This window comes from Strix uralensis, chromosome 7, assembly GCF_047716275.1.
Source record: "Strix uralensis isolate ZFMK-TIS-50842 chromosome 7, bStrUra1, whole genome shotgun sequence".
In the NCBI taxonomy this organism is placed as follows: Eukaryota; Metazoa; Chordata; class Aves; order Strigiformes; family Strigidae; genus Strix; species Strix uralensis.
This window is the reverse complement of record NC_133978.1, coordinates 21,208,707-21,279,148: the sequence shown is the minus strand read 5'-3', so window position 1 is coordinate 21,279,148 and position 70,442 is coordinate 21,208,707. Positions and strand designations below refer to the sequence as shown.

General features: G+C 49.4%; 1 protein-coding gene across 1 annotated transcript; it reads right to left on the bottom strand.

The window, feature by feature from the left end:
* Positions 1–45,935: 45,935 nt before the first annotated feature.
* On the bottom strand, positions 45,936–62,217 carry PKD2L1 (polycystin 2 like 1, transient receptor potential cation channel). The gene is made up of 15 exons (XM_074873998.1): positions 61,923–62,217; positions 57,940–58,053; positions 56,491–56,618; positions 55,105–55,361; positions 54,455–54,679; positions 53,887–54,115; positions 53,350–53,520; positions 52,449–52,630; positions 50,614–50,734; positions 49,820–49,918; positions 48,929–49,050; positions 48,473–48,590; positions 48,120–48,241; positions 47,174–47,321; positions 45,936–46,148 (listed from the first exon to the last, which is right to left on the bottom strand). Exons 1-15 carry the CDS (start codon positions 62,215–62,217, stop codon positions 45,936–45,938), a joined length of 2,544 nt encoding a protein of 847 aa, XP_074730099.1.
* Between the last annotated feature and the right edge of the window lie 8,225 nt (positions 62,218–70,442).

The following is a 70,442-nucleotide window of genomic DNA, read 5'->3' as shown; positions in this document are numbered from 1 at the left end:
TTCTTCCTGGCTCTTGACTCGCAGATCCGCCGCCGTCCTCTTCTTTCTTCCTGGCTCTTGACTCGCAGATCCGCCGCCGTCCTCTTCTTTCTTCCTGGCTCTTGACTCGCAGATCCGCCGCCGTCCTCTTCTTTCTTCCTGGCTCTTGACTCGCAGATCCGCCGCCGTCCTCTTCTTTCTTCCTGGCTCTTGACTCGCAGATCCGCCGCCGTCCTCTTCTTTCTTCCTGGCTCTTGACTCGCAGATCCGTCGCAGTCCTCTTCTTTCTTCCTGGCTCTTGACTCGCAGATACGTTGCCGTCCTCTTCTTTCTTCCTGGCTCTTGACTCGCAGATACGTTGCCGTCCTCTTCTTTCTTCCTGGCTCTTGACTCGCAGATCCGCCGCCGTCCTCTTCTTTCTTCCTGTCTCTTGACTCGCAGATCCGCCGCCATCCTCTTCTTTCTTCATTCTTCTTTCTTCCTGGCTCTTGACTCGCAGATCCGCTGCCGTCCTCTTCTTTCTTCCTGGCTCTTGACTCGCAGCTCTGTCGCCGTCCTCTTCTTTCTTCATTGTTCTTTCTTCCTGGCTCTTCACTCGCAGATGCGCCGCCATCCTCTTCTTTCTTCCTGGCTCTTGACTCGCAGATCCGCCGCCGTCCTCTTCTTTCTTCCTGGCTCTTGACTCGCAGATCCGCCGCCGTCGTCTTTTTTCTTCATTCTTCCTGGCTCTTGACTTGCAGCTCAGTCGTCGTCCTCTTCTTTCTCCTGGATCTTGACTCGCAGATCCGCCGCCGTCCTCTTCTTGCTTTCTGTCTCTTGACTCGCAGGTCCGTCGCCGTCCTCTTCGTTCTTCCTGGCTCTTGACTCGCAGATCCGTCGCTGTCCTCTTCTTTCTTCTTTCTCCCTGGCTCTTGACTCGCAGATCCGTCGCTGTCCTCTTCTTTCTTCTTTCTCCCTGGCTCTTGACTCGCAGATCCGTCGCCATCCTCTTCTTTCTTCTTTCTCCCTGGCTCTTGACTCGCAGATCCGCCGCCGTCCTCTTCTTTCTTCTTTCTCCCTGGCTCTTGACTCGCAGATCCGCCGCCGTCCTCTTCTTGCTTTCTGTCTCTTGACTCGCAGGTCCGTCGCCGTCCTCTTCGTTCTTCCTGGCTCTTGACTCGCAGATCCGTCGCCGTCCTCTTCTTTCTTCTTTCTGCCTGGCTCTTGACTCGCAGATCCGCCGCCGTCCTCTTCTTTCTTCATTCTTCTTTCTTCCTGGCTCTTGACTCGCAGATCCGCCGCCGTCCTCTTCTTTCTTCATTCTTCTTTCTTCCTGGCTCTTGACTCGCAGATCCGCTGCCGTCCTCTTCTTTCTTCATTCTTCTTTCTTCCTGGCTCTTGACTCGCAGATCCGCTGCCGTCCTCTTCTTTCTTCATTCTTCTTTCTTCCTGACTCTTGACTCGCAGATCCGCCGCCATCCTCTTCTTTCTTCATTCTTCATTCTTCCTGGCTCTTGACTCGCATCTCAGTCGCTGTCCTCTTCTTTCTTCCTGGCTCTTGACTCGCAGCTCTGCCGCCGTTCTTTTCCTTCTTGTTTTCTCCTTTCTGAGCTGCTCCACCCCAAGAGAGACAGAGGGCTGAGCGACACCAACCCCAGGCCCCTACAGTCACTCGGGGGCTGCGTCCGGGGGCTGACACCTCCCCACACCCCACAGCAAGGAAGGCTACCTTGCAGTTTAGGCCCCTGGTCCCCATAGAGGCCTTCACCCCAGCTCTGCCCATCTGCTGCAGAAGAGCTTCCCAGCACACCCCTCACAAAGCAGTTCTCAGGCTGAAGCCCAAGTTCAGGTGTGAGACATCTCATAGCTCAGAACAGATTTCCATAGTCCTTACCCGTTGTTTGGCATTTGCAGAGGTTCAGGCTCGCCGGGCGTCACTCCACTGGCCACGCACAGCCCTCTTCAGCCCATCCCGGCAGCGGGACAACGTCTATAGCTGCCAGCTGGATCTTGAGTTTTAGGGTCACTTGCAAAAGCCCACTTCTCATTAGCTGTCCACACCATCCCAATTGCACCACCCAGGCAGTCGACTTCGCCCTCTACGCTAAACCTAACTTGGACCTGTCCAGCTCTTCCACTGACAACTCTCCAAAACCTACCGACAAAAACTCCAAATCTCATCCTTTCACCCTAAGCTGCTCTCTCCACTGCATCTCATAGACAAGCCCTCACAGAGCCACTTGTCCTGCAATAATACTCCAACATCAAACACCTGCGTGAAAACTGCCACAGCACCACTCCAACAGCAAACAGCTCCTGCATGGAAAACGTCCCTTTCTCCTCAGAACTCCACCCTACACTAACTCCTGACAAACACACACTGTCCTCACCAAAGCCAAACACTACAACAATTAGGGCCAAGTCCAAATCGCGTGTGCAGTGCAATCTTTTAGGTGTGAGCTAATGCAGAGGTGGGCTTGGAAGTTGCAGAGTGTACACCCTGCGGTTCAATAGGGCATTTTACTGGGGAATCTGTGCTCTTCCCGGGAGACGTGTATGAGCAGAGGCTGTTGAAAGGCGAGAGGGGGATGGTTCTCCGGGCCTCTGAAGCTGACAGTAGTAAATTTGATCTGTGATGTGGCGCGGGATCTTCTTGTCCACTTGCTTCTCTATCCAGTCAGGTGCTGCAGAAGATGGAGAGAGAGAGAGAGAGACAAATATTTAGGACAGGATTAACAACCTCAACACCCCTGTCCCCAAGCCTGCAGACATCCGAGGCAGCCTGCTCAGAGTTTTGCTATTCTCCCCCACTTTACCGGGATGCATTACTGCAGCAGTTTCTGTCCTAAAGACACTCCTGACCCATTTGATGTACTTCAAGGTTCCTGCCCCTGCATCCCTTCCTCGAGATACCTCAGCATTTCCCTTTGAAACCACACCTCGGAGCCACCCCTCCCTGAGGTAGCTCAGCATTTCCCACCAAAGCTCCTTCCAATGGCCGTTCCCTCCCTGAACTACCTCGGGGTTTCCCGCTGAAGCCTCCCTGCTGACATCCCCTCCCAAAGTTACCTCAGCGTTTCTGGGTGAAGAGTTGCTCTGGACACGCAAGTCTGCAACGGGCCAATTCTTCCTTCCCGGCGCTTGACTCACAGCTCCGTCGCCGTCCTCTTCTTTCTTCCCTCTTCTTTCTTCCTGACTCTTGACTCGCAGATCCGCCGCCGTCCTCTTCTTTCTTCATTCTTCTTTCTTCCTGGCTCTTGACTCGCAGCTCCGTCGCCGTCCTCTTCTTTCTTCATTCTTCTTGCTTCCTGGCTCTTGACTCGCAGCTCCGCCGCCGTCCTCTTCTTTCTTCATTCTTCTTTCTTCCTGGCTCTTGACTCGCAGCTCCGCCGCCGTCCTCTTCTTTCTTCATTCTTCTTTCTTCCTGGCTCTTGACTCGCAGATCCATCGCCGTCCTCTTCTTTCTTCATTCTTCTTTCTTCCTGGCTCTTGACTCGCAGACCCAGCGCCGTCCTCTTCTTTCTTCATTCTTCTTTCTTCCTGGCTCTTGACTCGCAGCTCCGTTGCCGTCCTCTTCTTTCTTCATTCTTCTTACTTCCTGGCTCTTGACTCGCAGCTCTGTCGCCGTCCTCTTCTTTCTTCATTCTTCTTTCTTCCTGGCTCTTGACTCGCAGATCCGCCGCCGTCCTCATCTTTCTTCATTCTTCTTTCTTCCTGGCTCTTGACTCGCAGACCCAGCGCCGTCCTCTTCTTTCTTCATTCTTCTTTCTTCCTGGCTCTTGACTCGCAGCTCTGTCGCCGTCCTCTTCTTTCTTCATTCTTCTTTCTTCCTGGCTCTTGACTTGCAGCTCCGTCGCCGTCCTCTTCTTTCTTCATTGTTCTTGCTTCCTGGCTCTTGACTCGCAGCTCCGTCGCCGTCCTCTTCTTTCTTCATTGTTCTTGCTTCCTGGCTCTTGACTCGCAGCTCCGTCGCCGTCCTCTTCTTTCTTCATTCTTCTTTCTTCCTGGCTCTTGACTCGCAGACCCAGCGCCGTCCTCTTCTTTCTTCCTGGCTCTTGACTCGCAGCTCTGTCGCCGTCCTCTTCTTTCTTCATTCTTCTTTCTTCCTGGCTCTTGACTCGCAGATCCGCCGCCGTCCTCTTCTTTCTTCATTCTTCTTGCTTCCTGGCTCTTGACTCGCAGCTCTGTCGCCGTCCTCTTCTTTCTTCATTCTTCTTTCTTCCTGGCTCTTGACTCGCAGACCCAGCGCCGTCCTCTTCTTTCTTCCTGGCTCTTGACTCGCAGCTCCACCACCATCCTCTTCTTTCTTCCTGGCTCTTGACTCGCAGCTCCGTCGCCGTCCTCTTCTTTCTTCATTCTTCTTGCTTCCTGGCTCTTGACTCGCAGTTCCGCTGCTGTCCTCTTCTTTCTTCATTGTTCTTTCTTCCTGGCTCTTCACTCGCAGATCTGCCGCCGTCCTCTTCTTTCTTCATGGCTCTTGACTCGCAGCTCTGCCGTCCTCTTCTTTCTTCCTGGGTCTTGACTCGCAGATCCGCCGCCGTCCTCTTCTTTCTTCATTCTTCTTTCTTCATGGTTCTTGACTTGCAGATCCACTGCCTTCCTCTTTTTACTTCCTGGCTCTTGACTCGCAGGTCTTTCGCCGTCCTCTTCTTTCTTCATTCTTCTTTCTTCCTGGCTCTTGACTCGCAGACCCAGCGCCGTCCTCTTCTTTCTTCCTGGCTCTTGACTCGCAGACCCAGCGCCGTCCTCTTCTTTCTTCCTGGCTCTTGACTCGCAGCTCTGTCGCCGTCCTCTTCTTTCTTCATTCTTCTTTCTTCCTGGCTCTTGACTCGCAGATCCGCCGCCGTCCTCATCTTTCTTCATTCTTCTTTCTTCCTGGCTCTTGACTCGCAGATCCGCCGCCGTCCTCATCTTTCTTCATTCTTCTTTCTTCTTGGCTCTTGACTCGCAGATCCGCCGCCGTCCTCTTCTTGCTTTCTGTCTCTTGACTCGCAGCTCCATTGCCGTCCTCTTGTTTCTTCCTGGCTCTTGACTCGCAGACCCAGCAACGTCCTCTTCTTACTCCCTGGCTCTTGACTCGCAGCTCTGTCGCCGTCCTCTTCTTTCTTCATTCTTCTTTCTTCCTGGCTCTTGACTCGCAGATCCGCCGCCGTCCTCTTCTTTCTTCCTGGCTCTTGACTCGCAGATCCGCCGCCGTCCTCTTCTTTCTTCCTGGCTCTTGACTCGCAGATCCGCCGCCGTCCTCTTCTTTCTTCCTGGCTCTTGACTCGCAGATCCGCCGCCGTCCTCTTCTTTCTTCCTGGCTCTTGACTCGCAGATCCGCCGCCGTCCTCTTCTTTCTTCCTGGCTCTTGACTCGCAGATCCGCCGCCGTCCTCTTCTTTCTTCCTGGCTCTTGACTCGCAGATCCGCCGCCGTCCTCTTCTTTCTTCCTGGCTCTTGACTCGCAGATCCGTCGCAGTCCTCTTCTTTCTTCCTGGCTCTTGACTCGCAGATACGTTGCCGTCCTCTTCTTTCTTCCTGGCTCTTGACTCGCAGATACGTTGCCGTCCTCTTCTTTCTTCCTGGCTCTTGACTCGCAGATCCGCCGCCGTCCTCTTCTTTCTTCCTGTCTCTTGACTCGCAGATCCGCCGCCATCCTCTTCTTTCTTCATTCTTCTTTCTTCCTGGCTCTTGACTCGCAGATCCGCTGCCGTCCTCTTCTTTCTTCCTGGCTCTTGACTCGCAGCTCTGTCGCCGTCCTCTTCTTTCTTCATTGTTCTTTCTTCCTGGCTCTTCACTCGCAGATGCGCCGCCATCCTCTTCTTTCTTCCTGGCTCTTGACTCGCAGATCCGCCGCCGTCCTCTTCTTTCTTCCTGGCTCTTGACTCGCAGATCCGCCGCCGTCGTCTTTTTTCTTCATTCTTCCTGGCTCTTGACTTGCAGCTCAGTCGTCGTCCTCTTCTTTCTCCTGGATCTTGACTCGCAGATCCGCCGCCGTCCTCTTCTTGCTTTCTGTCTCTTGACTCGCAGGTCCGTCGCCGTCCTCTTCGTTCTTCCTGGCTCTTGACTCGCAGATCCGTCGCTGTCCTCTTCTTTCTTCTTTCTCCCTGGCTCTTGACTCGCAGATCCGTCGCCATCCTCTTCTTTCTTCTTTCTCCCTGGCTCTTGACTCGCAGATCCGCCGCCGTCCTCTTCTTTCTTCTTTCTCCCTGGCTCTTGACTCGCAGATCCGCCGCCGTCCTCTTCTTGCTTTCTGTCTCTTGACTCGCAGGTCCGTCGCCGTCCTCTTCGTTCTTCCTGGCTCTTGACTCGCAGATCCGTCGCCGTCCTCTTCTTTCTTCTTTCTGCCTGGCTCTTGACTCGCAGATCCGCCGCCGTCCTCTTCTTTCTTCATTCTTCTTTCTTCCTGGCTCTTGACTCGCAGATCCGCCGCCGTCCTCTTCTTTCTTCATTCTTCTTTCTTCCTGGCTCTTGACTCGCAGATCCGCTGCCGTCCTCTTCTTTCTTCATTCTTCTTTCTTCCTGGCTCTTGACTCGCAGATCCGCTGCCGTCCTCTTCTTTCTTCATTCTTCTTTCTTCCTGACTCTTGACTCGCAGATCCGCCGCCATCCTCTTCTTTCTTCATTCTTCATTCTTCCTGGCTCTTGACTCGCATCTCAGTCGCTGTCCTCTTCTTTCTTCCTGGCTCTTGACTCGCAGCTCTGCCGCCGTTCTTTTCCTTCTTGTTTTCTCCTTTCTGAGCTGCTCCACCCCAAGAGAGACAGAGGGCTGAGCGACACCAACCCCAGGCCCCGACAGTCACTCGGGGGCTGCGTCCGGGGGCTGACACCTCCCCACACCCCACAGCAAGGAAGGCTACCTTGCAGTTTAGGCCCCTGGTCCCCATAGAGGCCTTCACCCCAGCTCTGCCCATCTGCTGCAGAAGAGCTTCCCAGCACACCCCTCACAAAGCAGTTCTCAGGCTGAAGCCCAAGTTCAGGTGTGAGACATCTCATAGCTCAGAACAGATTTCCATAGTCCTTACCCGTTGTTTGGCATTTGCAGAGGTTCAGGCTCGCCGGGCGTCACTCCACTGGCCACGCACAGCCCTCTTCAGCCCATCCCGGCAGCGGGACAACGTCTATAGCTGCCAGCTGGATCTTGAGTTTTAGGGTCACTTGCAAAAGCCCACTTCTCATTAGCTGTCCACACCATCCCAATTGCACCACCCAGGCAGTCGACTTCGCCCTCTACGCTAAACCTAACTTGGACCTGTCCAGCTCTTCCACTGACAACTCTCCAAAACCTACCGACAAAAACTCCAAATCTCATCCTTTCACCCTAAGCTGCTCTCTCCACTGCATCTCATAGACAAGCCCTCACAGAGCCACTTGTCCTGCAATAATACTCCAACATCAAACACCTGCGTGAAAACTGCCACAGCACCACTCCAACAGCAAACAGCTCCTGCATGGAAAACGTCCCTTTCTCCTCAGAACTCCACCCTACACTAACTCCTGACAAACACACACTGTCCTCACCAAAGCCAAACACTACAACAATTAGGGCCAAGTCCAAATCGCGTGTGCAGTGCAATCTTTTAGGTGTGAGCTAATGCAGAGGTGGGCTTGGAAGTTGCAGAGTGTACACCCTGCGGTTCAATAGGGCATTTTACTGGGGAATCTGTGCTCTTCCCGGGAGACGTGTATGAGCAGAGGTTGTTGAAAGGCGAGAGGGGGATGGTTCTCCGGGCCTCTGAAGCTGACAGTAGTAAATTTGATCTGTGATGTGGCGCAGGATCTTCTTGTCCACTTGCTTCTCTATCCAGTCAGGTGCTGCAGAAGATGGAGAGAGAGAGAGAGAGACAAATATTTAGGACAGGATTAACAACCTCAACACCCCTGTCCCCAAGCCTGCAGACATCCGAGGCAGCCTGCTCAGAGTTTTGCTATTCTCCCCCACTTTACCGGGATGCATTACTGCAGCAGTTTCTGTCCTAAAGACACTCCTGACCCATTTGATGTACTTCAAGGTTCCTGCCCCTGCATCCCTTCCTCGAGGTACCTCAGCATTTCCCTTTGAAACCACACCTCGGAGCCACCCCTCCCTGAGGTAGCTCAGCATTTCCCACCAAAGCTCCTTCCAACGGCCGTTCCCTCCCTGAACTACCTCGGGGTTTCCCGCTGAAGCCTCCCTGCTGACATCCCCTCCCAAAGTTACCTCAGCGTTTCTGGGTGAAGAGTTGCTCTGGACACGCAAGTCTGCAACGGGCCAATTCTTCCTTCCCGGCGCTTGACTCACAGCTCCGTCGCCGTCCTCTTCTTTCTTCCCTCTTCTTTCTTCCTGACTCTTGACTCGCAGATCCGCCGCCGTCCTCTTCTTTCTTCATTCCTCTATCTTCCTGGCTCTTGACTCGCAGCTCTGTCGCCGTCCTCTTCTTTCTTCATTCTTCTTTCTTCATGGTTCTTGACTCGCAGCTCCACCGCCGTCCACTTCTTTCTTCATTCTTCTTTCTTCCTGGCTCTTGACTCGCAGCTCCGTCGCCGTCCTCTTCTTTCTTCATTCTTCTTGCTTCCTGGCTCTTGACTCGCAGCTCCGTCGCCGTCCTCTTCTTTCTTCATTGTTCTTGCTTCCTGGCTCTTGACTCGCAGCTCCGTCGCCGTCCTCTTCTTTCTTCATTGTTCTTTCTTCCTGGCTCTTGACTCGCAGCTCCGTCGCCGTCCTCTTCTTTCTTCATTCTTCTTTCTTCCTGGCTCCTGACTCGCAGCTCCGCCGCCGTCCTCTTCTTTCTTCATTCTTCTTTCTTCCTGGCTCTTGACTCGCAGCTCCGCCGCCGTCCTCATCTTTCTTCATTCTTCTTTCTTCCTGGCTCTTGACTCGCAGACCCAGCGCCGTCCTCTTCTTTCTTCATTCTTCTTTCTTCCTGGCTCTTGACTCGCAGACCCAGCGCCGTCCTCTTCTTTCTTCATTCTTCTTTCTTCCTGGCTCTTGACTCGCAGCTCTGTCGCCGTCCTCTTCTTTCTTCATTCTTCTTTCTTCATGGTTCTTGACTCGCAGCTCCACCACCGTCCTCTTCTTTCTTCATTCTTCTTGCTTCCTGGCTCTTGACTCGCAGCTCCGTTGCCGTCCTCTTCTTTCTTCATTCTTCTTGCTTCCTGGCTCTTGACTCGCAGCTCCGTCGCCGTCCTCTTCTTTCTTCATTGTTCTTGCTTCCTGGCTCTTGACTCGCAGCTCCGTCGCCGTCCTCTTCTTTCTTCATTCTTCTTTCTTCCTGGCTCTTGACTCGCAGACCCAGCGCCGTCCTCTTCTTTCTTCCTGGCTCTTGACTCGCAGCTCTGTCGCCATCCTCTTCTTTCTTCATTCTTCTTTCTTCCTGGCTCTTGACTCGCAGATCCGCCGCCGTCCTCTTCTTTCTTCATTCTTCTTGCTTCCTGGCTCTTGACTCGCAGACCCACCGCCGTCCTCTTCTTTCTTCCTGGCTCTTGACTCGCAGCTCCACCGCCGTCCTCTTCTTTCTTCCTGGCTCTTGACTCGCAGCTCCACCGCCGTCCTCTTCTTTCTTCCTGGCTCTTGACTCGCAGCTCCACCGCCGTCCTCTTCTTTCTTCCTGGCTCTTGACTCGCAGCTCCACCGCCGTCCTCTTCTTTCTTCCTGGCTCTTGACTTGCAGCTCCACCGCCGTCCTCTTCTTTCTTCATTCTTCTTTCTTCCTGGCTCTTGACTCGCAGCTCCACCGCCGTCCTCTTCTTTCTTCATTCTTCTTTCTTCCTGGCTCTTGACTCGCAGTTCCGCTGCTGTCCTCTTCTTTCTTCATTGTTCTTTCTTCCTGGCTCTTCACTCGCAGATCTGCCGCCGTCCTCTTCTTTCTTCATGGCTCTTGACTCGCAGCTCTGCCGTCCTCTTCTTTCTTCCTGGGTCTTGACTCGCAGATCCGCCGCCGTCCTCTTCTTTCTTCATTCTTCTTCTTGGCTCTTGACTTGCAGATCCACTGCCGTCCTCTTTTTACTTCCTGGCTCTTGACTCGCAGCTCTTTCGCCGTCCTCTTCTTTCTTCATTCTTCTTTCTTCCTGGCTCTTGACTCGCAGACCCAGCGACGTCCTCTTCTTACTTCCTGGCTCTTGACTCGCAGATCCGCCGCCGTCCTCTTCTTTCTTCTTTCTTCCTGGCTCTTGACTCGCAGATCCGCTGCCGTCCTCTTCTTTCTTCTTTCTTCCTGGCTCTTGACTCGCAGATCCGCTGCCGTCCTCTTCTTGCTTTCTGGCTCTTGACTCGCAGCTCCATTGCCGTCCTCTTGTTTCTTCCTGGTTCTTGACTCGCAGCTCTGTCGCCGTCCTCTTCTTTCTTCATTCTTCTTTCTTCCTGGCTCTTGACTCGTAGATCTGTCGCAGTCCTCTTCTTTCTTCCTGGCTCTTGACTCGCAGATCCGCCGCCGTCCTCTTCTTTCTTCATTCTTCTATCTTCCTGGCTCTTGACTCGCAGATCCGCCGCCGTCCTCTTCTTTCTTCCTGGCTCTTGACTCGCAGATCCGCCGCCGTCCTCTTCTTTCTTCCTGGCTCTTGACTCGCAGATCCGCCGCCGTCCTCTTCTTTCTTCCTGGCTCTTGACTCGCAGATCCGCCGCCGTCCTCTTCTTTCTTCCTGGCTCTTGACTCGCAGATCCGCCGCCGTCCTCTTCTTTCTTCCTGGCTCTTGACTCGCAGATCCGCCGCCGTCCTCTTCTTTCTTCCTGGCTCTTGACTCGCAGATCCGTCGCCGTCCTCTTCTTTCTTCCTGGCTCTTGACTCGCAGATCCGTCGCCGTCCTCTTCTTTCTTCCTGGCTCTTGACTCGCAGATCCGTCGCAGTCCTCTTCTTTCTTCCTGGCTCTTGACTCGCAGATCCGCCGCCGTCCCCTTCTTTCTTCATTCTTCTTTCTTCCTGGCTCTTGACTTGCAGATCCGCCGCCGTCCTCTTTTTACTTCCTGGCTCTTGACTCGAAGCTCTGTCGCCGTCCTCTTCTTTCTTCATTCTTCTTTCTTCCTGGCTCTTGACTCGCAGATCCGCCGCCGTCCTCTTTTTACTTCCTGGCTCTTGACTCGAAGCTCTGTCGCTGTCCTCTTCTTTCTTGATTCTTCTTTCTTCCTGGCTATTGACTCACAGATGCGCCGCTGTCCTCTTCTTTCTTCCTGGCTCTTGACTCGCAGCTCTGTCGCCGTCCTCATCTTTCTTCATTCTTCTTTCTTCCTGGCTCTTGACTCGCAGACCCAGCGACGTCCTCTTCTTTCTTCCTGGCTCTTGACTCGCAGCTCCGTCGCCGTCCTCTTCTTTCTTCCTGGCTCTTGACTCGCAGATCCGCCGCCGTCGTCTTCTTTCTTCTTTCTTCCTGGCTCTTGACTTGCAGATCCGTCGTAGTCCTCTTCTTTCTTCTTTCTTCCTGGCTCTTGACTCGCAGATCCGTCGTAGTCCTCTTCTTTCTTCTTTCTTCCTGGCTCTTGACTCGCAGATCCGTCGTAGTCCTCTTCTTTCTTCTTTCTTCCTGGCTCTTGACTCGCAGATCCGTCGTAGTCCTCTTCTTTCTTCTTTCTTCCTGGCTCTTGACTCGTAGATCTGTCGCAGTCCTCTTCTTTCTTCCTGGCTCTTGACTCGCAGATCCGCCGCCGTCCTCTTCTTTCTTCATTCTTCTTTCTTCCTGGCTCTTGACTCGTAGATCTGTCGCAGTCCTCTTCTTTCTTCCTGGCTCTTGACTCGCAGATCCGCCGCCGTCCTCTTCTTTCTTCCTGGCTCTTGACTCGCAGATCCGCCGCCGTCCTCTTCTTTCTTCATTCTTCTTTCTTCCTGGCTCTTGACTCGCAGATCCGCCGCCGTCCTCTTCTTTCTTCATTCTTCTTTCTTCCTGGCTCTTGACTCGTAGATCTGTCGCAGTCCTCTTCTTTCTTCCTGGCTCTTGACTCGCAGATCCGCCGCCGTCCTCTTCTTTCTTCCTGGCTCTTGACTCGCAGATCCGCCGCCGTCCTCTTCTTTCTTCATTCTTCTTTCTTCCTGGCTCTTGACTCGCAGATCCGCCGCCGTCCTCTTCTTTCTTCATTCTTCTTTCTTCCTGGCTCTTGACTCGCAGATCCGCCGCCGTCCTCTTCTTTCTTCATTCTTCTTTCTTCCTGGCTCTTGACTCGCAGATCCGCCGCCGTCCTCTTCTTTCTTCATTCTTCTTTCTTCCTGGCTCTTGACTCGCAGATCCGCCGCCGTCCTCTTCTTTCTTCATTCTTCTTTCTTCCTGGCTCTTGACTCGCAGATCCGCCGCCGTCCTCTTCTTTCTTCCTGGCTCTTGACTTGCAGATCCCCCGCCGTCCTCTTCTTTCTTCCTGGCTCTTGACTCGCAGATCCGCCGCCGTCCTCTTCTTTCTTCCTGGCTCTTGACTCGCAGATCCCCCGCCGTCCTCTTCTTTCTTCCTGGCTCTTGACTCGCAGATCCGACGCCGTCCTCTTCTTTCTTCCTGGCTCTTGACTCGCAGATCCGCCGCCGTCCTCTTCTTTCTTCCTGGCTCTTGACTCGCAGATACGTTGCCGTCCTCTTCTTTCTTCCTGGCTCTTGACTCGCAGATCCGCCGCCGTCCTCTTCTTTCTTCCTGGCTCTTGACTCGCAGATACGTTGCCGTCCTCTTGTTTCTTCCTGGCTCTTGACTCGCAGATCCGCCGCCGTCCTCTTCTTTCTTCATTCTTCTTTCTTCCTGGCTCTTGACTCGCAGATCCGACGCCGTCCTCTTCTTTCTTCCTGGCTCTTGACTCGCAGATCCGCCGCCGTCGTCTTCTTTCTTCATTCTTCCTGGCTCTTGACTTGCAGCTCAGTCGTCGTCCTCTTCTTTCTCCTGGATCTTGACTCGCAGATCCGCCGCCGTCCTCTTCTTTCTTCTTTCTCCCTGGCTCTTGACTCGCAGATCCGCCGCCGTCCTCTTCTTTCTTCTTTCTCCCTGGCTCTTGACTCGCAGATCCGCCGCCGTCCTCTTCTTGCTTTCTGTCTCTTGACTCGCAGGTCCGTCGCCGTCCTCTTCGTTCTTCCTGGCTCTTGACTCGCAGATCCGTCGCCGTCCTCTTCTTTCTTCTTTCTGCCTGGCTCTTGACTCGCAGATCCGCCGCCGTCCTCTTCTTTCTTCATTCTTCTTTCTTCCTGGCTCTTGACTCGCAGATCCGCCGCCGTCCTCTTCTTTCTTCATTCTTCTTTCTTCCTGGCTCTTGACTCGCAGATCCGCTGCCGTCCTCTTCTTTCTTCATTCTTCTTTCTTCCTGGCTCTTGACTCGCAGATCCGCTGCCGTCCTCTTCTTTCTTCATTCTTCTTTCTTCCTGACTCTTGACTCGCAGATCCGCTGCCGTCCTCTTCTTTCTTCATTCTTCTTTCTTCCTGACTCTTGACTCGCAGATCCGCCGCCATCCTCTTCTTTCTTCATTCTTCATTCTTCCTGGCTCTTGACTCGCATCTCAGTCGCTGTCCTCTTCTTTCTTCCTGGCTCTTGACTCGCAGCTCTGCCGCCGTTCTTTTCCTTCTTGTTTTCTCCTTTCTGAGCTGCTCCACCCCAAGAGAGACAGAGGGCTGAGCGACACCAACCCCAGGCCCCTACAGTCACTCGGGGGCTGCGTCCGGGGGCTGACACCTCCCCACACCCCACAGCAAGGAAGGCTACCTTGCAGTTTAGGCCCCTGGTCCCCATAGAGGCCTTCACCCCAGCTCTGCCCATCTGCTGCAGAAGAGCTTCCCAGCACACCCCTCACAAAGCAGTTCTCAGGCTGAAGCCCAAGTTCAGGTGTGAGACATCTCATAGCTCAGAACAGATTTCCATAGTCCTTACCCGTTGTTTGGCATTTGCAGAGGTTCAGGCTCGCCGGGCGTCACTCCACTGGCCACGCACAGCCCTCTTCAGCCCATCCCGGCAGCGGGACAACGTCTATAGCTGCCAGCTGGATCTTGAGTTTTAGGGTCACTTGCAAAAGCCCACTTCTCATTAGCTGTCCACACCATCCCAATTGCACCACCCAGGCAGTCGACTTCGCCCTCTACGCTAAACCTAACTTGGACCTGTCCAGCTCTTCCACTGACAACTCTCCAAAACCTACCGACAAAAACTCCAAATCTCATCCTTTCACCCTAAGCTGCTCTCTCCACTGCATCTCATAGACAAGCCCTCACAGAGCCACTTGTCCTGCAATAATACTCCAACATCAAACACCTGCGTGAAAACTGCCACAGCACCACTCCAACAGCAAACAGCTCCTGCATGGAAAACGTCCCTTTCTCCTCAGAACTCCACCCTACACTAACTCCTGACAAACACACACTGTCCTCACCAAAGCCAAACACTACAACAATTAGGGCCAAGTCCAAATCGCGTGTGCAGTGCAATCTTTTAGGTGTGAGCTAATGCAGAGGTGGGCTTGGAAGTTGCAGAGTGTACACCCTGCGGTTCAATAGGGCATTTTACTGGGGAATCTGTGCTCTTCCCGGGAGACGTGTATGAGCAGAGGTTGTTGAAAGGCGAGAGGGGGATGGTTCTCCGGGCCTCTGAAGCTGACAGTAGTAAATTTGATCTGTGATGTGGCGCAGGATCTTCTTGTCCACTTGCTTCTCTATCCAGTCAGGTGCTGCAGAAGATGGAGAGAGAGAGAGAGAGACAAATATTTAGGACAGGATTAACAACCTCAACACCCCTGTCCCCAAGCCTGCAGACATCCGAGGCAGCCTGCTCAGAGTTTTGCTATTCTCCCCCACTTTACCGGGATGCATTACTGCAGCAGTTTCTGTCCTAAAGACACTCCTGACCCATTTGATGTACTTCAAGGTTCCTGCCCCTGCATCCCTTCCTCGAGGTACCTCAGCATTTCCCTTTGAAACCACACCTCGGAGCCACCCCTCCCTGAGGTAGCTCAGCATTTCCCACCAAAGCTCCTTCCAACGGCCGTTCCCTCCCTGAACTACCTCGGGGTTTCCCGCTGAAGCCTCCCTGCTGACATCCCCTCCCAAAGTTACCTCAGCGTTTCTGGGTGAAGAGTTGCTCTGGACACGCAAGTCTGCAACGGGCCAATTCTTCCTTCCCGGCGCTTGACTCACAGCTCCGTCGCCGTCCTCTTCTTTCTTCCCTCTTCTTTCTTCCTGACTCTTGACTCGCAGATCCGCCGCCGTCCTCTTCTTTCTTCATTCTTCTTTCTTCCTGGCTCTTGACTCGCACCTCCGTCGCCGTCCTCTTCTTTCTTCATTCTTCTTTCTTCCTGGCTCTTGACTCGCAGCTCCGTCGCCGTCCACTTCTTTCTTCATTCTTCTTGCTTCCTGGCTCTTGACTCGCAGCTCCGCCGCCGTCATCTTCTTTCTTCATTCTTCTTTCTTCCTGGCTCTTGACTCGCAGATCCGTCGCCGTCCTCTTCTTTCTTCATTCTTCTTTCTTCCTGGCTCTTGACTCGCAGACCCAGCGCCGTCCTCTTCTTTCTTCATCCTTCTTTCTTCCTGGCTCTTGACTCGCAGACCCAGCGCCGCCCTCTTCTTTCTTCATTGTTCTTGCTTCCTGGCTCTTGACTCGCAGCTCTGTCGCCGTCCTCTTCTTTCCTCATTCTTCTTTCTTCCTGGCTCTTGACTCGCAGATCCGCCGCCGTCCTCTTCTTTCTTCATGCTTCTTTCTTCCTGGCTCTTGACTCGCAGCTCCGCCGCCGTCCTCTTCTTTCTTCATTCTTCTTGCTTCCTGGCTCTTCACTCGCAGATCTGCCGCTGTCCTCTTCTTTCTTCCTGGCTCTTGACTCACAGATCCGCCGCCGTCGTCTTTTTTCTTCATTCTTCTTTCTTCCTGGCTCTTGACTCGCAGATCCGCCGCCGTCCTCTTCTTTCTTCATTCCTCTTTCTTACTGGCTCTTGACTCGCAGACCCAGCGCCGTCCTCTTCTTTCTTCCTGGCTCTTGACTCGCAGCTCTGCCGTCCTCTTCTTTCTTCCTGGCTCTTGACTCGCAGCTCTGCCGTCCTCTTCTTTCTTCCTGGCTCTTGACTCACAGATCCGCCGCCGTCCTCTTCTTTCTTCATTCTTCTTTCTTCCTGGCTCTTGACTCGCAGATCCGCCGCCGTCCTCTTCTTTCTTCATTCTTCTTTCTTACTGGCTCTTGACTCGCAGATCCGCCGCCGTCCTCTTCTTTCTTCCTGGCTCTTGACTCGCAGCTCTGTCGCCGTCCTCTTCTTTCTTCATTCTTCTTTCTTCCTGGCTCTTGACTCGCAGCTCCATTGCCGTCCTCTTCTTTCTTCCTGGCTCTTGACTCGCAGCTCTGTCGCCGTCCTCTTCTTTCTTCATTCTTCTTTCTTCCTGGCTCTTGACTCGCAGCTCCATTGCCGTCCTCTTCTTTCTTCCTGGCTCTTGACTCGCAGCTCTGTCGCCGTCCTCTTCTTTCTTCATTCTTCTTTCTTCCTGGCTCTTGACTCGCAGACCCAGCCCCGTCCTCTTCTTGCTTCCTGGCTCTTGACTCGCAGACCCAGCGCCGCCCTCTTCTTTCTTCATTGTTCTTGCTTCCTGGCTCTTGACTCGCAGCTCTGTCGCCGTCCTCTTCTTTCCTCATTCTTCTTTCTTCCTGGCTCTTGACTCGCAGACCCAGCGACGTCCTCTTCTTTCTTCCTGGCTCTTGACTCGCAGCTCGGTCGCCGTCCTCTTCTTTCTTCATTCTTCTTTCTTCCTGGCTCTTGACTCACAGATCTGCCGCCGTCCTCTTCTTCCTTCATTCTTCTTTCTTCCTGGCTCTTGACTCGCAGACCCAGCGCCGTCCTCTTCTTTCTTCCTGGCTCTTGACTCGCAGCTCTGTCGCCGTCCTCTTCTTTCTTCATTCTTCTTTCTTCCTGGCTCTTGACTCGCAGATCCGCTGCCGTCCTCACCTTTCTTCATTCTTCTTTCTTCCTGGCTCTTGACTCGCAGCTCCGTCGCCGTCCTCTTCTTTCTTCATTCTTCTTGCTTCCTGGCTCTTGACTCGCAGTTCCGCTGCTGTCCTCTTCTTTCTTCATTGTTCTTTCTTCCTGGCTCTTCACTCGCAGATCTGCCGCCGTCCTCTTCTTTCTTCCTGGCTCTTGACTCGCAGCTCTGTCGCCGTCCTCTTCTTTCTTCATTCTTCTTTCTTCCTGGCTCTTGACTCGCAGATCCGCTGCCGTCCTCACCTTTCTTCATTCTTCTTTCTTCCTGGCTCTTGACTCGCAGACCCAGCGCCGTCCTCTTCTTTCTTCCTGGCTCGTGACTCGCAGCTCCACCGCCGTCCTCTTCTTTCTTCATTCTTCTTGCTTCCTGGCTCTTGACTCGCAGCTCCGTCGCCGTCCTCCTCTTTCTTCATTCTTCTTGCTTCCTGGCTCTTGACTCGCAGCTCCGTCGCCGTCCTCCTCTTTCTTCATTCTTCTTGCTTCCTGGCTCTTGACTCGCAGCTCCGTCGCCGTCCTCTTCTTTCTTCATTCTTCTTTCTTCCTGGCTCTTGACTCGCAGCTCCGTCGCCATCCTCTTCTTTCTTCATTCTTCTTTCTTCCTGGCTCTTGACTCGCAGCTCCGTCGCCGTCCTCTTCTTTCTTCATTCTTCGTGCTTCCTGGCTCTTGACTCGCAGCTCTGTCGCCGTCCTCTTCTTTCTTCATTCTTCTTGCTTCCTGGCTCTTGACTCGCAGCTCTGCCGCCGTCCTCTTCTTTCTTCCTGGCTCTTGACTCGCAGCTCTGTCGCCGTCCTCTTCTTTCTTCCTGGCTCTTGACTCGCAGCTCTGTCGCCGTCCTCTTCTTTCTTCCTGGCTCTTGACTCGCAGCTCTGTCGCCGTCCTCTTCTTTCTTCCTGGCTCTTGACTCGCAGCTCTGTCGCCGTCCTCTTCTTTCTTCCTGGCTCTTGACTCGCAGCTCTGTCGCCGTCCTCTTCTTTCTTCCTGGCTCTTGACTCGCAGATCCGCCGCCGTCCTCTTCTTTCTTCATTCTTCTTTCTTCCTGGCTCTTGACTCGCAGATCCGCCGCCGTCCTCTTCTTTCTTCATTCTTCTTTCTTCCTGGCTCTTGACTCGCAGATCCGCCGCCGTCCTCTTCTTTCTTCATTCTTATTTCTTCCTGGCTCTTGACTCGCAGATCCGTCGCCGTCCTCTTCTTTCTTCATTCTTATTTCTTCCTGGCTCTTGACTCGCAGATCCGTCGCCGTCCTCTTCTTTCTTCATTCTTATTTCTTCCTGGCTCTTGACTCGCAGATCCGTCGCCGTCCTCTTCTTTCTTCATTCTTATTTCTTCCTGGCTCTTGACTCGCAGCTCTGTCGCCGTCCTCTTCTTTCTTCATTCTTATTTCTTCCTGGCTCTTGACTCGCAGCTCTGTCGCCATCCTCTTCTTTCTTCCTGGCTCTTGACTCGCAGCTCTGTCGCCGTCCTCTTCTTTCTTCCTGGCTCTTGACTCGCAGCTCTGTCGCCGTCCTCTTCTTTCTTCCTGGCTCTTGACTCGCAGCTCTGTCGCCGTCCTCTTCTTTCTTCCTGGCTCTTGACTCGCAGCTCTGTCGCCGTCCTCTTCTTTCTTCCTGGCTCTTGACTCGCAGATCCCCCGCCGTCCTCTTCTTTCTTCCTGGCTCTTGACTCGCAGATCCGCTGCCGTCCTCTTCTTTCTTCATTCTTCTTGCTTCCTGGCTCTTGACTCGCAGCTCCGTCGCCGTCCTCTTCTTTCTTCATTCTTCTTGCTTCCTGGCTCTTGACTCGCAGCTCCGCTGCTGTCCTCTTCTTTCTTCATTCTTCTTGCTTCCTGGCTCTTGACTCGCAGCTCCGCTGCTGTCCTCTTCTTTCTTCATTCTTCTTGCTTCCTGGCTCTTCACTCGCAGATCTGACGCCGTCCTCTCTTCATGGCTCTTGACTCGCAGCTCTGCCGTCCTCTTCTTTCTTCCTGGCTCTTGACTCGCAGCTCCACCGCCGTCCTCTTCTTTCTTCATTCTTCTTTCTTCCTGGCTCTTGACTCGCAGATCCGCCGCCGTCCTCTTCTTTCTTCATTCTTCTTGCTTCCTGGCTCTTGACTCGCAGATCCGTCGCCGTCCTCTTCTTTCTTCATTCTTATTTCTTCCTGGCTCTTGACTCGCAGATCCGTCGCCGTCCTCTTCTTTCTTCATTCTTATTTCTTCCTGGCTCTTGACTCGCAGCTCTGTCGCCGTCCTCTTCTTTCTTCCTGGCTCTTGACTCGCAGCTCTGTCGCCGTCCTCTTCTTTCTTCCTGGCTCTTGACTCGCAGCTCTGTCGCCGTCCTCTTCTTTCTTCCTGGCTCTTGACTCGCAGCTCTGTCGCCGTCCTCTTCTTTCTTCCTGGCTCTTGACTCGCAGCTCTGTCGCCGTCCTCTTCTTTCTTCCTGGCTCTTGACTCGCAGCTCTGTCGCCGTCCTCTTCTTTCTTCCTGGCTCTTGACTCGCAGCTCTGTCGCCGTCCTCTTCTTTCTTCCTGGCTCTTGACTCGCAGCTCTGTCGCCGTCCTCTTCTTTCTTCCTGGCTCTTGACTCGCAGCTCTGTCGCCGTCCTCTTCTTTCTTCCTGGCTCTTGACTCGCAGCTCTGTCGCCGTCCTCTTCTTTCTTCCTGGCTCTTGACTCGCAGCTCTGTCGCCGTCCTCTTATTTCTTCCTGGCTCTTGACTCGCAGCTCTGTCGCCGTCCTCTTCTTTCTTCCTGGCTCTTGACTCGCAGCTCTGTCGCCGTCCTCTTCTTTCTTCCTGGCTCTTGACTCGCAGCTCTGTCGCCGTCCTCTTCTTTCTTCCTGGCTCTTGACTCGCAGATCTGTCGCCGTCCTCTTCTTTCTTCCTGGCTCTTGACTCGCAGCTCTGTCGCCGTCCTCTTCTTTCTTCCTGGCTCTTGACTCGCAGCTCTGTCGCCGTCCTCTTCTTTCTTCCTGGCTCTTGACTAGCAGATCCGCCGCCGTCCTCTTCTTTCTTCATTCTTCTTGCTTCCTGGCTCTTGACTCGCAGATCCGCCGCCATCCTCTTCTTTCTTCATTCTTCTTGCTTCCTGGCTCTTGACTCGCAGCTCCGCTGCTGTCCTCTTCTTTCTTCATTCTTCTTGCTTCCTGGCTCTTCACTCGCAGATCTGACGCCGTCCTCTCTTCATGGCTCTTGACTCGCAGCTCTGCCGTCCTCTTCTTTCTTCATGGCTCTTGACTCGCAGCTCCACCGCCGTCCTCTTCTTTCTTCATTCTTCTTTCTTCCTGGCTCTTGACTCGCAGATCCGCCGCCGTCCTCTTCTTTCTTCATTCTTCTTTCTTCCTGGCTCTTGACTCGCAGATCCGCCGCCGTCCTCTTCTTTCTTCATTCTTCTTTCTTCCTGGCTCTTGACTCGCAGCTCCATTGCCGTCCTCTTCTTTCTTCCTGGCTCTTGACTCGCAGATCCGCCGCCGTCCTCTTCTTTCTTCATTCTTCTTTCTTCCTGGCTCTTGACTCGCAGCTCCATTGCCGTCCTCTTCTTTCTTCCTGGCTCTTGACTCGCAGATCCGCCGCCGTCCTCTTCTTTCTTCATTCTCCTTTCTTCCTGGCTCTTGACTCGCAGATCCGCCGCCGTCCTCTTCTTTCTTCATTCTCCTTTCTTCCTGGCTCTTGACTCGCAGCTCCGCCGCCGTCCTCTTCTTTCTTCATTCTCCTTTCTTCCTGGCTCTTGACTCGCAGCTCCGTCGCCGTCCTCTTCTTTCTTCATTCTTCTTTCTTCCTGGCTCTTGAGTCGCAGCTCCGTCGCCGTCCTCTTCTTTCCTCATTCTTCTTTCTTCCTGGCTCTTGACTCGCAGATCCGACGCCGTCCTCTTCTTTCTTCCTGGCTCTTGACTCGCAGCTCTGTCGCCGTCCTCTTCTTTCTTCATTCTTCTTTCTTCGTGGCTCTTGACTCGCAGCTCTGTCGCCGTCCTCTTCTTTCTTCATTCTTCTTTCTTCGTGGCTCTTGACTCGCAGCTCTGTCGCCGTCCTCTTCTTTCTTCATTCTTCTTTCTTCCTGGCTCTTGACTCGCAGCTCTGTCGCCGTCCTCTTCTTTGTTCTTTCTTCTTGGCTCTTGACTCACAGATCCGTCGCCGTCCTCTTCTTTCTCCCTGGCTCTTGACTCGCAGATCCGTCGCCGTCCTCTTCTTTCTTCTTTCTCCCTGGCTCTTGACTCGCAGACCCAGCGCCGTCCTCTTCTTTCTTCTTTCTTCCTGGCTCTTGACTCGCAGATCCGCCGCCGTCCTCTTCTTTCTTCCTGGCTCTTGACTCGCAGATCCGCCGCAGTCCTCTTCTTTCTTCCTGGCTCTTGACTCGCAGCTCCGTCGCCGTCCTCTTCTTTCTTCATTCTTCTTTCTTCCTGGCTCTTGACTCGCAGCTCTGCCGCCGTCCTCTTCTTTCTTCATGGCTCTTGACTCGCAGCTCTGCCGTCCTCTTCTTTCTTCATGGCTCTTGACTCGCAGCTCTGTCGCCGTCCTCTTCTTTCTTCATTCTTCTTGCTTCCCGGCTCTTGACTCACAGATCCGCTGCCGTCCTCTTCTTTCTTCATTCTTCTTGCTTCCTGGCTCTTGACTCGCAGATCCGCCGCCGTCCTCTTCTTTCTCCATTCTTCTTTCTTCCTGGCTCTTGACTCGCAGCTCCATTGCCGTCCTCTTCTTTCTTCCTGGCTCTTGACTCGCAGCTCTGTCGCCGTCCTCTTCTTTCTTCATTCTTCTTTCTTCCTGGCTCTTGACTCGCAGATCCGACGCCGTCCTCATCTTTCTTCATTCTTCTTTCTTCCTGGCTCTTGACTCGCAGATCCGTCTCCGTCCTCTTCTTTCTTCCTGGCTCTTGACTCGCAGCTCCACCGCCGTCCTCTTCTTTCTTCATTCTTCTTACTTCCTGGCTCTTGAGTCTCAGATCCGCCGCCGTCGTCTTCTTTTTTCCTGGCTCTTGACTCGCAGCTGCGTCACCGTCTTCTTTCTTCCTGGCTCTTGACTCACAGCTACTCCGCATTCCTCTTTTTCTGCATTCTTCCTTCTTCCTGGCTCTTCAGTCGCAGATCCAGCGCTGCCCCCTTCTTTCTTCATTCTTCTTTCTCCTGGCTCTTGACTCGCAGCTCTGCCGCCGTTCTTTTCCTTCTTGTTTTCTCCTTTCTGAGCTGCTCCACCCCAAGAGAGACAGAGGGCTGAGCGACACCAACCCCAGGCCCCTACAGTCACTCGGGGGCTGCGTCCGGGGGCTGACACCTCCCCACACCCCACAGCAAGAAAGGCTACCTTGCAGTTTAGGCCCCTGGTCCCCATAGAGGCCTTCACCCCAGCTCTGCCCATCTGCTGCAGAAGAGCTTCCCAGCACACCCCTCACAAAGCAGTTCTCAGGCTGAAGCCCAAGTTCAGGTGTGAGACATCTCATAGCTCAGAACAAATTTCCATAGTCCTTACCTGTTGTTTGGCATTTGCAGAGGTTCAGGCTCACCGGGCGTCACTCCACTGGCCACGCACAGCCCTCTTCAGCCCATCCCGGCAGCGGGACAACGTCTATAGCTGCCAGCTGGATCTTGAGTTTTAGGGTCACTTGCAAAAGCCCACTTCTCATTAGCTGTCCACACCATCCCAATTGCACCACCCAGGCAAAGTCGACTTCGCCCTCTACGCTAAACCTAACTTGGACCTGTCCAGCTCTTCCACTGGCAACTCTCCAAAACCTACCGACAAAAACTCCAAATCTCATCCTTTCACCCTAAGCTGCTCTCTCCACTGCATCTCATAGACAAGCCCTCACAGAGCCACTTGTCCTGCAATAATACTCCAACATCAAACACCTGCGTGAAAACTGCCACAGCACCACTCCAACAGCAAACAGCTCCTGCATGGAAAACGTCCCTTTCTCCTCAGAACTCCACCCTACACTAACTCCTGACAAACACACACTGTCCTCACCAAAGCCAAACACTACAACAATTAGGGCCAAGTCCAAATCGCGTGTGCAGTGCAATCTTTTAGGTGTGAGCTAATGCAGAGGTGGGCTTGGAAGTTGCAGAGTGTACACCCTGCGGTTCAATAGGGCATTTTACTGGGGAATCTGTGCTCTTCCCGGGAGACGTGTATGAGCAGAGGCTGTTGAAAGGCGAGAGGGGGATGGTTCTCCGGGCCTCTGAAGCTGACAGTAGTAAATTTGATCTGTGATGTGGCGCAGGATCTTCTTGTCCACTTGCTTCTCTATCCAGTCAGGTGCTGCAGAAGATGGAGAGAGAGAGAGAGAGACAAATATTTAGGACAGGATTAACAACCTCAACACCCCTGTCCCCAAGCCTGCAGACATCCGAGGCAGCCTGCTCAGAGTTTTGCTATTCTCCCCCACTTTACCGGGATGCATTACTGCAGCAGTTTCTGTCCTAAAGACACTCCTGACCCATTTGATGTACTTCAAGGTTCCTGCCCCTGCATCCCTTCCTCGAGGTACCTCAGCATTTCCCTTTGAAACCACACCTCGGAGCCACCCCTCCCTGAGGTAGCTCAGCATTTCCCACCAAAGCTCCTTCCAACGGCCGTTCCCTCCCTGAACTACCTCAGCGTTTCCCACTGTGGTGTTGCAATTCTCTACCCCTCCCCCCCACTCCGTGTTGGGCTGCTTGGTGCTACGTGCGATTCCACCCACATCCCATGAGCTATACACCAATCCGTGGAGATAAGGACTGATAACGTTATGGAGCCTCTCTAAATGACCTCTCTGGAGCTTTTACAAAAACTGCCTGTATTCAAGACATGCATCAGCGTAATCCTACTGATGTTCCTCTTTTGGCTCCTGCTACACTCAGACTACTGATAAAGGGAGCCCCTGCCATGCTCAAACCTTTTCTCATTGCAAAAGGGGATGAGATCCAGAGAGACTTAAATTATAACGAATTGGTAAATCTAACACGAACTGTTGGAAATAGTGGGGAGGAAGAATTAGAACCAAGAGGATTACCCACTTGGGCAACATTAGTGCATGAAACTATAAATCATGCCCGAGCAATGGGATGGAATGAAATTCTCAATGAAACAAAAAAATATATGTCGCACTGTTAGGCAAATTAAACAATTGCATCAAAATAATTCTCAGGAACGAAAACCCTCTGACCGACAATCTAGGGGTCAGGAGTGGAGAAATGAACTATGGAAGCAAGCATTGTCACTAGGAATTCCTAGAGCCGCGATTCAGAGACAGCCTACCAGCGTCATTCTGAATCTAATTCAGGCATTTCAAAAATGTATCACTTCAAATGCTCCAACTCCCCCGTCTCCAGCTCCCAGAAAAAAAAAAAAGATAACCCTTTCCTCCCTCAAGAGGATCAGTTGCAAAACACAAGATCAAAAAACTGATAAGGTCCAGATGGCAACTGGGCCTGCCGGTCCGGCAAGTAAAAGCTTATCAGTGGATAAATGAGAACGGCCCTTACATTTTAATTCCGGTTGGTCCTCAACAACAATTAATAAAATTTTTAATTGATACTGGTGCACAAATTTCAATAATTACACAGCGAGATGCCAATAAGCCGGCAAAAGGTTAAAATTACTGGAGTTACAGGAATTAGCACTGTGTGCCAGACAGCAAAAGTTAATTTATGGCTCCCTGGTGAAAAACATGTAACATCTCTTTGCTTTGCGATCAAGGAGCATTATGAAAATATCCTGGGTTTTGACGCATTGAATGGCCGGACCTGGCATTTGCCAGATGGTAGTCTGTGGTCTTTTGGTTCAATTGCCAACCCTAACCCTAATAAAAATCAACAAGCTGCCACAGTGCGTGTACTTCATGCAGCTCCAGCACTTCCCAAATCAAAAATTACTAATGTCCCACAGTATCCAATTTCTGCTACAGCACGAACTGGAATTTCTAAAGTAATTGCAGATTTAGAAAAATGACAGATTATTTCCCGAACTCACTCCCCATACAATTCTCCTGTTTGGCCAGTCCCCTAAACCAGACAGGAGGTGGTGTTTAACAGGTGATTATCGGCGTTTAAATGCTAATACAGCCCCACTGACACCGGCAGTTCCCAACATTGCAACTTTAACGGCTACACTGCAAGCCGCCGCACGTCCTTGGATGGCAGTGCTAGATATAAAAGACATGTTTTTCATGGTCCCTTTAAGGGAAGAAGATAAAAATTTGTGTTTACATGGGAGGGTATCCAATATACCTTTAACAGACTCCCACAGGGATATAAACACTCATCCACAATTGCTCATGCTGCACTTGCTGAACTTTTACAGACAGTTTCACTCCCTGCAGAGGTAAAACTATATCAGTATATAGACGATATTCTAATTGGAGGATCCTCTCCTAACAAGGTGGGAGAAGGGGCAGCAACAGTTTGGCAAACATTGCATGAAGCAAAAATTGAAATTCCACCTGAAAAATGTCAGGGACCAAGTAAAGAAGTGAAATTCCTGGGCACTTGGTCGATTGCTGGAAGTGCACCAATCCCACCAGATACTCTAAATAAAATAGAACAATCAGAAATGCCCCAATCTAGAAAAGAATTACAACAGCTAATGGGCACTTTAGGATATTGGAGCAAACATGTACCTGGATTCTCCATCATTGCCCGTCCACTGTATTCACTTTTACGAAAAGGAAAATCGTGGAGATGGGATTCAGACCATGAAGAAGCAATTAAAACTCTAATACTGGAATTAAAAACATATTAATCCCTAGGACCTGTTCATCCTCGTGACCCTATTATAGGAGAATGGGGTTTTGCAGAACATGGTACTTACTGTAACTTACTTCAAATCGGCCCTGATGGGCCAAAGAGACCTTTACTGTTTAGCTCAACTGCATTTAAAGAGACAGAACAAAGCTATACAGAGTGGGAAAAGGGTCTTTTGTCTCTAGTCCACGCAATTAAACAAGTTGAGAAAATACGTCAAGAACAAGCTGTTCAGACAGGTCCCTTTAATTTATTAGACACAATCCTAAAAGGGACTGCTCCCCCAGAGGGAATTGCACAAAAACCTACAATTAGGAAACGGTATGCCTATCTAGTGGGTGTGGCAGATGAAATGCAATTAACTGAAGGACACACAAAAGTTTCTAAATTACAAATGCCTATTAATACTGACCCCCTAGCATTACAACAACCATTCAAACCTTCACCAATTTTAGATGCACCCCCCTTCACTGAAGATTCACCAACCGAGGGTGTCTGGTTTTCCGATGCCTCAGCAAAAAGAGTGGATGGTAAATGGCAATATAAAGCTGTTGCATTAGAAATCAAAACAGGCAAACAAGTTATTGAAGAGGGTGAAGGCAGTGCTCAAGTAGGAGAGTTAAGAGCAGTTGTTTTGGCAGCACAAAATGAAGCAAAAGCCATTTATGTAGACTCTTATGCTGTCTAGGCAGGCGCCACACAGTGGCTTTGTCAATGGGAAGCCCTAAACTGGGAGATAAATAAATCACCAATCTGGAGAACTGAAGACTGGCAATTACTATTAACCATGGCCAGAAAAACACCATTCCAAATAGGATAGGTAAAAGCTCATGCTAACGACAATAAACCAGCTACAAATTGGAACCAAAGGGTGGATGAATTGACAAAAATTAGGAAGATAGACACTGAAAATTCCTCAAACCCCACATGGTATCGATTGGGAGAATGGTTACATCAAAAATTAGGCCGCATGTGTCAAGAAGCACTTTACTTCTCAGCTCGAAGCTGGGGATGGCCCCTCAGTAGAAAAACATGTGAAACCATCCTCACTGAGTGCCCCCAGTGTAAATTAAAATTGCAGATGGACCTTCCTGCCAAAGCACCACCTGTACACATTAAAGAGGGGAAAACTTTGTGGTCTACTTGGCAAATTGATTACATTGGTCCTTTAAAATCCTCTGCTGGGTACAAACATATTTTAACAGGTGTAGAGATAATCTGGACTCCTTACAGCTACCAAGTGCCAGAAGGCTAATGGACAGAATACTATCTGAGGCCTTTCCTCATGGTTCTCAATTTTACCTGTCCCTGATTCTATCCAGAGTGACAATGGCTCACACTTTACTAGTAAAGAAGTACAAGAATGGGCAAAGCAAAAGGAAATAAAGTGGGTATTTCACACACCTTATTACCCACAATCTAATGGTATAGTTGAACGAGCCAATGGACTGCTGAAAAAATATCTTAAACCACATGAAGGACAATGGGACAGCCGTCTTTCTGAAATTTTACAGCAGTTAAATAATCGGTATGGTCCCTATGGAAGTCCAATTACCCGAGCCTTCTTAACACCTTCTTCAGAAAAAAACCTAAACAATGAGCACACCTGGTCCTCAATGAAAGCAGGACAGCCCCTGATGGCAAAAATACCATCTGTAGGAACAATACCAGTAACCCTGGTCAAGCCACGAGGATTTTTATCATGGGATGCTATTGATAATAATGGAATAAAACATAAAATCAGTACTAGATGGATTTATCCAGCATCCTAAGGGGTAACCTGTTCGGCCTCCCCCCACCGAGACAGTTAGCTTTTCTTTCCTTTTCAGAAATAACCAACTCCAACAACAACACCGTGGAAACACACACCACACCCAGCGAGTCCACCAGTAGCACTGTGGAAACAACCCTCATCTTCAATATGAGACTCTTCACAGCATTGTGCCTACCCTTTCTCTCCCTCACCATTATACATCAATTGCCACAACGACGGTGGCTATACGCCTCTTCTTCTCTCTTTCTTTTTCTGCTCATGAGAGTACTTACAATGGCTCACACATCAAATCCTTGGGATCTTGCATTACTAAGTTACACTGGAAGCATCAAAACACTACAAGACAAGGCAGGTCTAAATCTTGCTATTTTAGTTCTACATGAAAATGAAATATATGCAAAGAACGAATGGGGATGGGATAACTCTCAGTGAATGGCTCAACTTCAAGCCACAACAGGAGAGAGAATACAAATTGGGTGTCGAGTGATCGATGGACCTACTGACCATAGACCAACAGAAATTAAAATATTTTACACTGATTTTACTAAACCAGAAAACAACAATGATTGTTATAAAATAACAGAACCAAATTTAGATTGTTGGCACAATTCTACCTTCTCTAAACCTGTAATTGCATTTTGTATGTGGGGCCATAGAAACACAGAACTACTATCTGATTTTACAATTAGCACATGTAGTATGTGGAACTTGTGTGCAACAGGATGGTCATGGACCCACGCTCATATAGGCTATAATGGATATACACCCCATACTCATCTTGCCGAATCCCTAAATTTGTCTGTAGTAGCCTTACGCAATAATTTTGCCTTCCAAAAATGGGTTATAAAAACTGAAGATAAAGATTGGCAAATTCCGTACCTAAAAGGGACAAGTGGAGACACTATTTCAATAGGATGCTGAATTGAAAATCACACTCAGTGTACAACAGCTTCACATATTATTGTAGATTACATTGGAAGAAGGCATGGGCATGGCCCTGATAACACACACACACACGTACCTGTCATTTTGGGCATGAATGTTGGTACAATTTTACTATATTCCACTCAGCACTCATAACATGTATTTTGGCAGACCCCAAGTCTCATTCCAGGTTGGCTCTCCAGTTCAAAATTGAAATTCAACAGCCATCTTTACCAACTCAACCTCCTATTAAATTGTCTCCTCACATTTATAATACTGGTCCTTACATAATTAAAAATATAGGGCAACAACAAGTCCTCTTTAACCCCAGTTGGTCTCTAAAAAGAGTGGAGCTAGCACTACAAATTGATGTGTCAGAAATTAAACCAGACTGTTCTGCCTTTCTAAGACTTGCCCACACTGACTGCTTAGCATGGTTACATGGATAATCTCTAAAACAATCCCAGCGTACACAACGGGATACCACTGGGTTATTGGGAACAGGATTAGGAATACTAAACACCATAGATGCTGAAGTCCTAATGAACAAATTAACTGCTACTACCAAAGACCTGATCAAATTGGAACACCCACTAAAATCATCTTTATCAGCCTTAAGAGCAAGTCAATGGCTTCTATCAGATGTTTTACCTCACTGGGAACGAATTGAAGAAAATGATCATCAATTAGTTACAAAAGCTCTCGGAGCAACCCAAAGTAATGCTTCTCTTGCCTTGAGTTGTATCCAAGCACAATTGTGGATACAGTCTATAGTAGCAGCCATTATTAAAGAAGGAGAAGGAGGAACCCTACCCACTGAAATCCGTAAATTGATCTGGGACAACGCCTCAGAATTTGAAAGATTTTGTATATTTAGGTTTGGAGGATGGTTAAACAGATTACTCAGTTACAAAAGTATCCCCGTGTGTACACCATCCCAAAATAATTTTTTTTTTAAGTTAATCAAACACAAAATTTCCTTCAATTGTAATTGGATTATGGCATCCTCTGTTTATAGGCATAGAGGCAAGAGGCAACCACACTGCCGCTCTATGGACAAGATAAATTGACTTTAGACACGGGGTGGATTGTGGTGGTGCAATTCTTACCCCTCCCCCCCGCTCCGTGTTGGGCTGCTTGGTGCTACGTGTGATTCCACCCACATCCCCCGAGCTACACACCAATCCGTGGAGATAAGGACTGATAACGTTATGCAGCCTGGCTCCTGCCCGCTCCCGATTGCTCGGAAACGGCTATAACGGCCCATCATCTCCTAATGGCCTGGCACACCTGTTCTTGGGATATGGTCAAATGGGAACAATAACAGAGTCGCACATTCATCAAATTCTTGTGTAACTGCTGGAAGGCACCAGAAGGTATTTGACAAAAGCCAATTATCTTGGACCCTATAAACTGCGACCAGCAGGGAGACCCTTTGAGCTCTCCTGGATCGCAGTGGGCCTGTGACCAGCATCTCCCCTGAGCTGGGATGCCTCTCAGGTACCAAACCCTTAAGGTGTCGTCTGCTCCAAGGCCAGGGTGAAGTCCCCCGCTGGAGTCTCAATTATCGCCCGCTGAGGAATGCCAAGGCATTGTGAGTATTTGCTCTAAACTCGAGAGGGAAATTTTCTTTGAGCTAGCTTCTTTCACCCATTCTTTCTCTGTTTCTGTGTGTGCGTGTGTGTGTGTATGTACCTTTATTTCTGTGTGTGTTTGTCCGTTTTGTGTTCATTCTACTGAATCCAAACACCTTTGTTTCCGTGTGTTTGTCCGTTTTGTGTATGCGCATGAATATATGTAGAAATTAAGGTACCATTAAGTAAGTTAGTGTGAATCTTGTCATTTTAGAATCTGTGAATAAGTCGCTTTTCTTCCCTTCAGTATTTCTGAATTATTTTGTAATAATAAATTGCTGTTAGTTATTAATAAACCTAGATTTCTTACTAAATCATTACTGTGCCAATACTTTCATCCGCGACACCCGCTGAAGCCTACCTGCCGCCATCCCCTCCCTAAGTTACCTCAGCGTTTCCCACTGAAGACCCCCCCCAGCAACATCCCATACGTGAGGTACCTCAGCATTTCCAGCTGAAGCCTCCCCCCATGCTGTCCCCTCCCTGAGTTACGTCAGGGCTCCTTGCTGAAGCCTTTCTGGTGCTCCCTTGTCCTTGAAGTACCTCAGCCTTTCCCACTGTAGCCCATTCAGCACTACTCCCTCCTTGAGGTACCCCAGCGTTTCCCACCGAAGACCCGCTAGCGTAGTCCCCTCTCAGAGGTTCCTCAGCTTTTCCTGTTGAACCCCCCAATGGTGCCATCCCCTCCCCGAGGTACCTCAGCAATTCCCACCAAAGCCTCCCAGTGCCTTCCTCTTTCTGAGGTACCCCAGTGTTTCCCGCCCAAATTCTTCAGTGCTGTCCCCTCTGTGAGGTACCTCAGCATTTACCGCAGACAGTCCTTCGGTGCCTTCCCTTCCCTCAGGTACCTCAGTGTTTCCTGCCAAAGCCCCGCCAGTGCCATCCCCTCTCTGACGTACCTCAGCGTTTCCCATCGAAGCCCCCACTGGTGCTTTTCCCCCCTGATGTACCTCAGTGTTTCCCCCTGAATTCCTCCGGGTGCCACCCCCTCCCAGAGTTACCTCAGCATTTCCCGCCGAAGCCCCCCCGTTGCTTTCTCCTCTGTGAGGTAGCTCAGCGTTTCCCACCGAAGCCCCCTGGCGCCATCCCCTCCCCGAAGTACCTCAGTGTTTCCTGCAGAAGCCCTCCTGCTGCCGTGCTCTCTCTGATGTACCTCAGCATTTCCCGCCAAACACCACTGGGTGCCGTCCCCTCTCTGAGCTACCTCAGCATTTCTCTCCTATGCCTGCCTGGTGCCCCCCCAGTGCCGTCCCCTTCCCGAGCTACCTCAGCATTTACCTCTGAAGCCCACCCCCCGACGCCGTCCCCGCCCTGAGGTACCTCAGCTTTTCCCGCTGAAGCCCGCCCCGGTGCCGTGCCGTCCCCGCCCTGAGGTACCTCAGCGTTTCCCACCGAAGCCTCCCAGTGACTTCCTCCTTCTGAGGTACCTCAGCGTTTCCCGCCCAAATTCTTCAGTGCTGTCCCCTCTGTGAGGTACCTCAGCATTTACCGTGGAAAGTCCTTCGGTGCCTTCCCCTCCCTGAGGTACCTCAGCATTTCCCGCCGAAGCCCCCCCGTTGCTTTCTCCTCTGTGAGGTAGCTCAGCGTTTCCCACCGAAGCCCCCTGGCGCCATCCCCTCCCCGAAGTACCTCAGTGTTTCCTGCAGAAGCCCTCCTGCTGCCGTGCTCTCTCTGATGTACCTCAGCATTTCCCGCCAAACACCACTGGGTGCCGTCCCCTCTCTGAGCTACCTCAGCATTTCTCTCCTATGCCTGCCTGGTGCCCCCCCAGTGCCGTCCCCTTCCCGAGCTACCTCAGCATTTACCTCTGAAGCCCACCCCCCGACGCCGTCCCCGCCCTGAGGTACCTCAGCTTTTCCCGCTGAAGCCCGCCCCGGTGCCGTGCCGTCCCCGCCTTGAGGTACCTCAGCGTTTCCCACCGAAGCGCCCCGATGAAGTCCCCTCTCTGAGATACCTCAGCGTTTCCCTCCCACGCCCGCCTGGTGCCATCCCCTCCCCGAGGTTCCTCACCGTTTCCCGAGGTACCTCAGCATTTACGCCTGAACCCCCCGCCCCCGGCGCCGTCCCCTCCCTGAGGTACCGCAGCATTTACCGCTGAAGCGCCCGCCCCGGTGCCGTCGCCTCAGCATTTACCGCTGAAGCGACCCCCCCCCCATCCGCCCCCGGCGCTGTCCCCGCCCTGAGGTACCTCAGCATTTCCCGGCTAAGGCCCCCCCGGTGCTAACCCCTCTCTGAGGTACCTCAGAGTTTCCCGCCGAAGCCCCCCCCAGTGCCGTCCCCTCTGTGAGGTAGCTCAGCGTTTCCCACTGAAGTAAAGCCTCTGCATTATCCCCTCCCTGAAGTACCTCAGCTTTTTTCACTGAAGCCCACTCGGCGCCGTCCCCTCCCCGAGGTACCTCAGCATTTCCCGCCGAAGCTCCGCCCGTGCCGTCCCCTCCCCGAGGTACCTCAGCGTTTCCCGCTGAAGCCCCCTCCGCGCCGTCCCCTTCCTGAGGTACCGCAGGCTCTGCCTCTCGCGCACCCTAACGCTCCAACAGCGGCTCTGTCCTCGCCCTGCCCCGCTTCAGCGTTCACCTTCCCGCCCCGCCACTGTCCCGCCACACTCCCTCCTGCTGTGGCATCATCACGGGCTTCACCTTCAGCACCAGCGCCCGCATCTCAGCGCTGCCCACCGGCCAGCCCGGGGCTGCCTTCCCTCAAAGCCACTCTGGCGTTTCCCGCGTCGCCCCGTCCCTCCCCCGGCCGGTGCCGTGGTGCTGCGCCTGTCGAGGCACCTCGGCATCTTCCCCTGGTGCCCGCGGGCTGCCCGCCCGTCGCCTTCCTCCTTCCGAAACCACCTCGTCCCTCACCCCGCTGCTTCCCCCCGCCTTGGTGTCAGGGTGGACTCACCAAGTCCCCTCCGCGGTCTCCCGCCAACCCGCCGCTCCCTCTCTGCGCCGCCTGCCTTCGCGCCGCCGCCGCCGCACCTGGAAGCACGCGCCGCTGACCCCACGCAGCGCGCCCCGCCGCCGCGCGGCCCCGCCCACCCCGCGTACGAGCCAATCCCGTCCGAACCCGGCACCGGGCCCCGCCTCCCGCCTCGCGCCCCGGGACCGCCCGCGGGCCGCGCCACGCGCCGGCAGGGAGGCGCTGACCCACCCGGGACAGCACCAAAGAGCCCGTAAATTCCCCCAAACAGCCGTCTCGAACACTGAGTGAGAGCTACAGAGCGTTTAGATTTCATGGTTAGGAAAGGTTCAGCCAGTTAATGAAGAGCAGACACTTGCTGAGACACTGAAGGTAAACCTGCTTGCCAGACCCAGGAGCACAGGCTCGCCAGGAGCCCAGCAGCCCCTGCTGAGGCACCGCCCCCCAGGGGAACTTCTGTCATCAGTTAGAGATGATGCTAGCACACCAGTTACAGACTAACTCGCCGTGCTGAGCAGGACTGGAAGCTCAGTTCTGAAGGTCCTCGCTTCCCCACCCCTACCCCCTTGCTGGAGGAGCAGGACTGAAGTGTCCAGCTCTAGAAGATAACCAGCTTCTATCTGGAGTTTGAACAGTCTCTCTAGTTTTCTTCCAGAGGCTTAATAATCACCACAGAGGCTTAAGGCTTTCCAGATGTCTCGTTCCTGAGAAACCTTCTACAACAAAGTTATAGCACTACACAGTACACTACAGTCACTCTTTGCTGCAACTAAAACAAAAAAAGACACAGCCATGGACAAGTAATTCTAGACCCAAGTTCCTGTTTTCTTATTGATGGTGCTGTGTTCACTCTCTTGGTGATAATCCATTTTCAGCAGGTTCCCATGCAACACATACACAAGCATTTGGTTCCCACTTCAGGCAGCATGAGCTGAGCTAGAGCTGGTGGTTATCCCTGGGGGTTGCATCAGGGAAAGAGGATGGGAAAGTGATGGTGGCAGTACTAATCAACTGTTAAACATCAGAAGAAAAAACTAGGCTTCCAAGCAGAGTACCTTGGCGCTGAGTAAGCCTTTTATGCTCCATTTTGAAAATTTTCCCAGCACGGTGTACTAACACGGATGTGTTTTCACTACTTTTCATTTAAAACAAGTCTTCTCTGGCTATCTCCATTTTTGCATCAAGCAAGCAGATTTTCTCTGCATTTGAATTACTCGATACCATTCTTATTCTCAGAATGTGCAGAGGCTAAGGTATCCAACCACCTCATGAGAGACTCGTTGAGGAACCAGCACAAAAGGTGAAAGCTGCTATCTGCAGGCCAAGATGTAGGAACTGCGTCAGTAACCACCTCTACGTGTCTCCAGTCTATCAAGATAAACCTATCCGAGGAGGAGGAGAAGGTGAGGAGGGAGCGAAGTGCATCTTAGACAAGCACAGATTGAAATTGAGCTATAGAAACTTGTTACTGTGCTGTACAACTCAGTAATAAGTTTCCATAAACATTTGTATCTGTATAAATATATATTTACTAGCACATATTTCCTTACACCTTGGAGAACTCTCTTGCATTCATGTACCTGTGCAGTGGTGCATGGTGGGGATTTCACTGGCTGACTGCAAACTCACAGGGAATGGTGCATGCAACTCTGGCTGAGCAGAAAGAAGAGAGTGTAGGAGAAACTTACAAGGTCCTTGCCAGATAATGGCCATTTTTCCTCTTTTCAGAATATAGTAACTAAATATTCTTGATCTGTTAGTATGGTTTTGATGATGAATACCCTCTACTATCACTCTGCAGGATGGTGTTTTCTTAAAGTCCCATCGCAATGCATGCAGATGTGCATATGCGTGTGTGTGTTTATTACCACACACCCCTACTACAGAATTTTCTGTTGAGTTCCACATCAGCTAAAAGGCATTAAAGCCTGCATTTCCAATCACCGTGCCTTCTCTAAACTTGAGACCTTGTGGGCATCTTTCCCCCTGGTTTTACCCAGGATGTTCAGCATGGCAGTCTCGGTTTGCTGAAGAAAATAGAGTCTAGGATGGGACCCTCCATGCCCCGTGGCTCCCACTGGCTGCTCAGGGCCTTGATCACTCCTGTGCCAGTGAGTCTTCAGCAGCCACCCAGAGCCAATCCAGCCTTGGTGAGCCCTGATATGACATGATGGCAGTGAAAGAAAAAACAAAAGTTGGCTAACAGCTCTGATGCTGCACCTCTGCAGCAAGCATGCTCTGTGCTCCTAGGAGCTGTCTGGACCAACCTTGTACTGGCATTACCAAGAGGAAAGTCTGTCTTTGAAACACCTTGGGCAGGGATGAACACCCAGGCGGGCACCACCCCTTAAGAAGCACAAGCGCCTTAAGCGGTCTGGCTTGAAAGCAAAAGGTACTTCCTCCTGTGCAATGCAGCTGGCTCTGGGGTGGCAACCAGCCAGTAGTTCACTCCCAGAGTGACCCACACTTAGAGAGTCAAGCAGCTTCCTTCAAGGTGCTCAGAGAGGCACGTCCCGTAGGCTGGGCTGCTGTCAGTGCCAGTGGCGGGGTGTTTGCTTACAGGCTGCTCCTCTGACCCAGATTTAGCACATCTAGCAAGGAGAGGAACACACACAACCTGTGTCAGTGACATATCACAAGCAAACACCTGACAGTATCCTTGCAAAGACAAAGCAGGACTCAGATCAAAGATTTCTTCCCCAACCCAGCTATCTGCCAGATGCAAGTGAGTCCCTGCATAATACTCCTGAGAACAGAGCGGGTTGCAAGCTTGTGTTGAATAAGTGCTCGCATTGAGTAAGTGTGATGAGAGGAAGGGGTGCTGATCACTCTTCTTGGTTTGCTCCTGAAAAGGCATAGGCTGTTTTTCAAACACCTGTTTGGAAGGCCTGTTCCTCTGAACTCTTCACCCTAGCCACTGACTATTCAGACAGACCGCTTGCTGCTTTCTCTCCATACATCTGTGCACAAAGTGAAGAACCAGCCGGTAAGTGGTGTGTTATACAACTAAAGAAAGTCGTTATGCCATAAAGACCTTTCCAGTAATCAGTAATCCTTAGCCTCTGCATAGCCCGTTCCCTTAGAGAACTCAACAGGTTACGTGAATAGGAAAGAAAGTGAAAGCAGGCACAGAGGTGAAGAAGCTGGCTGGACCTTCTATGGCAGGCAAAGAGAGCTGAGCAAGGAAGACCTCCAGATGCTTGTCCCACCAGGTTCCTGGCAGATGCAGCCTGCCTTTCTATAGCTCAACCCCAACAGGAAGAAGTCCACATCCAAGAATTCAATACCTTGTCTGTTTAGTCCCCAAAAGACCTTCCCTGGTAGCACTCAGTATGCTTATATGATAAGGTAGCATAAGGTACAGTTTGAATCTGTGGAAGTAGGAAGAGCTAGTTGAAGAAGAGAAGAAGCCCACAAGACCGTGCAGGCCTAAACTGGTAAACATTGTGCTAATGCGCAGGCTAACGCATAGGAAAAAATAACAGGAAGCATCACAAGTAAGAGATGAGATGGGAGTTTCCATCAGCTTTGTTAACAGAAGCAAGTATGATGGAAAACAGCATCACTACATCCAGCTTCCTAATGGAATGCCACAGTTCATATAATGGGAGACTAGTAAAAGAAGGTCTCTGCTGTGATATTGTTCCCCTCCTCCTGAACTTATGTTCCTGCTCGTGTCCCCACCTTCAGATGCACCAGCACTTTTTTAAGCATTTTGTCTCTGAAGCGTAGGTAAGGCCTACGCTCTTTTCAGTTTATTCACAGTAAATCTTGCATAGAAATATTGCGCGGTTTCATTAGCTATTATTTGTACTTCAGTGCTTTTCATCTACTCACCAACTACATGCTTACGAGTTCAGTAAAGCTCTGAAACTCACTGTTGTGACCACCCAGGTTTGCTGGGCAGCTCCCAGGAATTTTACAGCATGCGACTCTTGGTTACAAACTGGCACAGGACTGCCATGTTTGGGAAAGCTCCCTGGGAGCATCACTGACCTATTCTGACTTTCTGGATGCATCCCATGAGGATGGTGTTCAAACCCCTTCGCAGTCTGGGTCCAGCCTACCTCAAGACCCCCTGACTGGGGTGCAATTCCACAGCTGAGATACGTGGGATGCTTCAGGGGCTGCAATCCTATACTTGCAGTTTTTGCTGGACTTCGGCAGCCCTGCAGGAGTCAATGGACCAGCTCCGTCTCTCAGTTTCTCCCCTTTCCCCCGTAAACAGCCAAAATGTAAATTTCTCCGGGAACATGGGAGCTGCGGGCCGTGTGGCAGCACAGGATCGCACTGCACGGAAAAGTGCCAGCTTGACGGGAAGGACAAGGGCAGACCACCGGAGGAGCCCACGCGAGGCGGCAGCGGGATCCTGCCCGCTCCCGTCCCCGCTTCCCCGCCTGTGACCGCCGGGGGAGCCGGTGGCCCCGCTCTGCGCGCGGGGGGGCTCCCCACTTCCCCGGGCTCTGCCCCGGCCCCGGCCACCGGGTGGCAGCAGCGCTCCGTCCTCCCGCCGCCGCCGCCCGGGGCCGCGGCCGCCCATGGGGCGGGCAGAGCCGCCCCGCCCCGCACTCGGGAGGCCTGGCCGGCCAGCGGTGCGGACCCACAGAATCCGCTTGCGAACCGTGGCTCAAGGGGCCGCCGTGTGCTCTTCTCCCCGGCCGGGTATCAACCGTTTTCCCACCGCAACCAGCTCTTCTGGTGGTCGGTCCCCCCACAGGATCGGAGGTGGCCCAGACCTCTGATGCACACACAGCAAAGCCCACGCGTGAGGACAAACCTCTGCTGCTGTCCCAGGGGCCACCCAGTAACATGGCTTTGGGGCTGCTGCCTTTCCACAGGGGTCCCAGGCGGGTTATGGGCACAGGGGGAGACGGCACTTCTGGGTGACGGCAAACTACCTCATCGGCAGACTTTCCCAGACGCCTGCCCGTGTCAGGCCAGAGGACAGCAGCAGGGAGGCACCAGCTGGACCACCGTCCCAGCAGGCTAAGCATGATTCGTGAGCCAGAAGTAGGTCTGATCTAAATCTCACTTACTGCAACATAACCCCACTCCCTCTTGTTAGTGCAGAGAGAGATCAGATTATTGTCTTCTTCTAGCCTTGTCCTTGCCTCCCTTCATTTCTCCTGTGGCCACCACCAACCAGCTCTTTCAGGCTGAGCGCACACCTTGCATTCCTTCCTGTTTTCCTCACTCCCTTCTGAATTGTCCCCAGATTTGCTCCCTCTCTGAGGGCATGCATGGTGCCCACTGCTGAGGACTTTTCTCCATCTGGTCCTTCCCGGTGTTGGGGTGACTTCACACAGTGACCTCTGCTGCTCCTGCTGCCACAGCCCAAGCTGTGTTAGCTTATTTAGCAACCCTCTGGAACCGCTGACTTGGGTTCAGCTGCAGCTTCACAAGGCTTCCTGAGCCAGGACAACTGCCTAGGCACTCGCTGCCTTGTCCCCTTTGTGCAGCTGGTCCTGCCTCATGGCTCCCTCCTCAGTTGGCTCCTATTGCCTGGGACCACATTCGCCAGCAGCCACAAGCACTGGGAATGCCAGTCCCACCAGCACTCACCCCCCATGCCAGACTGATGTTGTCTTCTGCCAAACTCAGTCAATTACTGCCTACTCTGTCACCCTAGTTAACAAAAACAATAAGGGCAGAGCCAGCACAGTCCCAAGATCCATCCTGTCACTGCCAGGACAGAGCAGCAGAAACATCTACCAGCTAGGTGAGAGGCAGCCAGTCCTCTTCAAGAGCTCAATAGAGCACTATCAATCCTGCCTGAGGACCAGTGCAGGTGTTTGGGATGAAGGGAGTGCAACTTATTGCACCTGGGAAAGCTTTTTCTGGCAGGTTGCGGTTCCCTGCACATCATTGCTGTGGCATGAGGGACAGACACATGCTATGGAGGACATACCACAGTCCCAGCAGCAGCCACCTGCTGAAAGTTGCCAGGCTCTTTGCAGTTAAATCATTGCATGTTGAGAGGGGCTGCGTGAGAGACCTTGGGAACACTCCCACCTCTCGGGCCCTTGTGGCAGGGGCAGACAATGTAGCTATCCCATGCAGATAATTTAGGGAAGTCCAAGGGGTGGGGCTGGGGGATAAAACTGGATTAGCAGTTCCAATTTACATCCTCAGCACTGGTTAACTGTCATGTAATTCATACCTGGCCAGGGGAACTCCCCCTGCCTGTTCCTGTCATGCCCGGGGCAAACTTTAGAGATTAGACACAATGAGATCAGGGACCTCCAGATTAAAACCTCAAGTATCTCTGATGCTTGCTGTAGGAGTATCCCTCTCCCTCAGGTGTCAACTGCTGACATTTCAATGCTGTTTTTTCACTTATTCCCTGGCTGAGACTCACATTGGTACCCACATGCTGAGGAGGAGAGACCCTGTCCCCAAGGGTGAAAGATCCAGACAGGTGTCCGTGATAGATCCAGCAGCACCAGGGGAAGAGCTGGGTCCCTGCACCTGAGGGCCTGGTACCTCCTGAGATCCAGTCATGAGTCCCAGGGAGGAAACACAGAACAAGGAGTCCTGACATCTTTGAAAACCAAGGCAGGGACCAAGTCCTACTCCAGCATGTTCTGAGCTCACTCCACTGATCTGGGGAGGAATGGTGCTGGCCAAGTCCTGGATGGAGAGCAGAGGGGCAGATTCCTCAGGAGCTGCAAATGATTCACCACCTTTCTGCCTTTGTCCATCAGTTTTCTCTAACCAAACCATTGTTTAGATAAAGACCATTTTTCCGCAGCGCAATTATATCAACTCAACCTGCACAGTCCTATGCTGCACAGTACTTTTTTTCCTCTACTCATTCCTCACCATGTCATTCCAAATAATCCATGAAGGTCCCATTTTATAAGTAGGAAAACAAGATAAGAAGGGCTCAAATGGCCATTTGAAAAGCCAGAGGTTGGCATCAGTTTGGGGATTAGATGCTCCATGTGCTTGATATTCATGGATGAGCCAATCACCTGGTTGAGCCAGCTCTCTAAGGATGAACTTGACTGATTGAGAAAGAGGAGGTGAAGGAAGAGTTGGGGCCCTGCCAGTCACTGGCAAAGTTGCATGTTTGCACACCAGCTAGCTGTTATCTGTGTTCCAGCACTTTCCAGACTCATTCTACCCCAGCATTCAGGCATGTTAGCTGGGGTCCTGGGGTCCCTGTGGGATGCTCTCAGCATATTACAGAAGCTGTGATCAGGTGGGGACATTCTTGGGGGGATGACATTGCAGTCCCTTGCTAGTGGCTTCAGAGGTGCCATCCTGACAGGCATCCATCTCCCAGAGCTGCACAGCCCCGTGTCACACATGCAATTAAAGCTTTGCTGGTGCAGGACAGGGAAAGTTTGCCTGGATTCTCTCTGTGTGTTATTTTTTCTGTTCAGGGAGGCTATTCAAGTTTTAGGGTCACTAATCTTTCGACGTAATTCCTTTTGCAGAATTGTAATTCCCAAGGCACAACACAGAGCCAGCAGACTATTTAAAAAGCAGAATGGCACAATGGACAAACAAAGCAAAACCTCGGAGCTAAGATGTCGCCAGTGCCAAGCAGAACCAGACAGTTACTTCATGCATCTTTGCTCTGCTACTATTTCTACACCTACAGTCTGCTCTACTCGCAGTAGCATGACATTGTGAGCACATACTGCACTGTTGCCCCCAGACCCTTATCTGCAGAACTTCTACCTCACCAAGTTACTCTCCCAGTGTAGGTTTGGACAGTTGACTCTTCCTCCAAGCTAGAACTTTGTATTTGCCTAGTGAATTGCAGCCTATTTCAGTCTGTGTATCCCATTTGCCAAGATCTTATTGGAAATCTAAGCAAGGTGACCTCCAACACATTTTCCATTCTTCCTAGTCTAGTACAGTCTGCAGAAGTAGGAACCTTGATCTGTCTTCCATCACACATATCAGCAGGAAAATTCAGAGTAGCTGTACTGCACGTATGGATCCCAGAGCCGTTCCAGCAACCCTCAGACTGAAAGCCCAGTTTCCCAAAACCTCCACAACCATCCTCATCTAGATAAAATTAGGAGGGTAAGAATAGTGACAATGTCATGTAACTCTATACCAAAAGCCATATCATTCTGCTACTTTGCCCTTACTTTCTTTTCTCAAAGACTCAGGGATAAAATCACCTGGCATTATCAGTTAAAGAAGGTTGAAGTAATTTCTGTGATAATGTGGGTTGTTCTTGAAGTTTAGACCTGAATTCTCTGCAAATATGACCCCCTCAAATCCAGCTCAGATGAAGCCAAACACATACCTTCCAGAACACACTGAATGCCTGCTGTGTAAATGTGTGAATGTGTGAATTCATGGGGTTCTCGATCATCTGCTGCAGCTCTCCAGTGCCACGAGGACCAGACGTTGTAAAAGGCCTTTGTAGATTGACTTTTTGAATTAGACTTCTATGTTAGCACTGTCACAAGACTTAAGAGACAAAACGAGGACACTTTAAAAAAATAGCTAAGAGTAGATACTGGGCTGCAGGGTCCCTTCAGTGTTACCTGCACAGGATTTCTTTTTACACTTGCAACAGATCTCTCCCCCTATTAACACTCCAAATGCAAACACCAGGTTAACATGGGGCATTTTGTTACCAGCACAAGGATGGCATGGCACTTCACCTCGGTTTGTAATCAGCTAGCTCATCAGATGATGCTGGCTTCTCCCCTCCCTTTTCCCTAGTTACTGATAAACTCTATGAATACTGATAATTGTTCCCTGATGTTGCTCTTTTCTTTATAAGGGACTCCTGCTAGGGTGTGTTTGTAAAAGAGGCAGGGGCAGGGCAGTCTTCAGCCAACAACCTCCAGTGCTAAAGACTGACCAGTTAGAAGCAGCTGTAGGCTAATACTAGCACTTATTAAGGACTTTTCACAAGATTGCAAAAAACGAGCAAAACCTGTACTAACCCTGTTTACAGGTTGGAGAGAGAACTGTAATCTGCAAGAGACAGGCAAAATTTATAGCAAATACCCGAGTGGAAGGATCTGGTATCATAAACTGTGTTTTGGAAACCCTGGATTCTGCTTCTGACACTGAGAAAGTAATTTTTCTGTGTCTCAGTTTCATTCAGTAAAATAAATGGGAGATTTGCTACCGACATCCTTTGAAAACGGAACAGAGATGGCACTGTAGGTGCGAAGAGTTGTGAGTGGTGCTGACTGACATCTACTGGTAAACTAAACACAGTTGATGAGGTAAATCCAGAAGCTTGGCTGTATTTGAGGGGGTCTGGGGATTTACGTGTTCCTTTTAAACATGAAAAGTTAGGCTTGCTCATTGTTGAGACAAATGCATCATATTCTTGGAGAGACACAGAGAAGAGACACTGCCAGGAGTTTTCCATACTCACGCCATTGCTGGTCGGGGCCACCCCTCCCCAGATGCCTGAGCCTGCTTTCAGACTCTGCCATGCCCCTCCCTGAGCACATCAGTGAACCTCTCCTTGTCTGACTTGTGCTTTGATACCGTGGTTAGGACACTGCTTTCTTCCCTCTCGGCTGGATTTGAGAGTGCTTTAAGGCAGCCTCTCCTTCGGAGCACACACAGCACCCACCAGAATGGGGCTCAGACCCTAGCCCCTGCAACTGCCAACACAAATAACTGTGGTGGTGTTATCTCTTCAGAGCACCTTATACTTTTCCAGACCTCCTCCAGAAGATTTTAACCACCTCAAGCGACAGCTGTGACACTGCAGTTTGGAAGGCTACCCTCTGCAAATTGGAACAAAACACAGCCATGCACCTGCTATAGAGGAAAAAGTACTTTACTTTCCCCATCAGACTAAATAATACCAGCTCCTGATGGGAGGCCTGACAACACACATCTGAAAAGAGAAGCTGTATGAACTTATCATTCAGTGTATTTACATTATTTCTCAATCAGCTTGAAGACACAATTAACAATTAGACACAGGTGATTGCTGGGGACAAGTAATTTCCTTGCCCTACTCTAGGAAACATCATATACATGACAGTGTGTTGACAAGGAACAGACGAGACAGTTGCACGGAGACATACAAGTAAGAGAGAAGACATTAATGCAGGCACAGGCATAATCCGGGTCAGAACTTGTTTTACACTGAGCAGCACTGGCACCACCAAAGTCACAGCACAGGGTGAAGGGAGCGGTCTTTCTGCCAGAAAGGGGGGAAGGAGCTCACTGACCAGTCTGTTGATGGACCCAGGAGACCACTGTAGCCTGCAGTTCTTGTCTGATCCTAGCCAGAGCTGGTTCAGGACTCCTCAACAGGGCAGGATGACTGCTGCCCCCCCCAGCCCAAAGGAAGGGGGGGCAAGGGGGAAGCCCTGGTAAGCTGGGCTTGCAGCTCCTCCAGTTGCCACAGACAGGCAGAGTGAGGGTCAGACATCTCTCCCAGCTGCAATAGCCCCGTGAAGATTCCCATGCTCTCCCTTTGCAGGGGAAAGCTGGCTTCCCAAGTTTTGGGCATGAACAAACCCTGCAGCACAAACACAACCGTTTTGGTCCTCCAGTTGCCCTGAAGAGCAGACCACAATGCCTGTGAGCTGGTTGCCTGAGGCTGATGGTCACTGTCCCGTGGATCTGAGCCCAGCTGCCACACCCTTGTCCTCTTGCATTACCTGCCTTCCCTGATGCTTATGGGGGTCCCTGTGCACAAAGGAGCAGAATGGTGGAGGTTGCCTCCCAGCGCATAGTGACAGCAGGGCTCTTGCACTGCACTGCAGTGGCTGCAGCATCCCTGCCTCAGTGGGCAAGTTATCCATGGGGCTGGTCTTGTGGGTGTTTGGCACAGCTTGGGAGGAGAACAGAAACACCAGGCAATGCAAAGAGGGAGGTCTTGTGCCACCTTTTCTGTTGAGCAGAACAGCCAAGCAACACTCTCCCTGTCAGAAATCTGAGGCTTTATAAAGCCAGGCCTTACAGACAATCACTTTCACCTTCATTTTCTTGGCAGGACCCGAATTAGGATCCTGTTGCCCTCATAGTAGTTGCTGCTATGTTAAGGCGCTGAGCCTCAGCCAGCAATGTATCTTCCACTGACTCTTATCAGCACAGGATCAACACCCTGAAGCAGACAGTTGCTGCTTGAGTCTCTCCCATAGTGCCAGACTTAGTTCTTCACAGATCAGTATCCCAAATATTTGGTATCTATGCAGTAACACAGACTCAGGACCTCACACAATATTCTGAGTCTGTGGAAAAGGCAGGCACTCCTTCAGAGACTCCAAAAGAGTGGCCTATATTTTTGATTTTGTAATTAGGCCTCAGTAACCATAGTTTGCTATTGAGCTAGGATCTAAAACAAGGTCTTACAAATGAATTTAAGGAAGAACCTTACTCTGTGCCTTTCAACACAGAGCACCTGATTCATTAACTGCAGGGGGCTGTGTGCACTCTTCAGGCCCATTACAGAGCACAGAGCTCCTCTGTTCAATTACAATCTAGCATATGGATTTTCTGTTTAATTAAAATTTGGAAAAACAAACAAACAAACAAAGGCCTATTTCAGGAAGTTCTCCTGACATAGGCTGTTTTCTTCTGAAAAATAAAATAGCTTCAGTGCTGAGAGTAGGAAGAAGCAAGCAACATCATTGTTCTGAGTTCAGCTGCAAAAGCTGAAGGTAAGAAGCTCTTGCTCAGTTCTGAATTCAGTGGAACTGGGAGTCAAGAACTGTGGCAATATCTCACAGATGAGTCTTGTCCCCAGCGGCAGGGCCAGTTGATGGGAAGTGAGCTGTGAGACCCTGCAGTTCCTGCATCCACAGCTCCTGGCTGAAATCTAAGCTCTGTGTGGGCTGGGTGACAAGGTCTCACAGCTCCTGCCAGGCTCTCACAGCTGAATGACCCCCTGCTTCAGTTTATCATGGTGTCTTGTAGCTGTGACAGCCCTGGAGCCTGGGCTGTCTGGAGACAGGTCTGATCCTGAGGTCCTTCAGACACTCCCAGGGAGGCTTTCCCCAGAACACAGCAACACATCCATCTTAAAAAGGTGGCAATACAGAATGCCAGTGCACATGGTCCCCACTAAACCTGTCACTACATCACATAGCACACTAAACAGTGTAGCACTGGGAGTTCTTAGCAGTGGTCTGGTACAACTCATTTGTATCGACATTAAGCCCACAGAGCCTATTTGAGGTTAACTATTGTGGAATACCAGTGATTAAGATATCTGAAAAACATTTACAGTGGTCCTGTAATAGCAGCCATAGTCTGCACCAACTACAAGGAAAAAGAAGTCTCAGCAAAGTGAAAAATGCCTGGAAAAGAAGTATTTTGCATGTGGTTGAAAAACTGACATTCATCTCATTTTCACAATATTCTTCAACTGAAATGGTGTCAGCACCCACAACTGCAAACCAAATTGTTTCCCTGACAAAAAAAGAGAAGCATCACAACTTCATAAATATGGTGCTAGTTTTGTGAAGTAACTTGAAATGCAATTTAAGGAGTGTGAAAATAGACATTAGGAGACTTCTTAGTGTCAACCACTGTGTTAGAAACCATATAACCAGAAGTCTGTTCCCTAACACTCAGACCTAGGACTCTACCAAGTAACAACTGCCTCTCCATTTATGATATTTCAGATCTCCTCCCAATTACACAGGGAGTCAGCTGCCATTTTAGTTATCCAGAGTTAGGTGTTAGTATCCTCTTTTCTCAACATCTGAATCTAAGGTACAGAGAGAGTTACTAAAGCGTTCTGGAAACAAACTACAACAGAACAAAACTGTTGGCAACCAGAGAGGCACAAACAACTAAATTTCTCCTTTCCATATCACACTAATGATTATATTCTGCTTTGTTTACACGATAACCACATCTTTGTCCTGCAGACAATTGTGTGTGTTGGGAACAAATTGCAATGTGCCTCTCTGGACACAAGTGTTCACAGAGTTCTGGGGTCTCTACTTTTTGGGAAAGGGTAGATAAAAGTCTTTGCATTGGCCTGTTCAGAGGCAGAAACCTAATACATCACCCAGTTCCAAATTTCCACCTGCTCCAGAAATATGGGGGGGCGGAAGTTCTAGCTTTGTGACATTATACATCATTACACTGGAAAAGAGCATCCCTGATTTTTCACATCACCAGTTCCTGGCAACAGCGGTGTCTGTGTCCAACTGTCTGGATTATTCTAACAGTGGGGAAACAACTGACAGTTACTTAGTACCATAGGAGCCACACTGGGAGCACTGGGCTGTTCACTAGAAGCACGCATCAGACTGTGGCTGGATGTTCTTGGGCACCTGAGACCCCGGCACACTTGACCTGGACAAGATGGGATAGATCCCATTTTGGGAAGAGTTGCCACTCAGGTTGTTTCCCTGAACATGTTCCATCCCCCAACCTTCTGCTTCTTCTTTCCCCAGCTGGTCTAGTCTCTGGGGGAGCAGGTCTTCCTGATTGGGTTCTTCCTCCTGTGAAGCAGAAGGAAGAGTGACCTGCAATGTTAGCAAGCTACCAAGAAGTCTAGCAACACTCCAGGAGAGAGACAAGGTGTGTATGATACTTAAATATCTTCCCACATTCTTCCAGAAATTAGTACAAGCCTGCCTGCCTATTAAAGATCCAATATACTGTTTTCTGCAATACACTGATGAATGCACATTCAAGCATTAGACAAATGAGGAGAGATTCATCCTTTTTTACCCTCTACGAGAACAGTCACAGAAATGCCGTGGCAAAGCAAATTGCAAACACTCAAATATGCTTTCAGGCATGTTCATATGAGAAGTAGGACCCCCCAAAACACTCTCAGATGGGAAGGGATCACAAGACTACTCTGCAAAAGAGAGGCTTCTTTCTGACCTTCTCCGCTAGGTCACTTTGTGTTCTTTGGCTATTCTCATTATCAAAGCCGTAAAAATATGAGGTGATGACATGGCTCCCACATGGCTTGCTGCCTTTGACTTTAAAGCTGAAGACCCAAAATATGCTGGTTGACTGGATATAGGCAGTCTTTGGCAAAAGTCACAATTCTGCAATAATGGGCATACCGCTAACAATCTTCCACCTTCACCTGTGTGATAGATAATCCACAGGCAAGATGTTGTTAAGATCACAGTGCACAACACTGTCATGAGCTGCTCTTGCTGGGAAGGACAGTACGAGGGTTTTTTTATGTCTGAGGATAAGTAGGTACAAAGCAACTGAAGACAAGTGAATTGCACCCACTGCCACAGGAATGAGTTTGGCCTCAAAGGAGTTGGAAGGTATGTTAAAAGGTACCATGGTTAACTGGGGGGACATGAAAGCAAGAGGCTTTGTGTCACTTTGCTTGAACAGAAAAGGCTTGATCGTACAAAATGTTGACCCTGCCCAGTCCTTTTTGTCTTATGTCAGTGGGGACTGGAAAAGCAAAGATGATACTAGGCCCTCTCACACAGCAGGGCTGGTCACGTGCCCTGAAGCTGGTTCAAATGCATAATGGAGAGCTACCAACCTTGCTAACATTATCCAGTGGTTTGCCCAACAGGTCCTTCCTCTTCAGCTTGTTTCTTTCCAGCGTGTCTAGCTTGCTCACCACTGCATCAATCTTGGAACCAATGCTGTTTATGGACTGTTCCAGCTGCAGCACACGTTGCAGGAGGCTGGGGGAGACATGGAGAGTATTTGCAAGGTTTTTCTTGTAATGAACAGTAGGATTTTCAGCAGACATCTTATGGACAATGGGCCAGACCTCAAATATGAGTGAATGCTCCACATCAGATAATTGATTCATACCTACTGAAGACATAACTCCCTGCTACACTGTGTTTTCAACTGTAATCAGTGTTTCTGCTTAGGATGGATCCCAGCCAGTTTGGATCACAGTCCAGCCACAATACAATCCCATTATTAAATATTGCACCTGTCTCTCCTCTGATATGGCCCTATGTGGATTGCTCAGTGTTTCTCAGTAGCAGAATCAGGATGTCCTGATTCTCTGTGCTGTATTTATCCCATGCTCCTCCTGTGTAAGGAACAGTCAAGTGTAATTCTCAGATCTGGAGGATGAAGGCCAACTAGGCTATAAAATCGAGGATATTTATTCCCACAGGACCTTCTGTAGAGGTATCAACTTCCCCTGGCCCAGTTATCCAGGTTACCTTCTGGCCTGAAACATGACAGTATATTGTCTGTGGCCAGCTGACAGCTGCAGAGGTTATTCAAGAGGCAGAAAGCAAAATTTCTTAACTCAATCTTTTATAGGAACAAGCAAACTACATTACAAGAACTGTCCCAGTTCTCTCCCGACCTGCTCATTGACACATGTGCAAGATAAAAAGGGACAAGATCTTACTGAAACGGCTCAGCATCAGTGTAAACAGTTACACCAGGGAAGGAAGCAGCAGGAAATCAGACCCCTCATTTGCAGAGGGATTAAACTACTGTCAGCACAAACATACACTTGGAACTCTTCTTTGGAGACCCAGGTGGCCTGTCTTGCTTCCAGGTAGGTCAGATTCTCATCCAGGTTGTTGTCGCTACAGGATTTCCCCAAATTTTCAATCTCTGTATTCAGAGCAACCTAGAAGATAGATAAAGAAACTCCTGCAAAGTTGGATACTAACTCTGTGTCAGCTTCACTGTGAATAACACAGAGTTTCACAGGCAGTGATATATTCAGCTGCTATCCAGGCAGAGTTGGAGCTGTATTTGAGTTGCCTGCTTAGTTTATACCACAAACCCAAAGATTCCAGAGATCACTTTGGAGTGATCTCTACCAACGAGGGGGTTTCTTTCCTTGCCCTTTTTTTACCCTTTTTGCCTCTAGGTCATGCTTCATCTGCTGTTGCTCCTCTTCATCAAGGATGTGATTGCCATCTTTGTCAAACCTGGAGAAGGCTGCTGTGATCTCATGGTCTGCATGTCCCAGTCTGCAAAAGAATAGAAAGAGAAAGCTCAAAGCACTGAATTACACTGTTAAGCTCTAACAGTGCAGGAACACCTCTTTTGAAATGAGTGTATTGTTTTCTCCCGCCAGTGACAAACCTAAACATCCCACATGGGAAAGACATAGTAACACAAACCTATTTAGAACAGATTAAACATCTGAGGAAAGATGACAACTACTTTTTTTTTTTTTTTTTTTTGAGTCTTACATTGCCCAGATCTGAGCTAACAGCTCTCCCAGTCTTGAAAACCAGAGAATTTAAATTACCTGTATTACCAAGAGAAAGGGCTAGGTAGGCAACCCTCAAGCTGACTCACTTACTCCTTCAAGCTGTTCTTGAAGTCTTCAAAGTCCAGTTCTTTCGTTCCATTCTGCAGTGCTTTCTGCACATCAGAAATCTGCTCTTTCTTCAGCTTCAGCTTCATGAGCGTCCGGTTGTAGCTCTGTTACCAAGGGTGCAAACAGCCACGGAATCATACAGGCAGAACAGTGAAAAACAGGGCAGAGCACAATGCAGTATGGGTGAGCAGATGCCAAGTAATACAGGGAGAGTTTAAGCTTTCCAGAGGCAAATATACAACACTGCTGAATGAACCCCATCTCTAAACTAGGATCACACCTTCAACGCAACACCAACATGGTAGCCGGGGTCTCCATGCAAAGTTTGCCCTCTCCTTTTCTCCTCCCGACTCTCTCTTTATGACGTCTCCCAGTCATCAGCTGTTTAAGATAATGTCGCAAATACTCTGCAGAATATTGGTCCCACAGCACAGAGCTGTAACCTTCCAGGACCTTTTCTGGAATTTCCCATGGGAAATCCAGATATAACCCACTAGATTTGCACCACTGTAACATGCTCAGCTTAGCAAAATAGGACCTGCCAATTTATTGATCAAAGTACACTCTATCAAGGACTATCAAGGACTCTATCAAGCTTTGTCTAGAGACTTTCCTGGGAAGAAAAGTCTTTCAGAAACACTGCCAGCAAGTAACAGGATTCCCCCAAGCCCTGCTTTCTCATCTTCTCATTGCCAAAGGATCTGGGAGCTTGATTTATCCCAGAAGGGAACTCTAACTCCTGTGTGCACCAAGAATGTGGACCTGCAGTTGGCAACCACTATTTCTCTCTAGTAAATTCCATGTAGGTCAGGAACTTTCAGAAAATGCTTCAGTATTTAGCTAGAAAGTAGCACAGCTTTCACCATTCATCACCTGCTTCAAGATGTCCGAGAGCTGCAGCTCATCCTTCTGGCTTGAAAGCTCCTCCTTAACTTCTGAGTACGTGTCATTGATGATTGCCAGAAACATATTCTAGAAAAATGGGAAGAAGAGATATGAATAAGCATGAGGCATCTTGCCTGCTCCAGCAGCTCATGAAGCAGCAAGAGACAGAGGCAGGCACGGACGTGCAGGGCTTAGTTAAACAAGGGGCTGTTTCCACATGGGGTATCCCTCGGGCAAACTAAAGTGGTTGAAGGGAAGGCCCACTCCAGCCACACAGTGCTTTCTCACTGTGAGGGAGGTCCTTGCAGTTAAAGGAGTGGTTGAAGGTACCCGGTTCAAATACCACCTTTGGTAGCCTCTCCTGCAAGATCTTAGGTTACACTTGGATTCCTGGCACTGGGTGTTTAACTTGGTCATTACGAGCATCCCTCTGCATCCATTGCCTAGAAAGCCAGAGACTGTCCCCATGCTTTGTTCACTGCCTGCTATAGAGCAGCTGAACTGATCCCCTTGAATTCAGCTACCACATCAGTGGTATTCCCAGTCAGTTTTAGTCTTCACCCTAAAGGATATGAATATGGCTCTTAATCCCCCTCATCATCAAATCCCCAATTGCAATGATGTGCTCTTTGTCTACTTCAGTCTATTTGCACTGCAGAGCTATCACAACAGAAACTTCTTTTCTCTCTAAGCTTTTGCACTGCACCTAACTCGGGGACTATCAGGAGGGGTCTCGCAAACACTGCTGTCAATATGGGAGCAAGGAGGGCTTTCTTGCTTACCAGGAGCACAAAGAAAACAAAGAACACATAGGTGACAAAGTAAATAGGCCCAAGGACCCTGTTGGCATTGTCAATGGAATTGTAGTCAAAATCACCAAGAATTATCCGAAACTGAGTGAAGCTGGAGGAGAGAAAGAGCACAAGGTCATGCAAAGGCACATAAATTTATCCTACATCTTCAGACAGTTCTGAGGTGAACCCTGAATCTGCCTGCAGCCCAGATGGTCACAGGCACAAGCCAGAGCAGGGTCTAAGTCACTCAGTCTGACTGGTGAGTTAAATTTACCCACAGTATTTCAGGGGTGAAGCAAGCTGATCTGGTTAGAGCAAGAGCTGGCTGGAAAGGAAAACATGGTTTCCCCACAAGTTTCTGGTTGCCCAAAGTGTGTTTTGGTCTAAATAGCAGTTAAACAGGCAAAAGCCACAAAACCAACCTGAATTTTCCCTTATAAAGGCACTTGACTCACTGAAGCCTTCTCTTTCAAGAGAGTTCATGAGACTGTGAAGAGGATGTTAGTAACGGACAATGCTCTTCAACTTTTGCAATTCATAGCCCCTATAATGAAGCAAGTTTCTATTGATCAGAAGTTTGCTTATCTCTGTTCACTTGTAGACCCCTTAAAGGCAGCACCTGGATGCCAGAGGCCTGTGGAACACAGGCTGGAAAACGCTGCTGTAGCAGATACCTCTCAGGTATCTTGCTACATTATATGTGGGGCTTCCCTGGAGACTGATCAGTGAAATGACCCTCATTAAGAAGTATTGTCCAATTAAAAAAATGAAACGAAAAGAAAAAGAAAGAAAAAAAAAAAAAAGAAAAAAGACAGACAGAAAGATACAGACTGTGAAGTCATGTGCAGGGAAAAGGACCTTGAGAGTCTGGAGTCCAACTATCCTGTCTGAAAAATGCAAAATTCCATTTCAGATTCCTTGCATTTGGACTATTTGGGGAGCTGGGAATGTTTTCCAGGTCTAAGGAAGATGAATATGGCATTGCTTCCTCTTCTTTGGTTTAAAATGCCCCAATTCAGTGAAGTTGAAGTGTCTCCTTACAATAAGAAATTACTTTTATCTCTTTTGTTTTGAAAATGCCTACTTAATCTTATTTAGACTATTATACAACATATTTTAGAAAACTTCATGTTGAATTTTTATTAAAATTAACATATTATAACACTACCAATTTTCAGAAATTTATCCTTTCAGAAGTTTATCCCTTTTCAGAAGTTTATCCTAACTAGGCCTAAAGCCATCTGACAGTGTATAGAAACACAACTTTGCCAAGATCTCAGTGCCAGTCAGACAGTGCCTTTCTACTGCCTTTACAGACCCATAGCGGGCAAGAAGGTAACAAAAGGTTCTGCAGAACAAAAACTAAATTATCAGCTGAGCTATGATGCTTTTCTGCAGAAAGACATTAAGCTACTCTACGTGTTGAGTACCCTTGGTGAACCTAACAGCTCCACATGAAGGGAAAGCTGTCTAGGCTTAGCAAACTGAAACTTCTCACTAAACGTTCCCATGGAAAGGCTGGGTTTTCTGTTGAGTTGTAGGGCTGCAAGGAGTCTCAAAGTCTGGTAGGATCAGCTACTTGTATCCCTACCAATAAACATCATACAACCAGAAATCTGTCTGTAACCATCAATCTTCTCACTGCTTTCTTTTGTCCATGTCACAGCTGGCGGACTGTGACTTGTCAACCACTGTGGCTTTATTGCAACTAGATATAACAGGTATCTGATTGACATTCAGATCTGCAATTGGGGAGAGGTTAAAAAACAGTTAAAATTCTTTTGATGAAATGATAGAAACATGGTTCTGACTTACACACTTACATGCATTTAACAAAGGTACTGAAGTTTTCCACTTGTGACCCAAAAAGGAGGTAACCCAGCTGGGCATATGCAAAGAAGACAATGAAGAACATAATGGCAAAGCCCAGGATGTCCTTGGCACAACGTGCCAATGTGGAGGAGAGCTGGGTCATCGTTTTGTTAAAGCTAATATACTTGAATATCTGCAAGAAGAAAGAACAGGGACAAAGTTAGGCCAAACCATCAGCTAGGTCATTCTCTCTCATACGTGTATGCTTACTAAGACAAGAGGTTCACTACAGTACCAAAGGACAGAGAAGACAGCCAGGCTAGGAGAATGGTGGCTTAGTTTTCAGGATATTTGTCCCAGGTGTGCCACCATCTTCCTGTGGGATCATAAACACATGACTGTTCCTTGTGTCAAGGGAAAAATGTAAAGAGGGATGGCTATAAGGGCAAATGTCTTGAGGCTAATGAGGACCCCCAAGTACAGTGTGGCTTTCCACCATGCCAAGATGCTTTGGTTGAAATGCAAAGTCCATGCCAACAGATGGCTCATTTCTAGTTGTTGGGTGGCCATCATGAAAGGAAAACATGGCTTGGCAGATTATCCTCCAAAATACTAAAATAATAGAGGATGGACAAAGTTATCTTGTACTCAGCATTTTCTAAACCACTTTTACACCACAGCGTCTGAGCTCCTCTCCCTGTCCACTATCTCCAAATAACTGGCCTCATAACGCAGGTTGAAAAGTTGTCTGGATTTACCGCAAAACAGAGCATGTGACTTTGAGAGGGAAATCCTCTGTTATATAGCTGTTACTCTCATTCACTCAGAGGGATGGAAGAGTCAACCCCCAAGCTACCTCGAGGAAGAGGTCTGAGACTGGAGGCCTGGCACCTCCCACACCCCCTACAATACCTTGATCCAGGCAAAGAATAAGTTGACTGCATTCATATTGTTGTATTGTGTCTGCCAGAATGCCAAGAACTCGAAGTCCGCGTAGGTGTTGGGGTGTTTCAGCAACTCTCCCAACAGTCTGTTCACCTCAATGGTGCGAAAGATGTGAAACCCAATAGCGACAATGGAGAGCTGCAAAGAGAAAGAGTCTGCAGTGACCGCTGTACCTGTGCTTTCCACAGAAATTAAAGTGTCACAGAATTCCTTGGTATCACACTTCAGAACTGCGGTCTACTGGTGGGGGATGGAAATAAGGTCATAATGTGCTGAATGATGCCTTGACTTCACAGCCTCTCAGGCATCTTTAAGGGAAGATTTTTCTTCTAACAGCTGATAGAAGACCATGTGTCCATTTACTCAGCTAGTTTATTTTACTATTAGAGCAAAATATGTGCCAGCTCTTGCCTTATCTAGACCAGTTTCCCCGTTCCTTCATTTCTTTTGGCTCTTATACCTCTCTGCCATTGCTACTCCCAAAAGAACGTGCAAGATCCTCACCAGAATGACAACTACATCCAGGATGTTCCAGATGCTGGTGAAGTACTGAAGCTTGTGGATACGCAGCTCCAAAATCTCCTCCACAACATAGTAGAAGATGAAGACACAGAAGACAATTTCACAGGCAACAATGAAGAAGTCCCATGTGCTGACATATCGTATAAGCTTGACTGTCCGGATTTGCCAGGAGGGAATTGCACCACCAGTGGCTGGAAACTCAACCACTAACCTTGAAGGGGACAAGAAAACTCTGATAATTACAAACAGGGGGATGGAAGCTCTTAGATAATTTTGAGAGGCATCAAACCCGATGGTGAGGCATCCACCAAACCATGAGTGGAAGAGTTGTGCATGTGTTCACACAGCCTTATCTCTGCTGCTTCACTGCCCATGATAGGAAAGGGTGAAAGGTGAAGAGAATTGTGACTGGTTATGTCAGGAAGACCAAGCCTTCATACTAATCCATATACCCCCCTGGTGGACTGTATTAAAATATTTGCATTTTAATAAACTGTGGCATTGAGGAAGAAGCAAGAGGCAGAAGAATTTTCAGTGGGACTCAGCTTACCTCAGAACGCAGAACAGATTGATATTTGCATTATACACAGAGAAATCAATGAAGACAACTCGTGTCCCCCGATCCAGCCACAATTTCTCCTTCAAGACTTGCAGGGCTTCAGCACTCTCTTCTCTGGTCAACTTGAGGTCTATGTAGTATCCTCCCCCACTGTAACTAGTTAGTCTTCCCCAGTGAGATGAGCCACCCAGCTCCTCCTCAGAATGGTACCTCCACCTGCAACAGACAAGCCATAAGCAAAGGCATCGCCACCCCAGGCTTGAATATGACCTTGTAGCCAGGAGAAACTAGACTATATCTTCAAGGGACAGAGCAGTTTTTAATTAAAGAGTTGACACTTAATTCCTATTCCAGATCTGAGCCTACATCAGCTCTTCACTATTGTTAGATTTCTGATCTAGTGCTTCCCAGCAGTGACACAACATGACTTGTGATACTATGGAGGGAAAATTCTGCAGGTTTGTTGGTTATGCTTGGCCTTATTGATAGACAAAAAGGACTTGCTGCCTCTGACTGCAAGGGGAATTCCAACCTTATGTGAGAAACTCAACCCCGGGCATCCTGCAGCTCAGCAGATCTTATTTTAACTAGGAAAGTCTAATTTGGATTTTCTAATCCTGAACAGCAGAAAATGTGCTTACGCTGTTCCATTGATGAGCCCAAAGGAGATCCTTTCCTCCTTGTCTTCTGAGTATACATCATAGCAGCCTGAGATTTCCTCCTTGAAGTCATCATGGACCAGACAGGAATTGTTCTTCACCTTCAGTTGCCGCATGCGTGGGACACCCAGCAGCAGGTTCTCATAATAGATGTATGACTGGGCGCTGTGCACTGCCAGGGACTCATTGTTGTACCACCTTGTCCAGTAAAGATTATCCAGAAGCGGCCCTTGTGCATACTGCAAGAGAGGGAGAGGAAAACAACCTCCTCATAGCCCACACATCAGAGGGATTTTCTTAGCCTGGGCTTGAGATAGTAAGACCTGACCCACCCCTTTCGAATCCCCAAGATGGAAAGTAGTAGAAGCTTGTGTTGGATGTATGCTAAGGAGGGGAAAGACCAGGGCTGGTGGTAGGAGATGCTGGGCAGCAGGGTTGTTGTCTCCTCACAGGCCTGTAATGTGGTTGCTGCACCTTGTTGGGCTAATGAAGGGACAAGAGCTCTACAATTCTCTTTGTCCCTTCCACTTCAGTGAGCACAAGTCTCAAGGAATTGCCTTGGCATGGGGTGTGAACTGTGAAAAGGGTGTGTGCCAGTGCCCTGGAAACAGTGGGAGAAAACCAATAGTGCCATAGTTCGCTGTACTTTTTTAATATAACAGAATTTCTGGCTGACTGTCAGAGATAAGCAGTTGCAATATCTCAACAGCATTCACTGTGGTTCATATTATTCCTTCACCAGTTCTCTGATAGAAATGTGTTAGACCCCAGACATCTTTTTCCCTCGTTATTCTCTTCAGTAAAAGTCAGTGCAAATTTAAATCCAGGTTCTTCATAAAGAATTTATAGATCAGACCAGTCCAGGCATAAATTACAGGCAGGTTAAGTATGCTGTTCCTACAATTGCCCATGAAAATGGACATAGGTCTATTAGTAAGACACCAACATGAAGACACTGGACTGGAGGATTCAAAGCCATTTCTACCACAAGGAAACCTGGAGTAAATCACTTGGCCTCTCCGGGCCAGTCCTCCCTGTCTGTGCAATGAGCATCATATCACAGCAATTTATTTTTGTTATGTCCTGCCTGTTTAACTGGTACGTTACTGGGGAGTAGGCTCTTCTGGGCACACACAACACTTAGCCTAGCCAGTATTCTGGCCACAGTGCACACAGGGATAAATTATATTTTAAATCAGTGGATATTTTGCATGCAGATTATATTCTAACTATTGCTAGTAGCTGGCAAAAGCTCGTGGCAGCAAAATGCCTTGCTGAAATCACTAGGTAGCACATTCAGAGGAACTGAATATCCGAGTATAGCTGAGATTTCCAGGGTTCCCCATGCCAGGCCAGATTTGCACTCACCACCCAGAAGTCAGCCATGCTGCTGATGGACTGGAATGAGACACGGCCGTCCGAAGAGGTCTGCAGGAAAAGCTCAGACATCACTTTGGTGTAGTAATAGGCATTGGAACTTGTCATTCCATATGTCACTAAGAGAAGAGACAAGAATGAATATTGGAGCCTTATATATTTATATATTCACTTTCTGTGTAGCTTATACTATCACAGGTAAGCCAAGCAAAGCACAAGAGAAGAAATCTTGGGAACTATAATCATATTACTTTCTGCTTTCTTAAGGATTTGCAAACTTATCTGTTGCATATTCCAGAATTTAAAGTGTCAGACTGAGAGACTATAAGAGTATAGAAGCCAGAGAAGACCATTGAATTATGCAACTGAACATCCTGGGAAACAATTTTTGTCCTCAGACAAAATTTCTGAGGGAAATTTTCTTTCTCAGAACAAAGTCCATGATCCGTATTTTGAAGTTCTGATGTGAAGCCATGAAGGTATAGAGACACCCCATTGTCCCAAGTGGAAAGCTCCAGGTAAGTTCTTATCTACCAAGAAACCTCAAAAAGGAGCAGGCTCTAACTTCCACAAATACGTTGTCTCAACTCTCCAATGCTCCTTCCTGCAGAAAGACATCTATCATGGTGATCACTAAGAGCATGTCCTCCTTTTGAAAGGACATCATGAAAATAAAGCAGCTGTCATTCAACGCCCCACCCCCCCCTCCTCTGGATGAGTCAGTGTGCAACCACACAGAGGTCTGTGTGCATGTCTTGGTTCTTTAGGATGAATGACTGAAGCACTGTCTCCCTGGGTCAGTGTGATTGTAACTCAGGCTGGTATTGTCTGTCTGTCTATCCTGCCACAGGGTCCATGAAATATAATCCTCTTCACTGTCCCGTGCCACAGGTGCTCATTTGTGATAATGAATGAACCTTCCCAGAAAACAAACAGCCATTGTTCTACCCAGAAAAAGTCCATTAGCATTCAGTACAGGGACCAGTTAAATCCACCCAAGAACAACAGTGTGAGCTGCCATCTGCTTTATCACCTCAGCCACTCCTTCAGTCTTAGAGGGGAAAATCTCTCTGAACTCTGTGTCTTTGATCTCAGGAAGTTTCTAGAGCTGCTCTCTGGGCTTGAACATTTGCTGTGAAACTAAGAAAAGACCCTGGGCAGATTCTCCCAGGTCTGTGGAGTCAATGGCTAGGACTGATAACGTGGGTGGAAAACACTGCTTAAACCTAACCAGTATCAATTAGGTCTGGAGCAATAGTCAGTTACTTTACTTCTGTGTACAGCTGCTGTTCTGTAGGTTAATGACACACCTGCTTGCTGCAATGAGTGCATGTACAATAAATTTAACACAACAGAGTGAGGAAGTCTAATAATAAAACCTCACATTATTCCTCTGATGCTGCACACAGAAGACACCTGTGAGATATAACAGCTACTTACGTAGACAGATGTCCACCAAGAATACAATATAGACTAGCAGCTCTCGCAGTGTGGTCTTCACATAAAGTTCTCTGTTTTCAGCTGTGTTCTCTGTCAGTGTAGTGCCCCACAGACCTGTTGGGTGTAAAGAAGAAACTGGAGAGTTTTGATGGCCAAAGGCCATGTGAGGAGTTGAAGTCCTGTTCCCAAAGAACACTGTTTAGAGTTGGATTTTTGTCACTTTTCAAGGCAAAACCACTTTTCATTTCAAAACTTGACTAAGAGCTGTAAAAATGTGTTAAATAACCCCTAAAAAGAACTATTCCAGCATGAACAAAAGATTTGGGGCTGACCAAAATTGAAATATATTGGGTTTCTTATTTTGCTAAATCACTCTCCGGTTTTCTGTTTGAGTTCATTATGGACTGATCTTTTCCTGCCTGTTTTTCAGCTTAGTCTTTGCAGAAATCCAGTCTTTGTCACAACTACTCCTGAAACCACAAAATTTCATCTCAGTCATCCATGGGCCAGCAGCTGACCTTCTGATGGGACTTCCATAGCAGAACTGCATTTGATGTTAGCTTTACAACTGTTAGTCCTTTTAGTGTATATTGAACCATCAGGCCCCAAATATTTGTCCCTTGCTTACCTAAAAACTCTTGCAGATTTCTTGTCGGTCATAAGACTCAATCAGATAACCCAACTCAATATTTTCAGCATAAAATTTAGAGCCAAATTATGTTCAGGATGTCTATCAATGGAGCTCTGCTGACTTTATTGCAATACAGTTATGCCAATTGCACCAGCTAGTGACCTGATTTCTTCACACATGTGTGAAAGCAACTCATTAAACATCACCAGCGTTGATCAAAAAGAGAGGAACACTTCCTTTAAAAGGAGCCTTGATATTTTGGTTTGATGAACCGCCTGATACCATTAGTGTGTTTGTTTGTTCTTTTTGTAATGGCTTTCTGTTGTGATTTCTGAAATGCTCCTGAAGTTGAAAGGCGTAAGAACTTCCACTTGAAAGCCTAGTGATGGAAGCCATGTCAATAATACCCATAGTCTTGCTGCTTTCTGCAGCTCCAAGAGAGCTCAGTGCTGATGCCCATCCCCAGTAGCATGCAACAAACACCTTCCTGCAAGCCAGGATCAAAGCTGATCAAAGGCTACACATTTGAAGTCATCTCTGGCAGAGAATGAAGCGTTTTTTCCTTTGGAGCAAGCAAAAGTAATATAGTGGTCTGTGTGCATTTACTCCTGTCCTTTCAAACAGCTCTTTGGCATCTCAACAGACAGCTTTTTGCACCATCAGCTCCCATAGTGACTGTTGCAGCATCCACCCTCGCTCCTGGACAGACAAAGCAGTTGCCTGTTCTGGACATGCCAGACCAGCAACAGAAATGAGAGCCTGGAGAAGATCATGTGCAGGAGAGAGTATCGTGTGGTCTACAAGAATCTCCACAACGGAGAAAAACAAGGGGAAACAACCCACCCATCTGTTCATGTCACTTTTAAATAACCCCCTCATCTCTAGATATGGCTATATCACAATCTTTTAACAGGTTTATTTGTTTTTCCATGAGGCAAGGAACCCCTGCTATCCTACTTGTTGGGAACAGAGGCACAGACTTTCTTCGCTTTGGGAATAGAAGTGTACTCGGGAACACCTAAGTCAGGGACATTCAAATATCCTTGAAAACTTGGTTCAGAGACTTGCCCAAAATTATACCTGGAGGACTATGAGGCTGGTCCAGTACCCTTGCAGATTGCATCCAGTAATTGTAAAACTGTATCAGTTGAGGTTTGGTTTCAGCTGTTTCTTTAGGAAACATGCCATGGAAATATACCACCTCATAGATGAAGCATGTCCCCATCTGTGTCTCCTTTGGCACCACCCACCCCCTTGGGGATGCAGCTATTTTGGACATGACATTTGGAGTAGAAGGATACTCAAGACTAGAAGACACCCAGGCTTCCTTATGGCATCTTGCATGACCATCTAGCACTCGCAAGGCAGAGCAAAGAAAAAAACCCAGAATCTAGACAACAGGCAATGAGTGGAATTTGTAATTCTTGCCTTCCTGCTAGTAACAAGTTACTGGTAGGAATTAATGGCAATATTTGCATGATGTTCTGAGGCTCCTTTTAAACCAGACTTGTGAGCCAGGTGAGTGACTAGCTCGCAGTCTCGGGTACAGCTGGAGATCCTCTTCCAAAGGCAGTGGGAAGCTGGCTGTCCCTCATCAACCCCCATGCCACCCAGATGCCCAGCAAAGTCTGTCTGTAGGCTGGACATGAAACAGCTGGAGTGGCAAGAGGCATGCAAGAACCAGAGCGTGGGAAAGAGCAGTGGCAACTGGAGCAGCAGCTATTCACTGGTAAACCAGTCCAGTAGATGGTGAGAACAAGAAAGGGACTCAGGAAGCCAACTGTGATAAGTACCCACAAAGAGCCACGGACACGTAATCCCAAGGAATGTTTTTTAAGCAAAAAACCCCACAAACTGTCCTTGGCTAAGCAACTTCTCTTTACTACCTCCATTTTCCAGCTGAGACACTAAGGTGATTAAATGAAAGGAAAAGGGGAGAACCAGCAATATTTGAAGAGGCAATGAAAAATAGTGAGCACCTAGTAAAGATGCAAAGGAAGGATGCAAATTCTTCAAGGAAAAAGTCCCCACCTCTGTGAGGCTGATAGAGGCCTTTCTTCCGACTGCACTGGCCTTTGGAACTCATCTTCCCAGCTCTGGTCTGTCCTGCAACCCTATTTACCACTCTTGCTGGCAGGGCACGCTGCTGCAAATCATAGAAGCAGCAAATGCTGTAGTGTCCTGACAGGTATTTTCATTTGCATGCTCCAGTTTCAGCCCTGGCACCTCACAAATGGAACTCTGGTGTTAAAAGTATGGATTTGTTTTGCCTTTTTAAGTCTCAAACAATGCCTAGAAGAAAGGATATCAGAATAAAACAGATAAATGGTATGCTGCTTCTGAACAATCTATAATTACTCACCAAGCCCACCCAGCACTTCTTGGCTGGGAGAAACCTCTAAAGCTTTAGCTCTGGTTTCCATATGAATTAATAGTGTTAGATTGTAACTGCAATTACAAGAAAGAATTGATCATAAAGGGGCTGTGCAACTCAGGACCAGGCTATACTGTTATCCACTCACATGTACCAGTAGAGAGTACAGCTCTGAGAAAGGTTCTTGCCTTACAAGTCAGGAAGAAAAGACACATTGGCAAGAAAATAATAGTTTCCACAAGAAACACAGTTTCTTGCTTTGCCTTCTCTGTTTTTACAGTATTAGGATTTTATGTCTTCTGTAAGAAACTGTTCAACAAATGCTTTTGCCCAGGACTGTATCCTCACAGGAGACCTACCTTGCTCCCAGGTTTTTGATTGCGTCTGAATAAGCCTACATAATATTTCATTCCTCTTTGTCTTTTAAACTGGAGACTAGCACCTCTTTCTTCCACCTGTCTTCAAGCAAAGCCTTGTTTGATAAATTCCTGTTACCCTCTGTATTGCAGTCCTACCAGTGCTAGATTTTCTCTGGTGGATATTTATATCAGTTCTTAAGTTACCATAACACAGGGACCAGTACCACTCCATCTAGAAAACACACACAAAGACAGAATATTTTCATCACCAGAGTGTCGGCTCCTGTGGGTTCAGGACACCTAAGTTCCATCCAAAGCTCTGCCAACAGATTCACTGCACGACCCTGAGCACACCACTAAGTCTGTCTGTACCTCCTGCTTTGTAGTAGAGGTAACATGACAGACCCTGGAGCCACAGCAAGGCACACGGACTGAGGATGCTCCTTCCAGGTCAGCCAAAGACGATATCCAGAGTAATGCTAGTTTATGTTGAGCAGGTTCCTGAGCTACACAAACACTATGGGGTTTCTACTTTCTGCATCCCCCTCCACCCCCACGCCCCCCCATTGCTCTTCCTAAGGGCTAGCAAATCCTTTCTAGTGAGATGTCAAAGCTTTACCTCGGATGCCTCTGAAGATGTAGAAGCAGCGCTTGAGGAAAGAACTTGTCTTCCCATCCACAGCTTTGCTCTGCTCTTCCTGGTAGGGCAGTGGATCCCTCAGCTCTTCAAAGTTCTCATAGGGATTCTCCAGGATGGACTTCGGGTTGTAGATGGCCCGAATCTTCAATGAGGTAGAGGGAGAGCCATTGTAAACAGGATTGTCCCAAGCTTTCTTCCCCACTGCCTCCAGTTCATGCTCCTCTGAGGCTCTAAAGTGGCTCTCAGCTCTGCTGTTTAGGTGAGACGCGCTCATGGCCGGTCACTGCCAGCAGAAAAACTCTTCAACTGGACTTGTGAAGATTGCCAGCCCAGGCTGGAGTTGTAAGCTAACAGAGAGATAGTCAGTCAATGCCAAACAGCTTGCCTGCCTCAGCAGCCAGGGGAGGGCACACGAACAGCTTCCCACAGAGAGCACATCGCCTCTCTCTTTTATACCAGCTCAGCTGGTGACACCTATCAGAGGGGTGGCACTACCCGTCGTTAGGAACCACCGTCAGCCCTATTATCCCAGCAGTCCTGAGAACACCGACACGTCTAGGAGACCACCTCTGCTTCCCAACGGAGATAACAGATCTAGATGCCGGCGTAGGAAGAGGAAGCTGCTAGGAGACAGCCCCTGCATTGGGGGGGGGGGGGGGGGGGAGTAGAGGAAGGGGAGGAGGTGGCTGGGATTTAATTGGACCCCTCAGGCTGCCTGCAGCTCAGGTCAGCTTCAGGAGAATCTCCGGCGGGGCGCTGCAAGGGCTGGGGGCCGTGATGAGACCCTGTGCAGGCGCCGTTGGGGAGAGGGGCCGGACGGGGCTGTGCTCAGCGGTCGGGGAAGTTCTGAATTTTTAGTGAAGCGCCAAAGAGCAGAAACGCTCTCGGTGAGCGGCGGCACCGCGGAGCCGGGCAGGCGGCGGCACCAGCAGCTCGCCCCGGGCAGCTGCCGGCACTCGGCTCACAGGCATTGCAATCTGTGTGCCAGGCATTGCGGGCACTCTAGGAGGAAGCCCGGGTTTGGCCTAAAACGTGATCCCGGTCAGCGTTTTCCACAGCATCCTCTTTGCTATCTCATTGTTAAAAGCAGGAGTGAAAAACGGGAGTAAACTTCTAGTGTCATTTTGGAAGCCAGGGATGCACTCTTCTGCTTTTGCAGAATTTCTGTAAGCCCTGCAGTGCCTGATGGCCTTCGGGCAAGACTGAGAAAAAGCAGGATTATACCAGCAAAACTGGAAATAGCAATGGCTAGGAGTTGCCAGCATTCACCCACTGGCCAGTAGCACGTAGTCCCAGGCCCCAGAGGTGCTGGAGGCCTGTGACTGTATGCCTGGAGGGGAGGATCAGGTGATGGCTTAACCCTGGGGTGATAGGTGATGACAAATACATGTACAGCCTGATCCTGGTCCTTCCTCAGGTCTGAATATGTACTCTGGAAGAGGTGCTTCTCCATGGGTACTGATGGCAGCTGTTTCTCTGACGTTACCCAGGGAAACAACATGGCTCTTGCACCTATAGGACCACAGGTTTCAAAGGTACAAGCAAGAGTGTTTTCTCTGGACTATTATATTTGTACAGGTGATGTTGCCAGGCCAGCTGGGATGCGCAGAGATGTCCCCCCGATGTCACCTACCTGATGATGGCACTGAGCAGCTGCTTGAACAACGGTGAGTCAAGACTGAATTTGTCAGAGGGCACGAAGAGGGCAGCCGCTGGTTGGGAGGTCACTGGAGGTCTGGGTTGGATCCTTGGACTGAATTTGGTATTATTAGGGCCCGTTGTGATTTATTGCTCCTTAGCACAATAAGAGTGGTGGAATGGAGTCAATGGGGTGAATGGATGGAAACCATTTGCAGGGCTCTCCAGCAGCTGGAATGCTGAGGGGTGAGACCTTCGTGACAGGCCACATGCCGGGGCTGGGCATCCAGTCACACCCCCGGGACCATACAGCAGATACCTTGCCTGTGCACAGGCAGCGTGGCTTATGGTGCAGAGCTGCTGCTTTGGGAGAGCATGCGGGTTTTTTCCACAGTGCATCTCTTGCTGCCTGTGGCACAGCAATCCCATGCCCCACCACGCCACGCCACACCATGCCGTGCCATCCTCCAGGGCCCAGGTACGCTGCAGATCTGCCTTCTCGCTGGCTAGGATGCAGAGCTGGTGGCGGGACCCTGACCTTCTTCTGTGTTGACAGCCTGAGCCACTCACCTAGCCTAGGAGACAGGTCATGTCTGTGTCACCTCATTTTGAACAGCCTAACACAGAGCAGAACCAAGAGCACTCTGTAACTAAGGAAGCACACGCAGCGCTTTGCAGGCAGGCTGGGGCGACTTACTCATTTATGCAGGTCTGCAAAGGTTCCTTTCGGCCAGTAAACTTGAACTGCACTGTTAGTGCACGCTTCAGCTGTGGAGGGCAGTCTAGGTGGGGCTGGAGTTGCCAGGCTGGCAAAATGCAGCGAGCGCTTCTTTGCTAGGAGGCAGGATATGCGTTTGCATAGGGAGCTGCCTCGTTTTACACTAGATGGCGCAGGGAGATGTGTCAGCTCAGGGGGCACGCACACACAAACACCCCCACGACAGTTTTCTGTCGGCATCCCCAGCAACTAAAAGCCTTATAAAATATAAAGATACAGGCTACTAAATAACGCTGCTATGACTAAAAAGACAGTCTGTCAGAACAAGGAATATCCTTTGTTACGCTGTCATAGCTATGAAACAACAGACCTGCTTCTGAGTGTGTAAACCCCCCTTCAGCTCCCTGCAAATCTCACTATAAAAAGAGTAAAAGGCTTGCATTTCTAAAAATACATTTTCCCAACTATATCTTCTGGCCTAATAAAATATATTGCCTTTCCTCATGCCCCTTGTCTTGCCAGGAGCAGTAACTTGGCTCATCACGAGCTGTAACAACTCTACTACAGTAACAAGGTTAAATTCTATAGCTCAGCAGCAGCTGGGCAGGCATTGCAACTCTGGAAGCTTTGCATCCTTCAGAAATAGTTCTCAAATAAACCTGTGCAAAAACCTCCAGAAACAGGACAGAACGTGATGGTGGGAAAAATAATATACGGGCCAGGTCCAGCCCTCGTGGCTGTTTTGGCGATCACACACTTAGTATACACAAACTTACCTGCCATCACCATGGGCCTGCCCTGATCCAAACCCGCCCTTTTTCCCCAGCTTGCCACAGGGTTGTGAGCAAAGCTGACTGGGGTAACAGAATTTTTCTCTCAGTGATGTCAGTTTGGCTCACTTGTGTTTGTAATTATGGGGCTATCCCCTCAAAGGCTCTCAGGAGAATTGACATCACAGCACTTAAAGGGTGTATCATGCAGGAGTCTTTGCCACGTTTGAGTGGTTTTCTTTGGTTGGTGTGGTGGTTTAGGCCCTACCGGGATCCGAGACCACGTGCCGCTGCCCCTCCCCCACCCTCCGACCGGACGGGGAGAGAGTGAAATACAAACCCCAGGGCTGAGATAAGGAGAGGTTTAATACAGCAGTGCAACAGCCACAAACCGAACAACAAGAACAGTAACAATAGCAGTAACAGTAATAACAATAAACAGAACAAAAATGTACCGATACAGAAGTGAGGAGAGCGGCCACACAACACGCGTGTTCACCGAATCTCCCGCGCTATGGTGCCCGGACGTGACATCAGCATGGTATTGAATAACCCAGCTAGAGCTTCCCCCCACTGCTGGGGAAACTTAACCCTATCCTAGCTGAACCAGGACAGTTGGCTTGTTTGTTTTTTAAATGTTCCTCTGTATAGTTAATCTATGGTGCTTATACTGCGTGAATAAATACACTCTGCTTCTTCACAGAACACAATTTTGCTTTACAACTGGCTGAATCAGCTATAAAAAAGTTCAGCCACCTTCTGTACAGAAAAGAATTAAAGTATAGATTTTTGTTGCATCTAAATAATCCAAATAACAATTCAAAAAAGATATTAGCAGTAGGTTCCTTCAAACACTCACCATGAAGCTGGTTCCTGTCATGATCATTATATTGTTATATTTGTACCTGTTTTACAGGAGAAATATAAGGCACAGCTAATTTCCCACCAATGTGTAGCGCAATGATCACGATACACGAAGGTGGTGGACACGGCAGAAGGCCCCTATGAAGGAATATCAGGCTGCCTATGCAGAGCCAAATAAAAATCCTTTTCAAAAAACCCAAGTTTGAAAAAAGCTAGAAATAGTATAAAACAGAGAAAAGAGGAGTAAATGTGTATAATGACACCACTAGATAGTTCTTCAGGTCCATGATGTGCTCTTTTCCTGAAAGAAAAATGTCCAATGGAGAAGATATTCTAGATAGCAAACAAGTATAGCAGCAAGTATGGCTCCGATTCTTTAGGTGTCAACATTAGATTCATCCACTGCAGTGGTGGATGTCAGGCCCTGCTGTACACAGCACACTGCGAGGGAAATAATCAAAGGAAAACACGCAGAGATAACGAGACAGCAAATTTGATTTAATTTTCATTAAAAAGGACACATGCCTGTGCCTCGCTTGCAGCTTAGCTAGGAAAAGCCTGAATGTCTCTATTAATTCTAATTACAATAATGGAACAATAATTAACTGGAGGAAAAAAAGCTTTATTTACATAATGTGCAACACATTCTAAAATGCAATTTGGGAAACAGACAAAGTGGCACATTAAACACAGTCTCTGTGGAGAGAGGGGAATTCACCATCCTTGTATGAGACATTAGTACTCAAGACCAGATTTCAAAACATTGGTACACTTTCTCCGGAATGTCTGGAGGTTCACGCTAACCATGTGCCACTCCGGTGGGGTCTGGTAACACCACAGTGCTGCACAGCCGTCTTCAGCCCTCTTCAGCCCAACATGCGATGCACACCCCTCACAAAGCAGTCCTCAGGCTGAAGCCCAAGTTCAGGTGTGAGACATCTCATAGCTCAGACCAGATTTCCATAGTCCTTACCCGTTGTTTGGCATTTGCAGAGGTTCAGGCTCGCCGGGCGTCACTCCACTGGCCACGCACAGCCCTCTTCAGCCCATCCCGGCAGCGGGACAACGTCTATAGCTGCCAGCTGGATCTTGAGTTTTAGGGTCACTTGCAAAAGCCCACTTCTCATTAGCTGTCCACACCATCCCAATTGCACCACCCAGGCAAAGTCGACTTCGCCCTCTACGCTAAACCTAACTTGGACCTGTCCAGCTCTTCCACTGACAACTCTCCAAAACCTACCGACAAAAACTCCAAATCTCATCCTTTCACCCTAAGCTGCTCTCTCCACTGCATCTCATAGACAAGCCCTCACAGAGCCACTTGTCCTGCAATAATACTCCAACATCAAACACCTGCGTGAAAACTGCCACAGCACCACTCCAACAGCAAACAGCTCCTGCATGGAAAACGTCCCTTTCTCCTCAGAACTCCACCCTACACTAACTCCTGACAAACACACACTGTCCTCACCAAAGCCAAACACTACAACAATTAGGGCCAAGTCCAAATCGCGTGTGCAGTGCAATCTTTTAGGTGTGAGCTAATGCAGAGGTGGGCTTGGAAGTTGCAGAGTGTACACCCTGCGGTTCAATAGGGCATTTTACTGGGGAATCTGTGCTCTTCCCGGGAGACGTGTATAAGCAGAGGCTGTTGAAAGGCGAGAGGGGGATGGTTCTCCGGGCCTCTGAAGCTGACAGTAGTAAATTTGATCTGTGATGTGGCGCAGGATCTTCTTGTCCACTTGCTTCTTTATCCAGTCAGGTGCTGCAGAAGATGGAGAGAGAGAGAGAGACAAATATTTAGGACAGGATTAACAACCTCAACACCCCTGTCCCCAAGCCTGCAGACATCCGAGGCAGCCTGCTCAGAGTTTTGCTATTCTCCCCCACTTTACCGGGATGCATTACTGAAGCAGTTTCTGTCCTAAAGACACTCCTGACCCATTTGATGTACTTCAAGGTTCCTGCCCCTGCATCCCTTCCTCGAGGTACCTCAGCATTTCCCTTTGAAACCACACCTCGGAGCCACCCCTCCCTGAGGTAGCTCAGCATTTCCCACCAAAGCTCCTTCCAACGGCCGTTCCCTCCCTGAACTACCTCGGGGTTTCCCGCTGAAGCCTCCCTGCTGACATCCCCTCCCAAAGTTACCTCAGCGTTTCTGGGTGAAGAGTTGCTCTGGACACGCAAGTCTGCAACGGGCCAATTCTTCCTTCCCGGCGCTTGACTCACAGCTCCGTCGCCGTCCTCTTCTTTCTTCCCTCTTCTTTCTTCCTGACTCTTGACTCGCAGATCCGCCGCCGTCCTCTTCTTTCTTCATTCTTCTTTCTTCCTGGCTCTTGACTCGCAGCTCCGTCGCCGTCCTCTTCTTTCTTCATTCTTCTTGCTTCCTGGCTCTTGACTCGCAGATCCGCCGCCGTCCTCTTCTTTCTTCATTCTTCTTTCTTCCTGGCTCTTGACTCGCAGCTCCACCACCGTCCTCTTCTTTCTTCATGGTTCTTGACTCGCAGCTCCGTCGCCGTCCTCTTCTTTCTTCATTCTTCTTGCTTCCTGGCTCTTGACTCGCAGCTCTGTCGCCGTCCTCTTCTTTCTTCATTCTTCTTTCTTCCTGGCTCTTGACTCGCAGTTCCGCTGCTGTCCTCTTCTTTCTTCATTGTTCTTTCTTCCTGGCTCTTCACTCGCAGATCTGCCGCCGTCCTCTTCTTTCTTCATGGCTCTTGACTCGCAGCTCTGCCATCCTCTTCTTTCTTCCTGGCTCTTGACTCGCAGATCCGCCGCCGTCCTCTTCTTTCTTCATTCTTCTTTCTTCTTGGCTCTTGACTTGCAGATCCACTGCCGTCCTCTTTTTACTTCCTGGCTCTTGACTCGCAGCTCTTTCGCCGTCCTCTTCTTTCTTCATTCTTCTTTCTTCCTGACGCTTGACTCGCAGACCCAGCGACGTCCTCTTCTTTCTTCCTGGCTCTTGACTCGCAGATCCGCCGCCGTCCTCATGTTTCTTCATTCTTCTTTCTTCTTGGCTCTTGACTCGCAGATCCGCCGCCGTTCTCTTCTTTCTTCTTTCTTCCTGGCTCTTGACTCGCAGATCCGCCGCCGTCCTCATCTTTCTTCATTCTTCTTTCTTCCTGGCTCTTGACTCGCAGATCCGCCGCCGTCCTCATCTTTCTTCATTCTTCTTTCTTCCTGGCTCTTGACTCGCAGACCCAGCACCGTCCTCTTCTTACTCCCTGGCTCTTGACTCGCAGCTCTGTCGCCGTCCTCTTCTTTCTTCATTCTTCTTTCTTCCTGGCTCTTGACTCGCAGATCCGCCGCCGTCCTCTTCTTTCTTCCTGGCTCTTGACTCGCAGATCCGCCGCCGTCCTCTTCTTTCTTCCTGGCTCTTGACTCGCAGATCCGTCGCAGTCCTCTTCTTTCTTCCTGGCTCTTGACTCGCAGATACGTTGCCGTCCTCTTCTTTCTTCCTGGCCCTTGACTCGCAGATCCGCCGCCGTCCTCTTCTTTCTTCCTGTCTCTTGACTCGCAGATCCGCCGCCATTCTCTTCTTTCTTCATTCTTCTTTCTTCCTGTCTCTTGACTCGCAGATCCGCCGCCGTCCTCTTCTTTCTTCCTGGCTCTTGACTCGCAGATCCACCGCCGTCGTCTTCTTTCTTCATTCTTCCTGGCTCTTGACTTGCAGCTCAGTCGTCGTCCTCTTCTTTCTCCTGGATCTTGACTCGCAGATCCGCCGCCGTCCTCTTCTTGCTTTCTGTCTCTTGACTCGCAGGTCCGTTGCCGTCCTCTTCTTTCTTCCTGGCTCTTGACTCGCAGATCCGCCGCCGTCCTCTTCTTTCTTCTTTCTTCCTGGCTCTTGACTCACAGCTCCTTCGCCGTCTTCTACTTTCTTCATTCTTCTTTCTTCCTGGCTCTTGACTCGCAGATCCGCCGCTGTCTTCTACTTTCTTCATTCTTCTTTCTTCCTGGCTCTTGACTCGCAGATCCGCCGCCGTCCTCTTCTTTCTTCATTCTTCTTTCTTCCTGGCTCTTGACTCGCAGATCCGACGCCGACCTCTTCTTTCTTCATTCTTCTTTCTTCCTGGCTCTTGACTCGTAGATCTGTCGCAGTCCTCTTCTTTCTTCCTGGCTCTTGACTCGCAGATCTGTCGCAGTCCTCTTCTTTCTTCCTGGCTCTTGACTCGCAGATCCGCCGCCGTCCTCTTCTTTCTTCATTCTTCTTTCTTCCTGGCTCTTGACTCGCAGATCCGACGCCGACCTCTTCTTTCTTCATTCTTCTTTCTTCCTGGCTCTTGACTCGTAGATCTGTCGCAGTCCTCTTCTTTCTTCCTGGCTCTTGACTCGTAGATCTGTCGCAGTCCTCTTCTTTCTTCCTGGCTCTTGACTCGCAGATCTGTCGCAGTCCTCTTCTTTCTTCCTGGCTCTTGACTCGCAGATCCGCCGCCGTCCTCTTCTTTCTTCATTCTTCTTTCTTCCTGGCTCTTGACTCGCAGATCTGTCGCAGTCCTCTTCTTTCTTCCTGGC

Bases quoted from the DNA above. Each gene is read 5' to 3' on its own strand.
- PKD2L1 (XM_074873998.1), bottom strand. From the start codon at position 62,217: ATGAGCGCGTCTCACCTAAACAGCAGAGCTGAGAGCCACTTTAGAGCC. The intron at 52,631-53,349 runs GTATTGTAGGGG...TTCTTCTTGCAG, and splicing joins TATTCTTTGCCTGGATCAAG to ATATTCAAGTATATTAGCTT. The intron at 49,919-50,613 runs GTAAGCAAGAAA...CCATTTTTCTAG, and splicing joins TTGTTTTCTTTGTGCTCCTG to AATATGTTTCTGGCAATCAT.